This window comes from Thalia democratica, chromosome 2, assembly GCF_965202585.1.
Source record: "Thalia democratica chromosome 2, ktThaDemo2.hap1.1, whole genome shotgun sequence".
NCBI classification, from domain to species: Eukaryota; Metazoa; Chordata; class Thaliacea; order Salpida; family Salpidae; genus Thalia; species Thalia democratica.
Genome location: NC_139166.1, coordinates 77,523,103 through 77,584,050, shown reverse-complemented (window position 1 = coordinate 77,584,050; position 60,948 = coordinate 77,523,103). Strand labels below are relative to the sequence as shown.

Below are 60,948 nucleotides of genomic sequence, written 5' to 3'. Positions count from 1 at the left end.
ATAAATTGACAGTATAAATGTATTTTGAAATCGACCAAGTATAACTGAAAAGTTAGCCAATAGTGTTTGAATTAAGGGTTCAGAAAACTTAAAATAAATCTTTTTAGTCTCAAAACGTGCTTTAAATTAAAAAAACAAAAGTCATTCTTCTTTTCTTTATAGTCTTCTAGCGACTTAATATTAATGAGTTTGAACAGATTTTAAAAGTTTATGTTCAGTTATTACTTTCAAAAGAAAACTTGCAACATAAAGTGGTTTGAACTTCAATTTAAACTGAAACAAGAGTATAAAATAGCTTAATTTATTGAGAGTAAATTAAAACAATTTATTTAATAGTTGTTTTATAAAAATTTAACACTGAAATAAAATTATAATAATGTTCAACCTAAATCATGCAGTTTTCAAATATGCCTATAAGCTTAAACCAGTTAGGTATTTTAATATTCGTTATCAAATGTTAAACATATAAACAACTAAAAAAAAATCAAAAGACTTACAGTATAAATAAAAAACTATTTAGATGATTTATGTTTATTTGTTTAACATCACAATTTTGAAACAGTCACAATACACATATAACATAAACTCATGTTCGATTAAAAAATACCCACATATTCAAACTTCTTGAATATTTGAAAAATTTTTCCAGGCACTTTTATTTAAATTAACAGGATGATGAAAAAACTAGAGAGTACCTTAGTAACTTTACTGTAAAAAACTGATTAAAAAAACTGAACAACAGAAAAAAGTACTTAGTAACAAAAACGCTATTTTATTTATAAAAGGTAACTGAAAAATTATTTAGAAAAGGTAAATCTTTTTTATGTCAAAATGTAAGCTTTATATTTAAAGTAATTAAAAAAATGAAGCCTCAAATCACAGCAAAAATTAAAAGGCTTTCCGTCAAGCTGCTTTCATTAAAACTTTTATTTATTTCAAGCAGCAGCAAAAATACTTCGACACTGAAAACGAGAAAAGAGGGAATGTTTCTCAAAAGTAAAGTATTTCAAGCGTTGTCATTATGACGTAACATCAACGAATTGTTGACGTCATCTTCTTCCAAGTCGGAAAGCGACGACATCTGCAGCTGGTTGCCAAGCAACTGGACAGTGACGTCACCGTCGACCGACGACGAGGAACTGGTTGCCATGGTGACGACGGCGGGCAGGTACTGGTCGGGGTGAAACTTGTTTTTGCGCGCCCTCGCCGGAGTCGGCATGTCCACCTCCATCTCGCCCTCCAAAAGTGACGTCATAATGTCGGTGGGCATCGGAGCGGAAATTTCATACTCCGTGTCGTCATAGAAATCCTCCGAGGCCTCAGAGATTTTTTCGTCCAATGAGAAACGCTCGTGCTCCATGGAAACGGATGGCAGGAGGTTCGAAGGTTCGAATCGGGGGTTGGTGACGTCATAGTTGCTACGTAATAAGCGCCCGGGTTGCCTGGCAGCCGTCGTAACCTCGCTACTGACGTCATACTGGGAGCTTTCGTCGTCTTGCGGATGACGTATCTGGTTTGAAAAAATAAATACTCGAATCAAAACTTAGAAATAATTACTTTGTCATTTAATGATCTTGACTTGTAACTTACGTAAATATTTATATACTTATAATATAAAAGCTTCAAATGTTAAGTTTTTTCCCATTTCAATTGTCTATTTTATGTCTAGATATATATATTTAGACTTATAAAACTTTTTAAGTTTATAAATTTATACAAACCAGTTTTGAATCTGTTGTGGAAGCGTCGCTGCATTTTCTCCCCTTCCTTTTCGGTTTTCTCCCAGCCAAGTTGTAATGTGACGTCACGCGATTGTTTAATGACGTAACCCCGTCGGATCTGTTGTTCAGCCTCACTGGTACTGACGTCACGTGTTCAGGAACGTGATTGGCCGCCGACGAGTTGTTTTTAATCCAATCAGAAACGTCCCATGCGTAATCTGGTGAATAAAATTATTTAAGTATTAAAAAGGATTCGTCAAATTTTATAATTGAGTTTTAAGAACTTTTACAACTTTTTTAAAGTTTCTTTTTAAGTTAAGCATAAAAAGTTAACATTTTATCATTGAGTTTAAAAAGTTAATGGGTTCTTAAGAATCTTTTTAATAATTATTTAGATAACTAATTTTCTTTTCAAAATATGCAATTAATAAAACAACTTCTTGTAAAAAAAATAAACATGTATAGAAAACCCTGATATAACATACTGAAATAAATGCAAGTTACATGATAATACACATGCAAAAACCACATGCTATGATATTGATCAACATGCTTTGAGGTTTCGATACAAAAGTAACAAGTTATTTTTCGAATTACAAAATAACAACCTAATAAAACCATTAATAACTTTTGTTTTGAACGAAAAATAAAATTCATCACAACTTAATAATTTACATGCTAAAAATGAAAGGCAGTTAAAATAAGTGTTATCATTGGAATTTAAAAAAATACGTTTAGAATAAAAACTAAAATTTTTGAAGCCAGATAAATTAACACATTTTTTTTAATAACCATGGTAAACTTAGAAATTTTTCATTTAGATGAAAGTTTTAAAATGAAACTTAGAAACAAACAACAGTACAACAGATCTAAAACCACTAAGTATAACAGGATAGAAAATAATAGTTGACATACTTATACTTAAATTTTGAAACATAAAGCAAAAGCTTATAACTGGATATACCTAACTATATGAAATCAAAATTTTTTTTCAATGTTTTATGTAATTTTAACAAGTCTTTCATGTTAAAGATTTTGAAAGTTAACATAAACAAGTAACTTTCAAAATTCAGATAATTTCAGAAAAAGCAGTTGAAGTTATTTTATTATAATGATTAACACCACGTTTTTGAGTACATGCTAAGTTTGTACAAAAATCACCATAACCAAGCTTTTTATTTATAGACCTGTATTACGGTTGAATTCTGCTAAATTCAATTTTTTTGGTTTTCTTCCAACTGTTTAGAATTACAAAACTGTGGTTAAACAAATTTTAGTTGAGAAAACAGTGAGAAAAAAAAAACAAAGTTACAAAATTTACATTTTAAAGATGTTCTAATCAAAAATTAATATTTTTTTAACTTTGTTTAGAATTGAAATTAGATATTAAATATTTTTAAAGTTGTAAGCATATCTTGTAATAAAAATACGTTACGAATCAAAAATTTCTTCAAAAGATAAAATAAAGTAAAATAAATGTTAAAAATTTGAAAATCTAAAAACTATATAGGTTTACTGAAAAATTAAAACAAAATCAGTGTATATCTACGTCTAGCTAACATACTGTTAATATTTTAGAACTGTGATTGAATTAATTTATTAACAATCATACATGATAAGAGATCAAGTCTTAATGAAAATTTTACATTATAAGAATTTTAAAAAGTGAGAACTAACATGTTTTTCAAATAAAAAAAAGCTTTAAAACTATTGGATTTTTTAAATGTTTTCCGAAAAAAATCATATTATTATTAGAGTCTAAAATTTGCTAAAAATACAGAGAAAAGTGTATTAAAATAATATATAAAACAAGAAAGTCCACTGAAAAAGTTAATAAAGAATCAGTCTACGCCTGACTACCACTCGACTACTGTTATAAAACTTACGCTGTTCTGCGATGGACTGCTTGCTTGCTACTTTGTGAACTGACTGCTGCTGGAATCTGGGAATCCTGGTGAACAGTTTCGGTGATTTAGCAGACGGGATCGGAGTTCTTTTGCTGTAAGACGAACAACCAGATATACTTCCGCTGAACTGTGATGGTTTAAAAATTAGTTGAAGCATTTCGTTTAAACGAAATTAAATATATACTTAAAAAAATTATTATAGTTTTAATGAACAGTCAGTGAAAACTTACAATAACTTAAAGTTTTATTTAATCATAGTTATAAATACAAAGATTGTGTTTTTTTATTATAGTTAAAATAATATAATAACCATTGTGTCAGTTTACAGGTGTGAACTGTAATAATTAATTAACAGAAATAACAACTTCAAATTGAGCTAATATTTTTGTCGTTAACAATTATATTACTTACATGATTGTGCTCATAGTCAGTCCAAGACATGGGAATTTTCTGAAACGAAGTTGAATCGGAAGCCAATGACGTCAGCTTTCCATTATCCTGGTATGACGTCAATTTTTCATTGTCCTGGAATGACGTCATACTTTTGTCGAATACGTCATTTGACTGTTTCCTGTTCTTTAGCTCCTGAAAAATTATTTTAAAACATGTAATTAATTTTTTTAATGATAAATTGTTGATTTCATTTTTGGTTTTCAACTGAAAAATTTTTAAAAACAGATAATTAAATAGTTAAATTGTAGTAATTAGAAGTATGCAAACTGTAAACTAAGAACTGAATATATGATAATAATTATATTTACTTGTTCAACCATGCTGTCAATAATTTCTCTTGAACATCTCTGATAATCAACAGGTCTTGCAGGAATCGGTGGCTTTGGAATCGACTGGTTTCCATCTGACGAGTGATCTATGAAATAAACCATTTTATAGATCGTTAATATTTCTGCTTTTAGTGAATTAAACTTCAAAGACTTATATAATAATAAACTTGAAAATTAATTAATGTAAACTGTTTAAACCTTCTCTGTGTTTCAGTTGTGTCAAATAAAACTTTTCTTTAGTGGAAATAGTACTTCCGGTTCGCATTCTTTTTCCTCGCCTCCTTCTTACGTAGCAGCCGACTGCAGTTGCTATGGTGGCAACGATTATGACGATTAAAATAATAATTATGAGGATTAAATAAGGAAATGATGATTTCTTCGCGTTAGTCTGATTTTCTAGGATAGTTTTGCAACCTGTTAGCATCATTATTATTTTGTTGGTTTGAAGTTTTTAACTAAAACTTTTAAACTTGGAACTTATAAGCTATTTTAAACAATTACAATTGTTTAAGCTTTTTTTTCTATGAATTTTACAAGTTCAACTACGTACTTTTTATGCTACTTTTTTATAATTTTTTTACACATACAGTTAATAAATAGTATTTTAATTCGTTGTTATTATTACTTATCAATAAATAGAAGGTTTAATAAATTTTTGCGTGACATACAAAAAAAAGAAATATTGCGTGACAAAAATACATCCCTATTTAAACAATAGGATTAGTTTTAATAAACAAGCGATAAAGTCGTCTTTAAGAATCCATATTAAACAAATTATACTATGGTAGTTGATTATAATACTGCTGTTGAAATTTAAAGTCTTAAGCTTTTAAAAGCATATATGTTTAATATTAGTAAATAACGTCTTTTTAAGATAAGATAGTGTTTTATTTCAATAAACTTTACATATTATGAAAAAAAAATGTTTAACCATTTCTTATGAAAACTTCAAATTTTACGTTTATTCGCAGCAAATTTTTTACATAATAAAAATTTTAGAATATGTTTGCAGTCAAAATTAGTTTGTTGCTTGTAGTTACATATTACTACATCCAAAGCAAATATCCATAGTAAAAAAGCTTACCTTCATTTGATAAAGAGCAGTTGCAAGCAAAATTTTCATCGTAACTGAAACATTTATTTATTATGACGTCACAATTCACTCCGGTGAACCCCTCCTTGCATATGACGTCACAAAATTCTCCTCCAAAACCTTCTTTACATTCGCATCTGTGATAATGATAAAACTAATGGTTTTTATATCCCATAAGTAAAGTACTACTAATTGCTAAAAGTGAGCAAAGAACTAGTTCATATCTGTAAAATGTGTTTACCCATCTTTTTATTTTGACATAAATTACTAAAAATATTTTAACTAGTAAAATTTAAATGAAAAACAGTTAGTTACTAACTTGAAAGTTCGAGGAGAAAGATTAAGCTTTTTTTTATTAATAAAAGTATTGAATATTTGAGGAAATAACTAAAATTATTTTAAATTTCACCAACCTAAAACTTTCAACAGCTTGTGAATGGCAAATTCCTTTATTTTTGCACGGCAAGTCTTCACAAACCTTCCTTTTGCGACAATCAGGCCCTGCATAACCCGAACTACACTTGCATATTGGGGAGTTTCCATCTAAAGACATGTCTAGTCCGCATTTACCGCCGTTGTAACAAAAATGGTTCACGCAAGACCCAATATCCATGCTACATCTGAAAAATTAGGTAGATTTTAACATATTGTTTATTGATACTTCAATGAAATTCATCTTATTAAAACTAAATGTCTATGTTGCATCAAAATAGTTAGATTTATACATTTTTTTAAAACATAGTAGGAATTTTGTATAGTTTTTATTTAGCATGACCATATATTCTTCTAACGTATAAAGAGTATAGAAACAGAAACTAACCTATCAAGAACTTCTTGTTTCTTAGTAATTCTCAATTTATTGTAATGAAGAAGATCTTGAATTAAAATTTGGTTAATTTTAATTTCTTCAATGCATCCAATCATACCATCATTATTTTTATCTAATCCACCCAGTGTAAGTTTGTCAAATTTCAACTTTCTTTTTTTGTTCTCACCCAATGCTCCTGTAGCCTCGTATTTACTGTCTACTACCAACCTGTAAAAATTTATTTAGAATAATCTAAATTAGTTATAGTTAATACATAGCAATATATAGTACATGCAAATGTTTACTAACAACAACATGTCGTAACTTGATTGGTAAAATTAGATCCATTGCATGCTTTTTAACAGTTAGCAAAGAAAAGCATATAAAACTAACTGATAAAGAACTAAATAACTAGTAAAGAAAACTAAAGCTAAATACATCTAAGCGCAATTTTTTGTAGTTATGTTTTAGCATTAATAAAAGTTGTTATAATTAGACTAAGCAGCTAAAATAAAACTCTAAGCCAGAAAACTATCACTTAGTATATCTTACTAGTAACAAGCATAAGTTTTTTACGAACTTACAACAAAAATTTTGCAAATAAATTTGAATAGTAACTACAATAAAAACTTCATACCTATAAGCGCAATCTTTGTCGGAAATGGGTTCGATTGTGACGTCATGCCAGTTTCCGTCGCTCATTTCCGACTCGCTCATTTCCATGGTTTGCATGTTTCCGCCGTCCAACCCGCACGCGAACTCCAGCTTCAGTTTCCCTTCGTCGACGCTGACGCGCGCCAAGTTTCCTCCCGACTCTTCCGCGGCCTCCAGCAGTTTTGCGTCGCGCTGCCGGGTTCTGAACCTCAGCGACAAACTGAACACTTCAGGGTAGTTCAGCTTGTACTCGATCAGGGAATTTCCACCGAAAGAAACTGCGCTGTTTCTTTGGTTCTTCTGCGCGCACCGGTAGCCTCGTACCTCGTTCGCGTCCAGCTCGCACTTTCCGCCTACTTCCTCGCACACGTCCGTTACTCCAGCGCAAACGGAAGCGCAATTCACACCCGCGTGACCTTTCCTGCACACGCACTTCTCCTCGCGTTCGAACCAATGAGGGGTCAGCAAGCTCCACTTTTTCGTGGTGACGGGACTTTCCCCTGATGACGTCACAACTACGTCGTACCGGCACTCGTGGGCGCACTCGAGGTCGCACTCCTCCCCCCTGACGTCTGTAACCCTCACCCCCGCCTTCTCGGTGAGCAGCGGCAGCGAGTCCTTCAGCTGGCGGCCGACTTTCAGGTACTGGCCGTCACGCTTCGGCGACCTCACGCTGAACACCAGCTGCGCATTGAAATCATTCAAGCGTTTCAAGGACAAAACTTCCACATTTTCACCGGGGTTCGAACCCCTTGGAAGAATGTCACCGAGGGCCGCTAAAAATTTGCCGTGAACCGTCGAAAGGTACGCTTCTGGGGGAATCCCCTCGAAAGTGACCTGGACCGAACTCTGAATCGACTCCTTTGAAATTTTCACCACTTCGATGGCGACCCGGCCCGTCGAGTACCTGCTGCCGTCGCTGACGCCAACCGTGACGTTGTGGCGACCTCGCACGCCATTGGTCGCCGACAGCTTGCCGGTGAGGGGGTTCACCGTGAACGACTCGAAGTCGGCGAGCGAGTCGATCTTGAAGGTGAGCCGCTGCAAGTCGTGGGGGTCCTTGTCGGTGGCGTACAGCTTTGAAGATATCACTCCTCCTTTGAAGTAATCTGAAACAGAACAGTAAAACTAAAGACTATTTTAAGACGAATAATTAATATTCAAGTAAGTAAAATCATTATAAAAGGTAGCTAAGCTTGGGTAAATTATTAATATATCTTTTTGTGTATACAAGTTGGTTGTTATAATAAAATCCTTTTATAATACTCGAAATTAGTTTATATTTGAACAAACCTTCAGTAGTCATAATTTGAATCTTTTGAGAGATCAAAACCGGTGGATACTTGCTTTCTTTCAAAATGACAACTTCTAAATAAAGAGGCAAAGATTCGAGATTTCCACTGTCAGTAGCAGTTATGGTGAAATGGAACGTTTTAGCCGCTTTATCTGATGAAATGTCTTCTATTTCGTACGGGTTGTTTGATATCAGCACATTTTTGTCATTAAAAACAAATTCACCTGTTAAAAGAATATGGTTAAGTTTAATTTAATTTTTCTTCATAAAAAATTTTTTTAATTATGTTTCATGTATAAAAAGAGATACCGTACATTAACTAACAAGTTGAAATGGGCTTTTTGAAATGCTTATATAAATAAGTTTGAGCTAAATAAATGTATACACACAACAAACAAGTTATTTAACCTGCAAGTTGTGAGTCGAGATTAAATTTAAAAGGGGCCGCGTTTCCCTTGGCAACGTCATCATCCGTCGCCCCTACCGTTACTATGCCCTCCTCCGAAAAAACGTTTCTCCATTCTGCTTCCGACACGCTCGCAGTGCACTTTGTCGTGACGTCACTTTGACAACGCAACGCAACGTTGTCATGCAAACTCTTGAGCGCCACCCGCGGTCGACAGTCGTTGACGTCTCTCACTTTGACAGCGACGTCGACGCTCGTTGCTAGGGAAGGAGTTCCGTTGTCCCTGGCAACTACTTCAAAGGCGTACGAACGGCGGGCTTCAAAGTCGAGACCCGGTTCGACCACTGACAGCCGACCGCTGTCCTCATCCAATTGGAACGGCAGCTGGTCCGCTTCGTTGCTTAGCAACGAGTACTTGACCTCGCCCCCTGCGCCTTGGTCCTTGTCAAAAGCGGTTATTGTTGCTATGACGTCATCAATGACATCTTCGTTGACAAATATCTGAAATTAACAACTTGTTTGAAAACTCTAAATCCCTAAATCTAGAATCTAAATTAAGATTTTAGCACGAACTATGACCAGATTTGAACTTTTTAACAAAATAATAAATAATGGTCGACTTTCGAATATCTTTAATTTGAAAGACAAAAAACATTAGCTTTTAATTTAAACCTTTTTATTCAAACAGTTTATACTCACAGGAAAATTGATGTTGTTAAAAGTAGGTTTGTTGTCATTGACGTCAATGACACGTATGTTGAGAGAAGTGTCGCTCATAAGTGGGTCATCTGTAAGATCCTGCGCCCGGACTGTCAACACAAAATATTTGTTCACCTCATAATCCACTTCATCAAGAAGAACAACTTCTCCTGTATTTGAATGAAAGTTGTATTTGAATGTTGTTACTATATAAATGATTCAAGTAGTCATTTTTTAAAGTTATTCTCTTATACCTGATCTACTGTCGATTTGAAACTTGTTAAGTTCGTTTCCTCCAACAATGAGGTATTGCAAATCCGCATTTACTCCATCGTCTAAACTGAATGCTTCAACTTTTGCCACTAGATGGCTAATTTTGGCACTTTCCTTAACCTCAGCTTTGTACTGAAAAAAAAGAGTCGATTAATATTAATTATACAATTAAAAGGTTTCTTTATTAATTTTTTTATTTTGTTAGAGTAGAGCACACCACTCTTTGTAAAGTAAATTTTATAGTAAATAAGTAACGGTCAACGGATTTTTAGTCATAAAACATTTTAGATACTGAAAACTAACATTTGTTTGATTGAATACAGGAGCATTGTCATTCACGTCTGTTACTCTTAAATTAACTTGAACTGATGTTGACTTAACTGGAATCCCTTGGTCTTTTACCTTTAAAAAAAATTATTGTAAAACTATAGTTGTATCTCGTGTATAGAGTTAACAATATGTTTCTATGTTTGTATATGAAAGCATGTTTGCCAATTTTCTTCAGCTTAGTCGACAAAATAAAACTTCACCTATTGTAACTTTAACTGCTTAAGAAACTTTATTAAAATTGTAACTAAAGTTTTATTAAGTTTAAGAAAAAATTTGACTAACAGTAATGTTGAAAAGGTATTTGTCTCTAATTTCACGATCAACGGGTCTTTGTAATATCAAATAACCATGTTTTTCATCAATTTCAAAAGGAACTGAATCTAAACTGTGACGTTGTATAGCATATTTCAGTTGAGAGTTTTCACCTTAAATGTTAGTTAAAGGAGTTAAATTAAAATACTATGTGTGTTTTTTTTTAAAGCTTATTTATTGTTTGGAAACAAAAAATTATCTTAAAAAAATGTTTTTTATTTTGTTATAAACTAAGTTTATTTTTTCATTCAGGTAGTTGTAACTGATAACAAAAAACAAACCAATGTCAGCATCAAATGCAGCAAATTGACAAACAACGCTTCCCACAACCGAATCTTCTTTTACACGAACCCTCAATTGACTTTTTGTAAATGTTGGCCAGTTGTCATTCACATCTAACACTTTTATAAAGATCTAGAAAATAAGTTTGAGTAAGACATAATTCGTTTTTTTTTTTTGAATGATTAATTAATCTAGTTGTTTTAATTTTTTTTACCTGTATCAGGCACTTTAAATCGTTCGAGTACTTAACTTGAAGGTTTAAGTGGTAGCTATCTCTTTCTTCTCTGTCTAAACTTTCAGTTGCATAAATTATTCCTAAAAAAAGTATATTTAGATAGTATAATAGTTATAGAACTGTTGGTTTACTTTTAAAGTTTTACTAACCAGTACTTTCGTCGAATGAAAATCTATTTTTAAATTCTCCAATCAAAGTGTAAATAGCTTTACTATATTTGTCTGCAATGTCGATTGTAGCTATTTGTGAGTTTACTTTATTGTTTTCATTGACAGATACGTTGTAAAAAAGCTGTAAAAAAATAAAATGTATTTAACGACCGTAGCATATAGTTGTTATATCTTGTAATAATGTATTTTTTTAATTTGTAAAGCTATTTTAAGTATAAAACGTAGTAACTAAAGTGGAATAAAAGAAGTCAACCTTTTTGCAAAGCGGTTTTCCAATTGGTAGTTTGTACTTTCGGTTTACAATGTTTATAGTAGCTTGTGCATAAGAGTGATGAATTCCGTCAAAAACTGAGACAGTAACTTCATTTACATCAGGAATGTTTGAATCAATATCATTAGCAACCTAAGAATAGTAGAATTATTACAACACTTTGTAATACAAAGCATTTAAGTTTAAACATATGCAAATCCTTACTTTAAATCCAATGTTTAAGTACATTCCTGAAGCTTCTAAAGAGTGTTTCGATTGAAAAAACACATCGAAATAATGAAGAGGATCTCCTTTAATAATACTTGTTGTTACAAGTGAAGCATTTGTTGAAGAATCTTGATCTACCGCTGACATTACTGATGCTGTTTTGTATCCTGCTTTAGCCCTGAAAGAAACAAAAAAAATAATTTTGTTTGACCACATAAATATTTAAACTTCTATAGTTTTTATACAACACTTACCCTTCAGAAATATTAAACTGGTTTGAGTCGCTTTTAAACACAGCTTTTCTGTCATTAACATCTTTAATTGTGACAATTATATTTGAACTATCAACATATTTTCCGTCTGTGCAAGACACTTTGAGACTAATTGTTCCTTTTGTTTCAATGTAGTTTTCTCTGTCCAGAGATTTTGTCAGGGAAACCATCCCAGACACTGGGTTGATATTAAAAGATGGATGACTTTCATTGAACCTGAAAAAAAATAATTCAGTTTACAAAACTAAGTGTTGTTTTATTTTAATTAAGCAGTACTATCAACTAAACTAATTTTATTTACGAAAATTTAATTAAATTCATTTGAGTTAACTTCAGTAATTTTACACTTTACTGCCAACAAAAAGCAATTAAATGAAAACTAATTTATATGTAATATCTAGTTTCTTTTAGTTTTAAAAAAAGACAGTATAAATATTTGGTATTTTAGTTCAAATCGTTACCTATACTTGATAGTTGAATATTTTGTAGAGTCTTTATCACTACATTTGACTTGTACAAGCGGTTCATATGGCAATTTATTTTCAACAACAAAAGTTTTATATGAAAGACTATCAAACTGAGGTGGATTGTCGTTTATGTCTTCAATTTCAATTGTTATCTGAATAAGCAATATATTTTGTGTTGTTTACAAATATATATTATTAAACCTAACAGTATAATTTCTTTGAAATTGAATTGTTTACTTCAAATCAAACAGTTTTTTAAAACTTCAAGAAAGTTTTTCTTACTTTAGATTCAGCCATAAGTTCAGTTTCTTCTCTTACATATGCAACAACAATAAGCTCAAAATAATTTTTATTTTCATAATCTAACTCTTGTGTTAGGGTAATTGCTCCATTCAGTTTGTTTATTTTGAAGTTTCTCATTTGTGTTTCATCACCATCTGTTTGTTTTATTATCATATATTTGTAACTTAGTTATGACGATTATTTTCTCATTGAATACCTTTCAACTTTATTACTTTATTGTTTAGCAAAGATTTTCACTTGGTTTAAATAGTTTTCAACGAAAGCTTCAAAAATTAATTAACAGTTTTGTACTTGACAAAAAATTATTGCCAAGTTATCATGGTTTATTATGATAGCATTGATATGTATAAAAGTAATTACCTTGATGATTTGCAAATTTGTAGTAAATTTCTCGGTTTTTTGCTAAAGCTTGTGGTTGAGCAATCTATAATGAATAATATATAAATTAAATCTAATCAGTTTTTATTCTCTACTATTTCAACTTATACTGTATGTTTTTAAATATAAGTTAAATGTTTGTATAACACTTGAAATAAATATAATATTTTGTGACTTACTGTTCAACTTATTTCTGAAAGTTTCTTTCGTCACAATACATACTCATAGTTTATTTAACGATTAATTATACAAAGACAATTTGTAAAAAAATGGGAAACTTACTTTATATCGTATAGCTATACCTTCAGGTACAACAACGTTTATTATGCTTTTTTCAAAAACTGGTAAATGAATTGTTGTTGAAATAACATTAATATTCACTCCAACAAGAGAATATTTCCCACCTCCGTCTATTGCTTGAATAAAAAAACTAAAACTTTCTTCATCTGCAACAAATTAATCAATTGTTTGCAACTGTGCTGTTATGAGTAGTAAGTGTAAAATTATTTCAGACAATAAAGTTATTGTTACAGGAGTTAAATTTATTTTTTTATTAATGTCTGCTTCAATTTAAAACTTCCGTTCGTTTCACGACTGAGACATTCAACAAATATTTGACTTTATATTACGAAAAACAAATAAAATAAACTGAAATATGCACATATCATTTCATTTCCACTATTATAAGCTAAATAACTATTCAATCATATTTATAATAAAAACTTGAATTAAAAAAAAAACAATTTAAAGTTCCTACCTTTTCCCGTAAGTGGCTTTTTTAAATAGATTATTCCACTATCAGTAATAGTATCAAAATATTGAAAAGCATTGTTATTTTTATCGTACCAGTTGTAAGATACTTTTCCATTCACTCCAATGTCATTATCAGATGCTTTTATCTTTTAAATTATTGCATAATTAGTTTTTTTAGTTTTAAATAAGTATAAATTCTTCTTATTATTATAATAAATTGCAAAATTAACAACCAAAATACAAACTTTCAGTAAATGTTCACCGGCAATCGTTTGATTAATTACGACAATTCCCTGATAATTTTTTCTATCAAATTCAGGTTTATTATTGTTGACGTCTTGAATAACAATAACAGTCTCACACCTTGCTATATCTGTAAACGAATAACTTTTCAATAAGTTGTAACATATAAAATAATTGTTTTGTTATCTTAATTTCTGTAACATATGTAAACAAGTTACATAAACTAGGAGAATATATTAAGTTAACAGTATATCAAAATTGTTCAAAACATTTTTTTTTTAATTAATAGCGTAATTTGTTGTTATCTTTGAATAAGTCTATGTCAAATTAGTATCATATAAAAACCAATTAGACGTTTTAGTAAGAAATTAACTTAGTATAATCAGGTATGTTGTTTAAAACTATAAGGTAAAACCAAAATTTAGCACAATTTTTTATATACATATAATTAGTTTTAAACAATTATCAAACCTGAGCTCGACTGAGCTGTAACAACAAATCTTATGATGTCATTTGTAGATGTGAGAAACTCTCTTCTGATGGAATCTTGAGTTAACAACTCTCCAGTTGAGGGAATTACCCTAAATCGAGAAGAATCAGAAGTTGTCGTTTCAATGGTGAATATTACTGGATTAACAGAATCAGATGATAAATTTAGCTGAAAAATATTAGTTAAAATATAGAAATACTAAACTAAGTATCTTAAAATTAGCGTATACTTACTTTTCCGACAAAAGTGTTTATTAGGACATCTTCTTTTATACGGAAAACTTTAGGCTTGTTTATTGAGCAATCATGAAACTCTAATACTCGTGTAGATTTAGTAACAAATTTAATTTGAAGATTAGTAGATGTGGAATATACTCCATCAGAAACAATTGTTATTGCATAAATATTGTTTCGTTTTTCATATGGTTCAGTTAGATCATTTAAAAATACTTCACCTGTAAGTAGGAACGTTGTAGAAATTAAATTTTATAAGTAAATTTTAAATTTGAGTATTTTATATAACTTATAAGCTTTGCATACTAATTTTTTTCAACTTTATTGTTTTTTAATGAACACTCATAAAAATAATATTTTATGAAATTAGCAAACCTGACTCCTTATCTATATTTATTGGACCATCAGTTTCAATGAAGTATTTCAAACTATTTTGATCAGTAACATCTAAATCGTAAGCTCTTACTTGACCTATTTTTGATCCAGGCTCAATTAGAGTGCTTACAGATAACACTTCATTTTTCTGCATTAATAACATTTTACTAAAGGTTAAGTTCTTCTTAAGACATTACTTTCTAGTAAAAATAATAATAATAAAAACTTAAACATAAACCATTGAAAAAAAATCGTGAGTTTTAGTTACTTTATACGAAAATATAAGCTTTAAGGTTCCACTGATATGTTTACTTTAACAAAAACACTTACATTAGAGAAAAATGGAGGATTATCATTAACATCATCAACAAAAACAACAACTTCAGCATCTGAAAACATTGACGGTTTTCCACAATCACTTGCTCTTACTGTAAATATAAACTGAGAAACTTCTTCTCTGTCAATATTACCAGATGTTGATATGACTCCGCTATTTTCATCAACTTCAAAACTTTCGTGTCCGGATAAAATTGTATATTTGATCATTGCGTTGATTTCTATGTCTGCATCAGTAGCTTGTACCTAAATAAATTTAAAACTATTATTTTTAAATCGCATATTTCATGCGCACTTTTAAAACTTAAGCTTCAAACTTTAGGCAAAAAAATGTCATTTGTAAAGCTTAAGGTTGAGTTACAGCAAAATTAAAGGATAAAATAAATTGTAAAAAAATTCATGATCACATTCACAATCAATCTTTTAAGAAAAGTTTGTTGAGTATAGCTTAGATTATACTGTAAATAAAAACTATTATAACATAAATAAATTAAAACTTAAAACAACTTTATTTTTAATAAAAAAATATCTAGTTAACATCAACTTACTCTGATAACAAACGATTTAGATGGCAAGTTTTCTTTAATGTTTACTGAATAAAAGCTATTTTGAAAAATAGGTGGATTATCGTTTTCGTCTTGAATATTAACAAAAACAGTTACTGAAGCGATAGAGTTTCTGTTTTGTTCTAATATTCTCACTTGTAACTGGTAAGTATCTTGTTTTTCTCTATCCAAACTTTTTCGAGTATATAAAGTTCCTAACAAGTGTTTTATACTTAAGATAACTACTATTTTTTTATAATACTTTTATAGCTTACTTTAAATAACAATTAGTTTAGTAACAATCGCTTGTTCATTTCATTTTTTAAAGAAATTATATTGTATTCAAAATAAATTTGAGATAATAACTTACCAGTTTTAAAATCAATTTGGAATTTACTTTCAGGATCTCCATCAACAATTTCAAAATTTGCTTTCTCAACAGAATCTGTAAACTGCGATCCAATTTCATCAGTCACTAAACTTCCTATGCGTAAATTTTCCCGCGCTTTTACAAAAACAGGGGATTTCACCTCTTTTGAAAGCGGGTTTCCGTTTGTGAAGTGCAAAGTCGCTTTCACTTCTTTTCGCAATTGGGGTTTACCTTGATCTTCCGCGATTATCGTGACGTCAGTAGTCGTTCTGACTTCACGTGACTTGTAAGTTCTAGTGGTGACCAATCCGCTTTTAGGATTTATTCTCAGGTATTTAGTACCAGGACCGTTCAAACTGAATTTAATTTGGGAGTTTGGACCAAAATCTCTGTCAATTGCCTTGATCTGGAGATATGTTTGTTAAGTATTCTATAAACAATTGTAGTAAAATAAATATTTAGCCTTTAATCAAATTTTAAATTTGATTTGAAATACATTCTATCACCTAAATGAATATTAACCTGTTTGACAGCTGTTCCAATTTTACCATTTCTAGGTATAAATATGTTAATCGGTTGTTGTAAAATTTCAGGTGCATTATCATTCACATCTACGACATTTATCTTTATTTCAGTTCGACTACTTTGACTTGAAGCTGGATAATTTGTTTCAACTAACAGCTGAAAGTTTAGATTTATTTGTTAATAGTTTAAATATACAACAACTTAAATAAAACTAAAGTATAGTGATAAATCTAAATTTATTTGATTTATGTTAATTATGTTGACATTAGTTTTTTAATTCATTTGTAACGTACTTTATGATAAGAATTTGTTTCTCTATCTAGTGTTACATTGGTGGTAAGAATAGCAGATCCAACAACGTTGAAATGTGGATTTGGATTCAATAAAGTGTAAACACAGTCAACATCTACTGTGTTGTGAATACTTGCCAATGTATACAATGCTTTTCCCTGAAAATTTAAAATCCTTATTAAATGTTGAAAAATAGTAAAGTTTTCATAATAAAATAAATAATCAAATAAATCAAAAATAAATGTGTTATGAAACTATATTGACATACTTTTTTTAAATTTTCTTCGACATATATCTCGTTTAATTTTAGATCACCACTATAAGGTTCAAGTAGAACTATTTTGACAATTGTATAAGAACTAGTTTCTTTGTTTGATAATTTTACATTTAGTGTTGTTTTCTTTTGATGTGGAATTAGATTTGAAACTGTTTTAATTTCGCCATTGTGTCTGTTTATTTCAAAATATGGGTTTTCCGGCTCTATTGAGTATTCTAACTTTGATTTTGAATTGAAGCCGTTTTCAACAACTTCTAAATTCACTGGAATCAAAAATCCAGGTACAAAAGGTGGCTGTACTTCTACCGTATAGCGATTTTTAGCAAATTTTAAAGAATAATGAGAAATTGATTGTACAGTGACGTAAGCTCTTTCAGTTGCTACAAGAGGAGGACTTCCTCTGTCTGTGACTTGAACCTTAATAAAAATGTTTAATTAAAACAGAAACTATAACTGATCAAAGTAACTCTTTAACTTAACTATTTTTCTTAACGTTTACACTAAAAAACCTAAATTTACCATGAATTGATAGATGTTATTGTAAGAATGGTCAAAGAGAAGGTTTCCATTAAGTTTCAGAATAGCACCGCTTCTTTCGTCCACTAAAAATCTGTCATCAATGAAATCCTGATCTTCAGATGAGAGAGCAATTATTTGGTACTTAAGCGATCCCCCTAATCCAGTATCTATATCATGCGCTTCCACTTTTAAGACGTTACCTTGTTCGTCAAATAATTGCGACGTTACACTTTGATCAGATGAATTCGCGTAAATTTTTGATGAATATCTTGTCTGATCAAGAACAGGCCTGAAATATGTATTTTTGCTTTTTATACTACTACAAAAAAACTTTTGTTTGTAAAACAATCGCTGTTAAAATTTCAAGTTATTTATATTGTTAGAGTTTTAACCTGTTATCATTAACATCAGTGACATGAATTTTTAATTGCATTGATGATGTCATCATTACGTCACCGCCCCTCGCTTCGACGCACAAGACGTAATCGCGACGAGTTTCGTAGTCGAGCGGCAACAAAAGAGTCACCCTGCCCGTGAACCAATCCAACCGGAAGTGATCAGAATCACCTGTTGTGACGTCATAAAATATACCGGCTGGACCGGATGCTGTTACCTTGGCAACCAAGCTGAAATTAAAATTGACAATTATTAATTTGCTTTTGATAAGTAAATAGTGTTTATGTTAATATCTTACCTTCCCACAGTTGTGTTTTCAGCGATGCTAACATGAATGACGTCATTATCAAATAGAGGAGAATTGTCTCTAAAGTTTCTTATTTCAATTGAAACGTTCATTCTTGAAGCGCGAGAATTTTGACCGCCATCGCGAGCTTCTACTGTTAAAATTTCTGTCCGCACAATGTCGCTGTTTTCATTTTGAATTGTTGGCCACTTGACAGCGCTCAAACCACCGGTGGTTTCGTCAATTCTCCATACTCCAGCGTTGTTGCCTAAAAAACAAGGTTATGTTTATAATTTTTAGTGTTGTACAATAAACGCATATACGTCCAAACATCTTGAACAAAAAACTAAAAACTAAAATTTTTATTTAATACATCAATGTCGTAAATAAAAAGATTATTAATAATTTAGGTTAATACAAACCAGTACTAATTTATAAGTAACTGATTATTAAGAACTAATTTCTTGAAAAGCTTTGGTTTTCAAAAAACTTCATTAAAAGGTAAATATTAGGTTCTTGAATGTTTTAATGCCCCTAAGTATAGAATATTTGTTTAATAATACAAATTTGAGCAAGACATAAAGTTTGTGCTTTTGTTTGTTTTCAGCAAATTTCAACAGTCGTACGTCATAATAGGACTTGAAAGCTCTACAAAACTTTGTGTTAAAGTCTACTAGGAAAATTTGCACAAATCGTTAACAAACTGTTTCATTAAATTGCTAAAACCTAATATACTGTTATTCTAATAGTGCTTTTGATAGTAACATAAACTAATTTCTGTAAATTTGCTTTAAATTGTTGAATACATATAAAGCTACCTAAATCTGCTATACAATAAAAGTATTAACTAAAAAATCTCAAACTGTTTAGTTAGCAACAATTTTCAATAGCATGTGTCTGTCTAAAATAAACATTAATAATGAATTCCAATAAACTAAAATTAATAACTAATTCAATTTTCTAAATGACACTCACAAAATTTTATTTTCGTTCTTTGATCTTTAACAAACCAGAGGAAACGAATTGGTGATTAATCTGACAGGTAATTAAATATTAAAAACAATTAGCATTACTAGATTATTTTGAAACCGGTATAAGTTACTTGATGCAGACTGGTATCAATTGGATTTTTGAATTATGTATCAGAACTTTCAATGTTTAAAAAGATCAGTGTCACACAGATTTTAAAAGTTTTGTAAACATCTGTTATTGTTTTGATGCAAATCATAAATGATTCTAGTTAGAAAATTATTTTATTGCAGATGTTTTAGGACTAAAAACCACTATTTTATAGTAAGTACGGACATCTTGTACTTTATCTAGGTTAAACTTTTGCAAAACATTTAAAAATTCAAGAAACTATTTGATAAAATGTATAACTTTACTGAGGTCAACCTAAGTTTAAAACTAATTTCATAAAATTTCATAATTTTGCCTAAAACTAAAGCTAATAAACAAACTGAAACTTAAAATGATTTTGCATTGCTAAAATGTTCAATTTTAATATAACTTTTGAAAATTTTTAATAGTATAAAGTAATTACAAAGTGGCAAAATAATATGTGACATATAATTGTCAGTTATACTAAAACCTGACGCGTTTCCAACTCATTGTCTGTTTTTAAATTAGTAGTTTTATTTCAAAGATCTTAGAACCCAAAAATTGTTACTTATTCTTTTTTGTTACGTAATGCTACTAAGGAAACAATTTTGTTTAGTTTTGAACTTTTTTGTCAAGATTTTTAGTATCAAATACTTTTTAAATTTGAAAAAAATTAATTTACTAATTGTTTACATTTATACATTTTAAAAATTATTTAGTACATTAGAAAAAAAAAATAATATTTTTTATAACACTTAGAGTACAAAAACAAATAGTTTATAAAAATAAATACGGTCTAGGATAAATTGAAAGTGTTTTGGAAGTGAGCAAAAAAAATTATTTAAAATCGAAAATATAATAAAATATACTTCATAGTGCAAGTTCGTAAAGAAAAGATTGATTTTCTCATTGTATACAACAGAGCGACCTAAGATTTCATTTACTAAAAAGATCAACTTTTTTTTTTTTAATTAAAATTTTATAGAGGTGAGGTCTTTAAAAAAACGTTATTAAAGTCAAAATAATCTTATTACTTCTGTTTGGTTTGGCTTATTATAAAATTATATTTCTCGAATTATTCGAAATATTTGCTATGAAAACAAAATTATAAAAGTGCTATTGCCTTTTGTTATCTAAAACCAAAAACTTTGAAAAAACGCTCATAATAATGTTTATTAGTAAAACTTTAAGAATATTCTTTAAACAAAAGTATACATTTAAGTTTATATAGTATTTTTTTTTATTATGAAATAATAATATACTGTTCTAGCTAAAATATTTTAGTTAACGTTTAGTAAATATGATATTTTAAAATGTGAGTTTACTATAAGATTTTTATTTTGTTAGCAAAGTATTGAAGTAAAATTGTTTTTATAATTTAAAAAATGTTCTAAAAAATATATATTTACAATTACTGTAATAAGTATTTACCTTTAACAATAGTGTAAGTGATTTTACCATTTCGACCGATATCGTCATCTACTGCGTCTACAAGTAAAATAATTTCTCCTAACTTGCTACCTTCAATCATGCGATACAACTGTTGGGTGTCAGGCAAACTAGGGTTTTCACCATCGATTAAAAACTGGGCTCGGTAATTTTGACTGATAAAAGCAGGGGTATGTTCGTTGACATCATTCAAAGTAATTATGACGTAACAGTTGTTCTGTAACAAATTTGTTTTAACTTTCTACTTAAATAAACATGGTTTTATACTATATAAATGTACAAAAGTATAAAGTCTACAGTCTAGAACTTCGAATAAATTTTATTTAATATTAAAAATAATTAAAGATAATGGAATATTAGCAAACTATATTTAACCTTAAATGGATCAGGTGATCCTTGATCAGATACTTGAACAACTAAATGATGTTTAGTTTGACGTTCCCGATTCAATTTACTTAATGTTCTTACTTGACCTGTTTAAATTGTTCAAATAAAACTACTACTGAGTAGAAATATGTGAGCAATAAAATAAAACAAACCGTCTGATGTGACAGTAAATTTATCCAAACTATTTCTGTCTGCAGCACCAACTAATTTGTAAACGAAATTTCTGTTCGAAGCTTGATTATCGGCATCATTTGCTGATAATTTTGTCACTAAACTATTTATTGGGACGTCTTCCATTAAGTTCATACGAATTATCGGAAAATCAAATTGTGGTTGATTATCATTTTTATCTTCAACTTCTATTGTAACCTAAGAGTTAGAATTTTTCTTTCTTCACATACTTTGTTTTGTAAACATATAGTTTAATTAAAAAGTAATTAAATACTACACCTTTTATAGAATAATTAATTTAATTCTAATTTATTAAACACTAAAAAATATGCATTTAGTATTTGATTAAAATTTAAACTAAGTATATTACTTGTGTTGATTTAGTAGCTTGTCCATTTGAGATTTGCACGGTTAATCGATACTTATTTATTTTCTCAGCATCAGGTTCACCAAATACATACAAATTTCCACTATTTGGATGCAAAAAGAACATTAAATCTTCATTTCCATCTGAGTAAATGGGTAATTTGAATTAAATTTATATTGGTTTAAGTTATTATTTTTATTTTTGTGGTTTAGGCTCACAAAAAACATTAGTTACTCTCAGCTTAAAAAGTTAAGGTTTCAAAAATTTTACTTGTAATTTTTTCAAAATAATTCATTGTATACCACAAAGGTTATTTTTACTATTCTTAAATTTTAAATCCTTTTCTGCCTGAAATTAGAAAAATACTTTTCAAACTTATTATTAAAAAACTGAACTATTAACTGTATATAAAAATCAATAAAATAGTAATGCGTTGCCTTTACTGATACAATTAAGAGATAAACTAAATAAAAAAAGCAATTAATCAAAATCTTTTATATAAAGTAAATATTTTATATTTGAGGCGGATATAAGCTGCAGTGTATTGATATTCTCTGGTGACAAAAAATCGATTGAGTTGATCAATTGCTTTCTCAAAAATGAATGTATTTTCAAGGGTTTGTCAGTTATACTTTACAACATTTATTGTTGTTTTACTTTTGAGAATAACCTTTTAACAAGTAAGAGTCAAAAATATTTATGCAGTTTAAAAACATAAAGTAAAAAGTTAATTAGTTCCTTAAATGCGCTCAGTTTTAAAAGGTATAAAATTAAGTTTCTTTTAAATATAAAATAAATACTTTAAAGATTTAAGCAACAATTTTCAAACCATGTCAGACTTAGTAAAGATAACTTTTTTGATAAACAATTTTAAGAACCATCGAAATATTTTAGTTAACAGTGTTTAACCGCATTAGACGGATTATCGGTTTATTTTGTCTGATAATCGGGTGAATGTGTTGTCGGATTAGAAGTTTCTGTTACACATAAACTTTTATTATGATACAGAATAACATGTTTTTATTAGTTTTCGTCTGATGTTAGTAGTTTATAGAATGTTAAAATTTCTTTCAAGGCTATCAAAAAAGCTAGTAAAGTTTTTCTAAACAAAGTAAGTATCTTTTTTTCGAGTTAAAACTTTAAGTATTTTTTTTATTATGTGACTTAACAACACAATTTTGTCTCTTATAATGTGTCGAAGTTTAATTAGAGTGCATTTTTATGCATAAGTAGTAAACATAATATCTTAGATTTGAGCTAACTTAACTGTAATTATTCATGTAGTTGTGTTATGCAAAAAAATAGAGATGTTTTATTGAAACATTTCTCAAAAAAAAAACTACTTTTTTTTATCGCGAAGTATTTTTTTTGACGGTATACTTGCACAGAATAGTTTGTTTTTAACTAACCAATTAACATATACTGCAAGTTTTTGTTGTATATTGATTTTACATGTTTGATAGTTGCAACAAATCTGTCTCTGTAAGGTTTGAAATTTGTATGTTCCTGATATTTGTACTTGTGAATTCTCTCTTCAAATGCAAGTTTAGACTTTCTTGGCAAGCTTGGTCGTTCAACCCAGGTTATGGCTAATTGTACAAAAGCTTCATTAGAATACTTGTCCGTTGCTTTTACCTGTAAATAATTATTCTAACGATTAAATTTAGTTTAGACTTAAGAAGAAATTAAAAAGCAGAAAATCTTATTTTCTAACACTAAAGTAATAATTAAGGACTTAGAGTAAGTATAAATTTTTTTTTAAATTTAAAGTACTCTGCTAATTTTTTTTTTTTTTAACACTCACAATAGAAAATCTTTTAACTAAAAAGTTACCCTAATGGTTTGCACTGTGTTTAGTTTGTAGTTGCTGTTACTTGTGTGTATGACTCCAGTATTTTCATCTATTATGTAATCATTCGTTTCAATCAATGAGTATTTAATATTTACTGCTTCTTGGTGAGTACCATATGCTTTTATTCGAATTCTGTAGTTTAAATGCAACATAATGGTATAAAATGTGTCATTAGACCTATTTATTATAATTAATATTTTAAAATCGAAGGGTTTTTAACTTCTAATAAAACTAATCAATAAAATCTCTAGAAATTATTTCGTAAGGTTTCAAACAAATAAGATAAAAAACTAATACTTTAGTTGGTTAAAATAATTGTTTGTAGTTATACACTATTTTATTGTAATTCATCTTATTTAAGTTAAACAAAAACGTATAAGGAGACTTTTTGTTTTGGTTTAATGATTAAATAAAGGTGTAAAAAATCAAAATTAAATTAATAACTGACATTTCTTGTGAATCTTGTTCGTTTCTCCATAACCGAATATCCGACAATAAATTATTATCTGACCAAATGAAAAGTCCACCTTCATTAAAGTTTTTCTGGTTAAAGTTTATAGTCACTGGGACTTGAGATGATAAACTTGGTACTCCTTTATCTTCCATATTTACCTTATAAATTTAAAAAATTAATAATTGTTAGTAAACAGTAGATGTTCTATACTAAAGCTAACTTCATGTGAAAATAAAACGACTTGATTTATGATCAGTTAATTATGATAACTTACCTAGCTTGAAAACGCATTATAGATAAAAATACAAAACAGTTTCCTAAATAAACCGTAAATAAAATAGCATTAAACTTCATGATATTTATTATAAAGTTGTTTGCTTATAACTTTTTGGTCAATTAAAAACACAAGTGTTTGTTCTTGGGAAAGTAAAAACTTTCTTATTTAAACTATTAAACCTTTTCTCTAAACAATCGTAAGTCAAGGTCAATTTGAAATATTTATTGTTGTCATAATTAATTACGCGAAGAAAATAAATTGACTGCTTTCTTCTAGTAGTTTTTGATTTATTTAATCAGTAAGGTCATAGAAAAAGAATACATAAGTGCAGATCTTAAGAATCTAGTAGTAAAAAAATATTATGAACTTAAAGTGTAAAATCTAGAAACTGTCATCAGAAAGAATTTTTTTTAAGGATTTGTCGAAAATTTTATGAGTAATTCGAATTTAAATTTACTGCTAATATTGTGTAGATTGTTTGCTAAAATATTTTTTAATCATGTCAAATAAAAATTTGTTTGATAATATTATGTATTGTTAAGTAGAAGTTTGGCTTGTAGCAACATAAACCTTTGAGATAAAGTTGTTAATATTATAACAAAACATGAAAAAGTAGAGCTAGCTTTATACTTTTTGTCAATTTCTGTATTCTAGTTTTGAAATGTAATTAAAATATAAAAGTTATTTTAGCTTTTTATTTAAGTACAGTTTAAACTTATCATTAAGGTTAATTATACTTAAAAATGTATACAACATGTAAATCAAAAAATAAAACATTTTTTAGTAGTTTAGTACAAATATTTAGGTATTATATAACAAACATTATTAAAAGAAGAAAGGTGCTTCAATTAAACTTAAAGTAAATAAAGTAAGTTTAATAAGTTTTCATTATTATTTAGTATGAAGTTACCAATTATACAAGAGTTCAATAACATAGATTTATGTAAAAATACAAAAAATAAATTGTATCAAAAATTTACAGCTCATTTCACGACGGGGGTTTTTTTACGTCATAAAATCGTAAATTTAAAAAAAAATTTTGATAAGTTTTAAGTATTCTCTATTTTTAAGTAATTTTTAAAATTATGTTATTTAATTTTTACAATTTTAGACACAATCAAGACTTTGAATAAAGTTTTAAACAAAACAACTACTTTAAGATGCAACAGATACTCCACACATATATATTTTAAAGATAGATAAATATATCTATCAACACAGCTATAAAAAAATCACGTTTAGTTTTTTGTAAATTGAAAACCTCAGAAATCATCATAAAACTAAATGAAGATTAAAATTTAAAACTTATACTTTTAAGTTAAGTCATATTACATTATAAAATCTTGAGTTTAGACTAAACTTTATAAATAGTTTCATGAATATTTGAATTAAAACTTACAACGAACGAAATTTGTTTTAATCCATCAAGTACATTTGGTACCAGCTCTTTTGCAGTGTAAATTTGACCTAGAAATAAATTTAAAACGGTTAAAAAAAAAAAGTAAAACATAACTAATTTTTAGTTTACTTTTTATATAAAACTTAAGAATTACTTCTTTATTTAGTTATACACTATATCATTAAAAATTAAACATTTAAAAAAATAAACTAATTCTTAATTAACATTCTTATTTCTTCTATTAGTTATTAAACGTTGTCTACTTTTAACTTATAGAGAAACTACGTATAAACGTTAATAAAATTAAACTTTGTCAATCATAAAAAAGTTAATGAATAAAATATACAAGTATTATTTACCTATCGTATACTCTAGTCTTAAAACATTTTGTTCATTTCTATTAGTTTTAGTTTATTAAATAATAGAGTTGAAACTATTGTAAATGTAGTTTATAAATTATCCTAATACACAAGTACATAATTACATTTAGTTTTGTCTAGTTGTACAGAAGCTTGGCATTAAATTAGTTCAATTTATATATTCTTAATTACGTCATAATTGCGGTAAAAACACACAGAACTACCAAGCGTGGGAATGCTGTGAAAATTGAAATACATTTTTTGATGTTTTTCATTTACATAACTTTAAAGAAAAAGAAAAAAAGTTTAGCAAAAAAGAATTCGAATTTAAAGATGTTTTATATTAAATTATGTAATATAAGCTAATATAAAGGAAAAAACGTAATAAAAATTGACTAATACTTTATATGTTTATTTAAAAATAATATAAGCTAGGGTAGCGTTTTTGTTAATAAACAGAACCACTTGGTTAATGTTTATAAGACAACAAACTATGATAAATTACTTTTCTACGATTACTTTATTTGTTTATCTTTGTGGTAATAAACAATAAACAATTCTACAAAGTTTATTGGTAAAATAACATTTTAAGACTTTTTGTTTCCTTTGAAGTAACCACCCAAGTTGTCTAAATTTTCTTATATTTTGTAAACTAGTCTCCTGCTGAGAAGTAACAGTTTTGCATGAACGTTTATAATTGTTTTTTTTATATTATCCTATGTACCTTACTGTAATATTATTTTAAACACAAGAAATTTTTTTCAAAAACTTAACTGATTTATTTTTGTTGTCGTACAACTTTTTTTAACTGTATATAACATCAAGTGTATTACTCATTAGACTGTTTTTATTTTACAATATTATTTGTTTTTGATTCCATTTAGAAAAATAAAGTACTTGAAGCTTTTAAAAGATTTCCTTTCAACAGTCGTTTATTTTACTGTATATACGAATTTAAAGAATAAGATATATATTGTGAACTGTACAGTAATAGTCAGTATTTTAACTATTTAATAAAAACGATTTATTAACGACGTTTCTGATTCAATTTTATAAATTATACACCACAGAAAACCAAACTAATCAAAATAATTAATTTTTTTAGGTTTACATTTTAAACAAATTATACAGACTAATTTAAATTTATTTTGATTTTGAACACATACTCTTTGCTTTGTTAAGTAAGCTTTATATTTTAAATAATTAAGACAAACAAGTAGGTGTTGAAGTATTAATTTTATAATATCTTTACAAATTAAAAAATAAAACGCCTGGCTGCTAACATCAAATTTGTATATTTTTGCTGTCAAATGCATATTGTTGTAAGGAAACGAAAATTCAAAGTCTGACCACATCAAACAACTCGTAAAATAGTTCGAAAGATCTTGTTCATAAGAGTTTTCAAAAAACTTTAGTATTATTGACTGCTAAAAACATAAAAATACAGGATACTATCAATTGCAAAAGTTTGCATAAATACTTTTAAACACGTATTTAATAAAAGTTCATTTCAAAATGTAGGTTTTATGACATAAAAGTTTTATTAGAAATGTTTTAATTTTTACCTTTAGAGTTAAAAAAAAGTTTGTTATTGTAATTAATAAAGTCTTAAAAATTTATTTGACAAAAATAATGATAATAAGATCTACTTTATAAAATTAGAACTAAACGCAAGTAATAGACTTGAGAGCAATCAATATATGTTTGCTGCATTTAGTTTGAGGTTAATTCAGTGCATATGCCATGTTATGTCAATTAGGAATTATGTGTACTTGTTTATCTACATAACTGACATTTCAATAACATTAGTCGATAAATTACCTATTTTATGTTTTAATTCAACCAAAAAAATGTGAAAAATTCTAATTTTATTTTTATTATTTTATCAGATGAATTTTATATTTTTAAAGTAATTGTGGTTTACACAAATATTTTGACGTGTTTCATTGAATAGACAATCCTTACTCGTATGTAGTAAAAACATGTGATTTTATTTAATTTCAGAAGAATAATGATTTCTTTAACAAACAAGATTATTAAAAATAAATTTATGTGTTTATTTATAAGCTTCATTCAATATTTCGTAACAATAGTTCATACAATACACAAAGCAAGATAAAACAAATATTGTTTTGTATCATCATCTAAAGATTAAATTTAATTTAAGTAACATAAGCAATTGCTATCTTACTTAAAAAATAAAAATTTTCATCATTTTTTTAGCCTTGTAATAAAACAAAATAAAATACTGCAAAAGTTTGAAGCAGATTATAAATTATAAAAAAATGTCAATATGTTAAATAAAAATCTATATAAGAAAAAAAAAAAAGAGTATTCTATTTTTCGATAAATTCTATCTTAGATAAAATTAATGTAAATTTTTATCCGAATTTTTTTTTTTTGAGTCGCTGAACTATATATTTTTTCCAAACATCTTTTCTTAAGTTATGAATCATTAAGAATACTTGCTTTTAAAATTAACCCCTTCTATGCCTAATTGGTAGCGATCAAATGAACAGGAATTAATTACTACTTTATTATGTTATCTTTTTTAATTAGATTGATGCTTTCAAATCAAAAAAAGTTCACTTACAAACCATTTTTGCTTTAAAACAAATAATTGCTAAATGAGCAGTTAAACTGCGTTTGATCTTCCTAGTGAATGTAAACAAATTCTTGGTTATTATGATCAATTTTACAATTTATTTCGGTTCTTTTTTTTCTATGGCAATTTAATGTTTTGAAGGTAATTTTTACAAGTGTTAACAACAACCTATGCGCATTTACTGAAACAGGTATGTGTATTATTTTTACTTTATATATATAAGTAGTTTTTTAAACTATTAGGAACACATTTTAGGTATACACTTTTATAACCAAAATTATGTTATTGTTGTTTTAGTCTTAAAATTTTTACCTGTGTGATTGATAATTTTTATTTTTTTTAGCAAAAACGATATTAAAAGTTACAGAAGAATTTATTAGACTTTAAATGTGTTTTAAAGTATTAATTAATAGGTTTTGAAATAAAATAAACCAGCCAGACATCAGTTTATCAAACAAACTCCTCATTTTAGGCTTGGTTAAAGAAAACTAAAACTATAAAAGCTTTTATCTTTTACTTATCGTTTTTTTTAATATTATTTAAAATTATATTCGACAAACTTAATTTAAAAACTTTATTAATATCCGGTTGGAATTAGCTTTCGTAGAGACTGCGACTTTTAATATGTCTAATCGCACGTAAATTTAAATGTCATCTTTTTACGTCTACGCGCTACTGATTTACAAAAGACAATCAAAATAGCTTTTGACTAGCTAACTTAAACGGTAAAAGTAAATAGGGATTAGTTCACTTTCAGTGAGAACGATTTCAGTTGTTAAATTTGGCTTCCTTTTGTAAACTCACAGGGTATTGTAAGTGAAATTAGTTTTTATTGTGACTTACAGGTCATATAAGTTTTTTTTGTCAACTTTGAAACTTATTAAAATTTAGTAAACATTCTACAGCTTAATTATTGTAACCTGTTATAGAATCAGTTTACATATTTATTTTTTATTAGTAATTATAACTTTTCATAACAACAAAATAACGATGTTTAATTAATATTAAATTTAAAACAGATTAAATTGAGTAATTCTCAGTACATTTAAAGTCAAACTTTATTTTTGATGTTACCGAATTCGTTCTAGTTGTAGCCAAACGTGTTATTTGAGAGTGTACTTAACAAGTGCATTCTATGTTTTAAGTTTAAATACTAATTACTATCGTTAGCATACCTACTATATTGACAAGCGTTTTGACCTTTACGTGACTACATTTTTTAGCTAAGTACATACAAAAGTAGACAAAACTAATTAAAATGACAAGAAACCACGTATAAATTTTTGACGTCATTTTTAACTTTATGATGTGTATATATGTTTTACTGCGTAATTTTCTAGTCTCATTATATCAGCTGTATTTGTAAGAACTTTATTGAGCTTTTTTGGTCCGCCCTTTTTTAACTATTTTTAGTTATGTCAAAAAGCATGCTTTTACTTATATATATTTACAACAATGAGTTGAAGTTAAACTACCTTAAAAAGTTATTTAATATCAGCTGTTTTTTAAACTTAACAATGTTTTACGATTTTTGATACTACTATATATTATAATAAACTTGTTTCGCTAGGATCTTTTATAGCATACGCTTAAATTTTATCTTAAACGCTTAAATAATATTTTAGATTTTAACGGTAACTATAAAAAAGTCATACCTATAAACAAAAATTAAGTAGTACAAAAATAACATAGATTAAAAAAGTAAATATAAGCTAAGGGGTGATATAAATTTAAGCAAAACGACTTCTATAATAAAAATAATTGTGTTAAAATTTTCATTTGTTAAGAACAATATTTTTTAAGCTATAATTTTAAAAATGTTTTAAAAGACCTACAGCAACTTATAATTGAAACTTGATTATTTTATTCTTTAATGTTGCTGAACACTAGCTCAATAAATTTGTTTGTTTTTTACAAATTTTCAGTACTTCAAAAATAGCAAACAAACACGTAAATACTTTTGAAATTAACCTGTTTCAGAGTTTATTTTGAATATTTCTGTTTTCAAGATAGTGTATGTAAACTTTCCATTTAAACCTTCATCTTTGTCAGAAGCTTGTATATTTAATATAGGAGTGTTAACGGGTGTTCCCAAATCCACACTGTAATAAGTAACATTTAATTTAATTTTAGGAACTATTTGCTTTAAAGTTTAAATATATATAGTATAACAATTTTAAGAAATTTACAAATCAAAATTTTGTAGTTTTTAAGATACTTTAAGGTTTTGTAATAAACGTAAAGTTTAAGAAAGCTTTATTTATAAACAAGTTTCACTAAAATTTTTTTTCACTGTTACTTTTATTAATTTTCTAAACAGTTTTCTTTTTATGGTATTTTAGTTTATTTATAACATAACATGTTCTATATAACTAACGAGATATTGTAGCTTGGCTGGTCAGAAACTGGATAGTTGTCATTAACATCCATAACTGTCACTGCTACATTTATATAGTCTTCAGATAGATATGAACCCTGCTTATCACGTGATGCTATTGTCAGCCAATAATATTTCTCTGTTTCTCTGTCAAGTGATCGAGCAAGAACTACTTGTCCTGAAAAATATTAAAAGTTTTTTTTACATGTTATTAAACTAGTTTGTTTCTTTTTCTTTAAGTAAAAAAAAATAGTTTAGAAAAATACGATTTGATAAAAACAATTTCAAACTTTTTTTTTGTAAAGAAAAATAACAGGTATTTAATAGATATTTTTTTCACATTTTAATTTTAATTGTTTACAACTTTTATCATTAGTTTTAGATAATGTTTTTTTATTTTCTATACTATTAAAATTTTCTAAAATGTAGTCAAAAAGACATTAAGAAAAACTATATAAATTAAATTTTTTTAAACTGAAAAAACTTTTCGTTTATAAAATTAAGTACAAAAAATAAGTTTTAGATAACAATTAATGTTTAAAAAAAGACAGAATAGTCATAGCACTATATTAGCTAAATATATTAAAAGAACTACATTAAAACATATATAAACTGAAATGCTTCTAAGCAGAAATAAAAACTTAGCTTGAGAAAATAAGTTTTTATACTTAAACAAACAGTTAGACAAATAAAGCTACAAAATAATGTTTATTGACTAAAACTTAATTTCAAAATGATTTAGCAGAAGGTAAATCTTAAAACAGACAACAAAAAAAAATAACAAAAAAAAAAAAACAACATGTCTAAACACATTTCCAGTTTGCTTCTGTTTATAATCAAGTGTCACAGATGTAATAATTAATTACTTATATGTCAGTAAAACTAAAAAAAGAACTGGATCATTTAAAACATATGCTGTATCAAATTAAATAAGGGCATGCATATGTTGCTGATAAAATATTTTCACACATTTTTTACAGTCAGTATAATTTTAGTAGGTTTTTTAGTTTTGGAAGCTACTTTTTAAACATAATATATTGAATAAAACTAAAACCGTAAAGCTATTGTGTTCGTAACTTTTATGTTTTTACAACTATTTGTTTTATACTGAAACTGTGAAGTAAATCTCACAGAAGAAATACTAGAATTTTTTAAACTAACTGGATGGATTAGATAAACAAATATAAAATTACTTCAAACTGATACTTTGCAAAAACGAATATCTGACATAAGTTATGCATTAATACAGAAAAGAACCCAATGCAAGAACAACTTTAAATTTTGACTGAAATTGTATTTTAGACAAGCACTCGAAACTTAAGTTCTAGTTTTTGCTTGTCATCTTAAATTAAAAACAAGTGCACCATGAAAGAAAACAGCTGACAAATGAGACTTTTGTATACAAACCCGCTGTCATTTTGAAAAAATTTTCTCTGCTGTAATTAAACATGATAGTTTTTGTGTCAAGCTAGAGTTTGATGTGTATTTTTATGCTTTATATTGTACGTAATTGACCGACTTCTAATACCATGAGACTTAAGGTTTTGCTGTCATTTAAAATTAAAATAATATAGCGTATTTTCGCTAGTTGGGTATTCCAAAAATTTTAAAAAAGTATTGTTGTTTTCCAAAAATTAAATATGTTAGACTGAAAATAGTTGTGTAAATGTGCTTTAGACTTTATTTTTTTTTAACTATACCAATACAAAAACAACAAAAGCGAGCTAAAACCCAACTAAGCATGACTACAAAAAGGGGGAGAAAAATAAGGTGTTAATTTATTCTTTCCTTTCAAATTAAGAATCTGCGTTGTACAAACTCAACTTCTTAAACAAAAGATATGACTCATGCCCCACCCTATCATTATTTTCTTGCTCTTTTTGAAATGAAAAGTAGTTTTTTGTTGGCACAAAGACTTATAAACTGTCGAGAACCTTTTGTGTAACTTAAACAAGCTTCAAGTATTCACCATTCTTCTTATATGTGTATACAGCGAGTAAAGTTTATTTCTTTTGTTGTTATTATTCCTGTTTACTTCTTCTATGTAAGTTTTCAACCGAAATTTAAACTTTGGGCAAATATAAAGCACTTTCTTGAATCTTTTTACCAGTATTCAGCTTATCCTTTTTTGTCTTTTTTCTTTAAATTACACAAGATTAATTGCTCATGAAGCAGCTAAAACTTCAACAGAAGCATAAACATCTAAATTAAATACAAATGTCCTAGTTTTTGGCTTTACTAAAAAAATTCTAATTCTTCTTCAAACTACTTTCAAATAAATGTTTCAAATCATACATTGAAGAGAATTTTCATATAAATCAATTAAAAGTTTCCTTATTTCACCTTCTTTCAAAGATAACACGAAATAAAGAAAAGAAAAGCAAAAAACTGTGGTTTCTTAAAAGTCGTGATTTAAGATCACCGTAACTTTAAAAATTAACATATATATAAATTTTGCACTTTATTTGTCATTAAATATAAGTAAGAAACCGTTTTTTCGAAATATTTTTTTTTGCCAAAATAAAAGAAAGACTATAACCTTTTGGAAACTTGTTGATATTTGAAGAAAAAAAATGATAAAGTATAAAATTAGAACAAAATTAATTTGTGTTTTGATTTTTTTTATGTCTTTTAAAAAACAAAACACAATACAAATATAGTTATAGTAAGTTTTAAAACTTGTTTTACAAATAAGGAATTGCTTTCAGATAAAATTAGACAGAAGACAAACAATAATATTTAAAATGCTTGTAAAACATATATTTTTTAGGAATTTCTGCATAAGCTTTTTATTCAAGTAACAAAAATCAAGCATCATAACTGTTACACTTCATCAATAGCTTCATTGAAATTTCTTAGGAGAAATTACTGTTGCAGCTTAAGGGTACTATTGTGACGTAATAACCAGGTTTAGTGATAAACAAGCTTTATAGAAAACATCCGTTTCAGAAAATAGATTGCCTATTTGCTACTTACACTGATAATCTTCAATGAGAAGGCACAAGTAGTTCTTTTTGACTAATTTCGTTGTCGTTTGATACAAGTAACTTAAATGCATAACGTTTGTATACCAAAAAAAGACTTTCCTTGTTTAGAAATAAATTTAAAGAATTTAATCACACTATCTATAAATTTACACAACTTTTTTGTAATTTTATTGTTAAGCTAAGTTACTGCTCTAATAATTACAAAAAAAAACTCACTTAAACTTGTTTTGTAAGCAATTGTATTATGGCAGTTCAAACGTTTATATATATACAAAATTGGAAATTTTTACAGTATTTCATAAACATTTACAAACAATCAAAGATTTAATGCATGGTATGCAGTTACTGCTTATTTATATGTAAAACAAAATATGCAAACATGAACAAGTCACGATTTCAAAAAACATATTAGTTATTATTAATTTGTTATAAGAATATATGAAATTTTAAAACAATTATTTAAGTTTTGTTTGAACAATAGTTCATTAAATTTAATTGAACTTGTTTACTTAAATCTTGGAATTTGAAGAAAATAAAATTAAAAGACATTTTAAGAATGTGTTTTGTTTTTCAGATATAAACAAAGTTTCTTTAAAAATTATATTAAATTCTATTCTATTTTTTATATGTAAATTAAATCAAATCTTTTATGTTCGTTCCAACCTTAAAGTTATATGCGAAATTTTTATACAAACTAAAATTTATATAATGTTTTCTTAGAACGTTAAACATTATCAAAAACATTTTACTCGCTTACTTACTTTTTCAAAAAGTACAAAAAGAGGATATATTATGATTAACTATGAAATTAAGAAAATCCAGGCTAGTTATTATGTAACGTACACATCATGTTATAACACTACAGAAATTTTCTAAACTAAAAATAGATTATCTATAAAAGTTTTTACTAAATTTATAAAATTTAATTTAAAAGTTATTCACATCTTTTATGATTGATAAAGTTAAAATATTAGAAGTTAATTTTATTTTTTAATTTTAAAGTATGTACTTATTTTAGGACTAGTATTCCCTTTAAATCAAACTTTTACCCACCTGTATATCTATCCACTCTAAAAACTCCCTTTCCTGAACCATCTATGACGTCATAAACAACATCAGATCTAGTAGCGTTTATGGTACCAACCACTTGTCCAGGGGAGGTGTTTTCACTTACATTTATCATGGTTAGTTTATTGTTCATATTGCCATTACGCGACTTAAGGTTACTGAGCAAAACATTGACAACCAGTCTGGCTTGAGTGCTCTTCCCTGTAGAATCTCTTGCCCTAACCCTTAGCCTGTAACTCTTGCGCTCTAAACGACCCATTAATCTAATTGAACCACTAGTTTTGTCCACTACAAACAGAGTGTCTTCATCTAAGCTGCCTTCTGATTCTGCGCTATAAGAAATATCCCCATTGGTCAATTTGGAGTCTGCGTCGCTCGCATGCAACCAATAAACGATGGCGAATTCCGGTAGATCTTCAGGAACATCAACAGTGAGGTTATCAGAGGGAAACTTTGGTGAGTTATCGTTGTGATCCTTAATTATCATGGTAACTTCAACTCGTGAACTTTTTCTTTCGGAGATTGTCTCAGCATTGTCACTGGCGTCTACCATAAACCTGTTTAAATTTATCAAAGTTTGCTTGGATTGTTAAAATAAACTTTATCTGATAATGAAAAAATATTCTTGTAACAACTAATTGAGTTATAACAACTTAACAATAATCTAAACTTTATAAATAAAAGCTAAGCAAAAATGTTTTATTTCAAAACATGTTTTAATAATGACACAAATAAATTTTACTTTTATTACCTGTAAAAGTCTTTCTTTTCTCTATCCAAACTGGAGTTTAGCATGATTTTACCCGAAACTGCATCTACGTTAAATTTGTAGCTCATTGTTATCGACTCACTTTCGCTGATGGAATAACTGACTTTAGAGTTGCTACCTGCGTCTGCATCTGTTGCTCGCACATAGCAATTTTTAATTTGACCGCTGTTTTCGGTTATTTCGAACAGGTAAGAATCTTGTTCGAATACAGGAGCGTTGTCGTTCACATCAGTGACTACAACAACGATTTTCACTTTTCCCTTTTTGCGGGCCTCGTTTTTGCCCAAGTCAGTGAACTCTACGACCAACTGATAGTGAGATCTCTTTTCTCTGTCGAGCGGCTTCGCAAGAAACAACCGCCCGGTTTTCGAGTCTACTGTGAACCTAGCTTCCTTGTTACCGCTCACGATGGTGAACCAGATCATGCCGTTGTACTTGATGTCCAGATCCGTGACGGAAATTTCGACAACTTCAGAGCCTACTCGAGCGTCTTCAGGCACCTTCACGTTGTACCGCTTCTTCGAAGACTCGGGAGCGAAAGTGTTGGGCAGTAGGTCCGTGGACTTGATCGATTGCTGGAACCTTTTCCTGATGTCCGATTCTCCCCTCATTTCATTTTCTGTCTCGTCGAGTTTGTCCCAGCACCTCACCACCGGCTTATTGCCCTTCTTCCTCGTGAACTTGACCACCACGGGCAACTTTTCCGACTTGAGCTGCGAGTCGGTGGCTTCGACGAAAAGTTCGAACGGCTGCCTGTCGAGCAAGTTCCGCTTGCTGTCGTGCCCGAGCATGATCTCGCACGAACCTTCCCGGATGTAAAAGTCGTCCTCCCCCGACGTCATCACGCACTTCATCGACTCCCCGGGCACCGGGTCCACGTCGTACGGGTTCAGGGAAATAACCTTTTGCGCGACCCCGACCAGCTGCTGCGGGAATTCGACCTCGCACCGCGAGTACGTGAACTTGGGCGCGTTGTCGTTGACGTCGCGTAAATTTACAGTTATTATGACGTCACTGTGCCGCGAGTAGGGGCTGCCGACGTCCATGGCGCGCACCCACACGTAGAACCTCTTGTCGTACAAGTAGTCGCTGTCCAGCCTTTCTCCCTCGCTCACAAAAATTTCTCCCGTCCTCGAGTCTATCCTGAGCGGCATCCCGTCGGAGTCGACGATTTTGAACGTGACAGTTCCGTTGTGGCCCTCGTCGGGGTCGTACGCCCGCACCTGGTAGATGGGAAATCCCCCGTTGTCACCCTCGTCAATGGTGATTTCGTGATGTTCGTTGGCGATGACGGGGTCGTTGTCGTTGACGTCATCAACTATGACGTGAACAATCGCTGTGGCAACGGAGCGACTCCCGGCGTAATCAGAGTATCTCGCCACCACCGTCAGGTTATGGACTTTGCGCTTTTCACGGTCAACTGGTTTCGAGAGGCGAAGCAAATTTGTTTCGGGCACGAATTCGAAAAAGTTTGAACCACCCACGATATTGTAAGCAACGTGGGATTTCTGCGGATTTTCTCCCGTTAATTCACCAATTATCGCGCCCGTTTGACTCCACTCACTCATGCGGAACTTGGTCGGCTCTTTGAAGACCGGCTTGAACGCGTCCTTGCTGAGAATTTCGACAAAGAAAGTCTCCAAGCTCTCCTTTTGCGGGCTGCCATTGTCGGTGACCCTGATCGTGACGTTCAAGTTGATTTTCTCCTTCGGATACCTCTTCAAGTTGAGCAAATAGTTCTGCTGTTCAAAACCGTTGGTCAACTCGACGTATTTGAGAGCGTCAGAGTCGACTATCCTCGGGACGTTCGTTTCGCCGTTCTCGCCAGAGTCCTCGTCACTGACCTCTAGTACGGCGAGAGTCTTGTTGGAGGACGTACTGGGTGCCAGCTTGGTCAGGGTCATCTCAGGACGATGCTTGTTCACCCTGGCCACCCTCACTATCAGCGTGGTGGACGCGCAAAACTTCTTGTTGCGGTCGATGGCCTTCACGGTCAGCGAGTGCTCCTTCTGCCACTCGTAGCTCACCCTGGCCGTCAGGAACACCTTGCCGGTGACCGGGTGGATCGCGAAGTTGCCGTTGTAGCTGTCCAGCGCGTAGTACGTCATCCTGTTGACCGGGTCCACGTCGCGGTCGGTGGCTCGCATCGTCGTGACGTAGGAACCAACCGGGCTGTCCTCTGAAACTTCCGCGCCGTAGCTCGACTTCCTGAAGATGGGAAAGTTGTTGTTGCCGTCCCGCACCCGCACCCTGACCCTGGCGTACGTCACGCGGCCGCCCGACGTCGCCCTCACCGTCACCGTCGCGTTGTCGTACTCGACCCGGTCCATCCCGACGCGCATCTTCAGCTCCGCAAAGTGGAAGTTCAGCAGCGTCTTTCTCCTCACCGCGACGTTCGGATCGTGAGGCGTGACGTCGAACATGACGTCATCGTTCCGGTCGGTCGCCCACACGCCCAGCATGTGCTCGGTGATGACGTCGGTGAAACCGCCCGTGCTCAGCTCGGAAGCCCATCCGTCGTAGTGGAACCTGGTGAAACGGAACTCGTCTTGCTGTGACGTCACAAACGAAAGTGAAATCAGAAAAACAAATTTCCACAAACACAGTGATTGCAGGTTCTGATTTTTGTAGTTCGGAAGTTTCTTCATGGCATTTCGTATAGTTTGTTCTTTAACATAATATTTATTAGTTTGTAGTTGTTTTTTGTATCCTGAAAAAAAAAAATACATGATACACTTAAAAAAATCAAGTTAATTGTTTCTGTACGAGCATTATATACATTTTTTTAAGTATTATTACTTTTTTTTAGAAAATAGTTTTATACGTGATACACCTAAAGAAATCAAGTTGATTGTTTCTGTACGAGTATAATATACATCAATTAATGTATTAGTTTTTTTTTAGAAAATAGTTTTTATACGTGATACACCTAAAGAACTCGAGTTGATTATTTCTGTACGAGCAAAATATACATCAATTAATGTATTCGTTTTTTTTTCCTTGAAAACTTTTATATGTGATACTCTTAAAGAAATCGATGCTTTTCACGAGCTTTTACGTCATGCAATAAAGATGCAGCACCCTTGACTTTTTCGAGATCGTTTGAAGTTATAAACAATATTTTCAAGCACACCTCGATTAATTCAAGGGCGTTTAAAAGCTATTTTCTCATGATCTGTTGAAAAATTGCCACAAAAAGCAAATGAAAAAATAAACTTGATATTGTTGTTCATAAAAAAATTAGCTTATCAAAAACAGGTGTTTCAAAAATACTTTTAGCAATTAAAGTTTTTGATTAACGTTTAAATGTGTATAAAAACCTATTATTTAGTTTATCAAGTAAAAAACAGTAAAGATTACACTAGGATATTATTAAGGTTAAATTAAAGCAACGCTGAGTAGACGTAGTTAATAATTAACCCGCAATACTTGTTTTTCAAAACTCTCAGCTTTTCTGAACACAAACAAAACAATCAAACTTCTTCATTTGACGTTTTGTGACAACTACTGCTTGTAATAACAAGCTGATGCAATGCACTTTCCTTCTAAAAACCAAGTAATACTGTGAGCAATTTGCAAAACAATTACAAGTTTACACAACGCCCGGTTTGAGTGGCCCCTTGACACTTTCAATTGGCCTACAGTCAGCTAAAATAAACTTCCTAATAATCACTGCTAATCAGCCGTAACTTTATAACTAAACTAATGGTGAAATTTCTACGTTAACTTCGAAACTAAACTTTTAATTGTGTTGAATAAAGGTGCTTGAAAATACTGAACCAGACATTTATATCAGCAGTTGATCTACTAAAGCAAAAACGTTTTTTGAAATTAATATACAAACTTCAAAACTAAACTTCATCTTTGAAATTATAAACGCATAATTATAGCAAATATTCATTATAAAGAATGTAAAACTGATAAAATTGTAAAACAATGTTTTTACTTAGGTGTTTTTTATTTTTTCTTAAACAAAACTAAAAATAAAAAGAAACTAAAACTCATAATTAAAAGACCAAAAACTTGTAAAACGCTTTCTCAGTCAAAATTTATATTTCTTTTATAAAACAGGAAACAAGTTGTAAATTTTCTTTCAGATTTTACAAACAACCAGCAGACAGCAAACTCACATGAAATTATCAACTTTCATCTCCACGCTAATCTGCTTACTTCATTTCCAGTGTAAATAGCCGTGGGCCGCATTGATATATCCGATCGTAAACAATAACTACAATGCGAATACGTAGGCAGGTTTTTATCTGAACTGTTCTCTCTCTTAACGCTGTGTCTGCTTAGATTTTTTGAACTTTGAACTTTTAAGTTAAATTCATGAATGTAAGAATTGTTTAAAAAGTTTCACCAAAATGTCTTGTCCCATTTTAAAATATTTTTCTGTTTGTTTGTTTTGAATACCAAAGGGAGTTTAAAATAAAATCAAAAGTATTGAGAGCTTAAGATAAAAATATTTTTGATTTATGTGTTTTATTTACTTTATTTTTTCTATAAGCTAGAACAACAAATATAATACTAATAAAAATATAACTTGCTCTCTAATGATCTTGGTAGTTTTGCTTTATCGCAATACAATAAAAAAAACAATTTTTGAAGAAGGCCTTGTTTAAACACATACAAAATCCGATCGAAACAAACTAGCTTTTTAATAGACTTATAATAAAATTAAAAATTTAAATATTTAAAATAATCATAAAAACAAACTAATTTTGTAAATGAAGTAATATTCTGAATACTACAGAAACGTTTGTATCAACATAACTTTTTTTCTAACAAACAAATAGATTAAAAAAAAAGAAACAGTTTTAAAAATTCAAAAAAAAAATTTCCATGAAAAAATCTCAAAAAAACAAAAAATTCAAAAAAAAAACGCAAATTTTTAAACGAAGCGATATTCTGTCGACATCAATGCGCTGTGAACGCAATTTTTTCTCCTCAAATTCAGCCAAGTGTGACCGATATCTTGCACTTTATCGCTGCTCAGTGGCAAGAATAGACTACCATAGCGCTTATCTCCTTATTTTCACAAAGAGATAAAATGTTTTTCAAGCTCATAAACATTAAGTTTTTTTTTTTTTTGATTTATTGTTCCGCAATAGATTTATAAATTTTGTTTTATTTAAAAATAATTTATAGTGAACCAGGTTTGAACTTAGTTGTTAAACCTTCAACTTAAAATCTTAAATCGTATATATTGCTTATTAAAAATGCTATACTTAATTTCATTTCTGAAAAATATATGATAAACAGTTTTAGTTTACATATTTAAATAAAATTAAAAAAAGAAGTTGTAGATTACTTTGTTACTTTAATTTGAATATGAAAGTTATTATTTAATATTATTTGTTCTAATAAAAAGAAGTAAAAAACTACAAACTGTTTCAATATTGTTGTTTTTTAAGCATTACGCTTTTATCATTTTCAAGTATTAATAAACTTTGAATGTGCGTAGAATGTAGATAGGCTGTTAAAAGTTAAAATAAGTGTTTGATAATGTTTTTAACTTTCATTTCAAAAACATCTTAAATCTATCTACCTACAACTTAGTTGTTGTAAAGCTGTTAAACATTAAAACTAAGTAAAAACAATATTTAAGCTTATAGTCATGTTTTAATATTTTTATGCACTGATGCAATAATTAGTAAATCAATCACACAAGCTTGGCTATGACAACCTAGCAGTTATAATTACAGTTATTACACAATTCAAACTATATTAAATGTTTTAATTATACGTTTAAAAATTCAACTTATGATATCGTTGGTTTACAAGCAGAACATAGAAGTTTTAACATTTAAAAACACTTTATATTTCAAAACCCAAGTAGTGTCGTGCAAACTAAGCCTCTTTTTTGTGAGTAAAAATGCAAAAATAATTTTATCTTCTTAGCGCACTTCTGTTTACATAAGTTGGCTTCTTTAGACTAGAAAGTTCACTTATTGCAAACAGTAAAGCGTTTAAGCTGATCAGTTTTCGAATAATCTTTAAAGCTGAGTTTAAATTTGTGAATAAATAAATTAAGAAATTAATTAGAAAGTGCCGCAGTAAAGTGTTTTCAGTTTTCCTTTGGGAATTGATTTACGAAAAACTTTATTGAAATTTAACAAAAGTTTTGCAAAAGTTGATATAGTTGATTAAAATAAAGACTTTTGTTGTACTTTTGTGTTTTTCTACGCGTATTTCAAAATCAATTTATTTAGAAGAACAAACAATTATTAAACTACTATAAATTGTAAATTGCAATTCTAGTTATTTATCAGCACTAGTTGTAAAATTTGATCTTTTCAGAACCTAAACAGCTAATATGTATTATAAAATTGCTATTTGTATAATTAATAGTCTAATTTTTATAACTTGAAACATACATTTATCTGCTTTGATATTCAACGAACCAAATTACTTTATGTTCATACTCATGAACTTTGGTTTTTGTTTTGAATATCCGGTAGTAAACAGTTTACAACTGTTTTGTTTATAAACATCTCCGTTGTAAATTCGAACTTTAAAAGTTTGTTTATGTGTTATAGTTGCTGAGTCCACACTTTTTTCAAGTAGATCATATTTAACCAATTTTTATTTGAATGTTGTTGGTCGTTATAAATAGCTAGATATTATCAGTAGAATACCATAGTATTTCTTTATCTTTTATGAGGGAAAAGTAATACTAAATTTGATAAATTTACACGGATTTTTAAATCAGTATACCCCTTTTGTTTGAAGTCAAACGATTTCAAATGGCGAAAATAAACCTCAAGTCAATTAAGTTGCACTTTCTCCAGTCTGTAGTCTAGAACCGCAATTGAACAAAACACACTTAGTATTCATCAATAAACCATGCATTAAACATCAAAAGAGCCGAAATTATGACGTAACATTTTCAACCTGCTTTGCAGCTAATAGAAAGATTGCGGTTTTTCGTAATTTTCTTATTGCTACATGAATAGAAATTTGAACTCGTGTTAAAGTTTGCAGGTGTTCAAGCATTTAATCGAGGATTAACAGTTATAACGAAATAATGTTTACATTTCTATTAACGTTATCTTATTTATTGCTATAGAACATATAACTTTTTTGTCAAAGTCTTTTTACATGGTATAAATGACAAAATTCCTATTTTGCAAAGTTTAAAATTGGTTAAGTAAATTTTAACTTTTTATCACATTGAAAAATTATAATTATATTTAATAAGAAATGTTGGTGAGTGCTGATAAACTTAACATTTTTTCAAATGTTTAGGTTCCTGTAGTAAACTTTTATATTTACTGAGTTTTTGATAATGAAGAACCTTATATACAATTTATATAATATTTTTTGGTATACAAATAAATTTCTACATACTTATAGATAACTGTCTAACAGGTACAGTTATAAAAATGTAATACAAAATAACATATATGAAAATTATAATAATGTATTTTGAATTTTAAGTTCTGTTGTATTTGAAAAAAAACCATCGAAATTTCTGCATTCAAACTGTTTGTATTTATAATACGAGAGAATAAAATTGAGAGATAAAAAGAAAGCTTCAATCGTAGTAAAGCAAAACGAATATTGCCGACTAGTTACTGATTGCAGTTTTGAAAGGTACTAATCTTTTACTACTTCAACCACTATATTAATTTTTTTATGAGTAATTCCTTTTTTTATACTGTGAAACTATGTGTTTAATACAGCATGCACGTTGTTTTTGGTTGCACGAATGTAAGAACGCACGAAAACATTTTTGAAACTTACACTAGATACTGCTGAGTTTATGAATAAGAACAAAATAAAATCTGAAAAGCATAACTAAAGGGAATTTTAAAGTTTACACTTTTTATTACGGCAACATTTCGAAACTTGCACTAACAAGATATTCTAGAGCTTATAATGAAGTCAAAAAAAATCCTAAGCTTAACAAAGATGTTTTAAAACTTACTAGGTATTACGGGATATTCTTGTAAGTTTTTTTTTCTTTAAAGGTTGTATGCTTCGAAGTGCACATAATTTCTTAATTGCAGTTTAGACATATTTCACTGAGTGAATACCACTGATCTAACATATTAACATAAAAAAAATGTTAAAGTCACTAATAAAAGACTAAAAAAAGATCTATTTATTTACTCAAAAAATTAAATGAAAAAAATTAAGAGTACAAGTAAAACTCAAGGTTGCAACTTTACATAGAAATTTAAACAAGTATCAAAAATTATATATGACATCTCACAACAAACAACTTAATTTTTGCTTAAACTAGCGTAATTCTTAACATAATTTCTCACCAAAAGTTCCCAGCAAGGACGCGTTCCGATCAACAACGTTCTGCGCGAGCGAGTCGAACCGATGCAATAATCGGTGAACTTACAGGAGAAAATCCGCAAAAATCCCACTTTGTTTACGAGATTGCGGGTGGCGATAACTCTAACTTTGTTCGTTTTTTTAGATTTATGTAAAACTTAGCGACTTTGACTTCTAAAATCAATCGACGAAGAACAAACGGAATAAATCCAAAGATGTCTGTAAATACATTTGTAAATTTTTCTGTAAAGATGTTTTACTTAGAACTCTATAGTTTAATTCGTTTAAAGCTTACTGCATGTAGCAAAAAAAAACAACCTAGTTGCATATTTTAACAGCGCAGATCTAAAAAATCGTTTGGAAATATAGTTATAAATTATTATTCATAATTTTTAGATTTTTGTTCTACAATTTTAAGAAACGATTGCATAGTAAAATAAACGTATAAGTTGTGTGTCAGCTTTTGTATACTAAGATGTGTATTTAATGGGATCAAATCATTTTCTTTGTTAATTTTCTATTTAAAAGTATTTTTATCAAACTTCAATTTGCAAATTTTTATCAACTAAAAATTTCAGAAATATTTCAAAAAACCTTTAAGATTTTTTCTATGAAAAATTTATTATTACAACTTAAGTACAATATTTTAAGTATTTTTAATGTTAAAACTTATTTTAAATTCGAAATATTTAAGATATCTTTAAATTTACTTTTTAATCGCGAGATTTTTTATTTTGCCTAAACTTGTCTTAATTTTTTTTCTACTTCGTTAAAGTCACTATCTACGCTAATATGTTTAATAACTCTTGTTTTACCAATTATTCTTAAGATTTTTGTTTGCATACGAAAATACTTTACTTAAATTCAACCCTTACATCTTCAAAGTAGTTACGACATCACTATTTATTATCTTATTTCTATCATTAAAAAGTATTTATATTTTAACACTTTAAAACTTTACCGATTTTGTGGTTAAAAAGGAGACAACTATACAACGATTTAATTTCTAAATATTTCAATTAAGTATTTAGCCTTTAAACAAATAAAAAGTTTTGTGTTTTTTAAAAAGTTTCTCTAAATGAACTAATCCGAATCACTAGATCTAAACTCTTGTATCTAGCTTTGAAAGAGTATAAGAAGTAAGAAAAAAGTTAATGAGTTGATTTATTTTTGAAACGGATGTGCTCTACATTATTTATCGTTAAAATTGGATATGACGTCACAATAAATTTTAACCTGCATACTTTTACGGCATAGTAAAGCCGTGACGAATTTCGAAAATTACTAGTTTAAACTTAATATTTTAATTATATGTAATTACATAAATAGCGTATATGATCTTCTTGAAAAAACTATAAAAATAATTAAGTTGTATTTATTAATTAAAAATCTAACACTTTGATTAATTTCATTTTATTGTAATTTTTGGTTTTGTATACTGTTAGATTACAAATTGAAAGTTTTGCTTACTTGTAGAATATGGAGTATGTAAATTCATTTAATAGTACTCATTTTGTTATGTTATCCAAATTAAAAAAAAATTAAAGCTTATTTTTTCATTCAACAAAAGCTAAACTAGCAATAAATATATTATCTTGAAGTTTATTTTTAAGTTTCAGTTTTAAGTTGGTTAAATACGTAAAAAAAATATTATTACAACTGGTATAATCACTTGATATAGTTTTTGTTATAATATTTATTTTGCATGAAATTATATTTTAATTTGCACATTTTCTATTTTTTGAAAATCTAAACTTAGTTTTTTCGAAACACATTTTGATGTCGGCGATACTTCGAAAATATTTTGCTTTTTTGAAAAAAACTTATTTAAAACTGTACAAACAATTAGTTTCTGTAAACAAAGTACAAAGAATGCTCTTGCATTAATTTTTCTATTTTACAAAATGAGTAAAACATTTCGTTTTCTGGTAAAACTAAGTTTCGATTGGAGTACTTATAATTAAACAAAATTGTCTGCATAAGTAAATATCAACCTATCAGTTAAATTTTTTAAGTAAAAAATAAGCTACTAAAGTATGCATTAAACAACTATATACTTAAACTTGTTCTACTTGAAATTGTTTTACAAAACATTAAATGTGACTTATCATTCAGTTTAGTCTTTTTTTTATTTTTCATTGGATTTGTTTGTTATGTAAGTTCCGTGTACTTTTATTATTATTTATTTTATTTAAATTAATTAAATATTTCCATGAAACACGTAACATATTTTCGATCAAAACCATCATTAAAGTTATTACGTAAACCACATTTACAGTTTACATGATTGCTATGATAAAATTTACTAGATAAATTAAATTCTAAGCATTCTTGCGGCTAACATAATGAAAAATGCTTGCAAAGTAAAACGCAAAGCTTCTATTAAAAGCTATCTATTTTAATCTTAAATATATCAATTTAATTTACCTCAAGTGCAGCAAACAATTTAATGATTAGGAATGGGCAAAGAACAATAACTTTAATAAAAATTTCACGTAAATAAATACAGCATCTGAATTTACACGTTTCAAAACAACTTTAAAACTCTCCTTATTCCCCATTTTAAAGAGTTCAACAAACAAAAATTATCCTTTGTATTTCACTTGTTTTGAAAATCACATTTTACTTATGCTTAGATTTTAAAATATTGAAAAAATTGTTTTGATGTGTCTTCGTAAGTTGATTTTAGCAAAAAGAAGCTCATACGAAATAATAGAGTTATTTAAACATTGCTCAAAAAATATTTACCTCCTGTAGTAAAATTTGAAGATCCACAAAAATACTTTTCTCTGAAGTATTTTCACACCGGAATTTATTTTTCCAGAAATTTTGAACTGTCGAATACAAAATTTTCCTATCTCTGTAGGTATATATCTATAAAAGCTTTTTTTGTAAAATTTATGTATATAACTATTTCTCGAAGCTCTTGAACATACCAATTTTTGTTTTTTTAATTTGTAGAACTACTATTAACGAATATAAATGAATCTAAGAGTACTATTATATTACTTTGACTTTGTTTTTATAAACTTGGAACCGGTATTTACCTACCCAATTAATTACTTTTAAATATATTTGCTATATTAATAAAAAAGTAATTTGATTTGAAAAAAATACTTGTTGCTTTAATTGAACTTAGGTTTTTAATCTTTTCTATGTTTTGTAAATTACTTTTAAAGGAAAAATTGTGTTTTATATTTAAATAATCAATAACTTTATATACTTTTTATAGAAAGTTTACACAGATAATTAAAAACTAATTGGCTAAATCTAAATACCTAACTTGTTTTACAAAAGGAAGCCAAATTAAACAACTGAAACCGCTCTCACTGAAAGTGAACTAGTCCCTATTTACTTTTAACGTTTAATTTAGCTAGTCAAAAGCTATATTGAACGTCTTTTGTAAATCAGTAGCGCGTAGCACTAAGAAGACGACATTTAAGTTTACGTGTAATTAGACATATTACCATTACTACACGCTATACTCATTAGTTTTGTCCGGATATGTAGAAAATATGTCACAAGGTTTTTTGATATATCACCTTTATTAAAAAGACCAATGAAAATTTATTTAAACTACTAGTTGCCGTAAGTGATAAACCTTTTTTTTACCTGTTTAAAGAATGATATGCTGTTGTTCGAAAAAAAAATAAAGTTGACAAGACATTAAAAAAATAACCAACCATTTAAATAAGCTATGAAAACTAAATAACTATAAAAAGTTAAAATTACAAGCGTGTAGTTGATTAGTTATAAAGTAAAGATAAGGATCTTTTTTGTATTATAAAAAAAATTACTTAAATAACATAAACTTCTAGACTTACATAGTTTAAAACTTTATTTTTTTATGTAGTAAACACGTTTTAAAATAATATTTTCACTTCTTTCATGCATTAAAATTAATTAAAGTCTTGGATATACTTTGCTTTTGAATAATTTACAATTGTTTAGAACCAATCAAAATTAAGTCATTTTTAGCTTAAAATTAGTAAAAAAGTCTAGTCAAAAAAAATTATAGTTAAGTTTTGAGTCTTTTAATGCAATAAAAATAACTGAAAATTACTTACCAATTTATAAATTGATTGCAGTTTAAAAGTTACCTGCGGCCCTCGAGGTACTTTTTAATAAAAATACAAGCTTTTGAAAAACAACAAAACTAAAAGCTTTTTTGTGTTAATTTACAGTCAGACCGTTTATTTAAATTTTACTCTCTACTAGTGTTCTATCAGTATTTTCATTTATCCGACATAAAAGTGCCCTCAAAATGTGTGGTGCTAAGACTTGGTTTACGAAAAACCTTTTAGCTACCGAGTCGCTTACCACTTTGTTTTTTTTTTTTTGCGTCTTGTTCGGTACGTTGCTTGTTTTAATTATTTTTGATTCAGAAAGTTAATTTTATAATGACAAGTTTGTTTATTTTGAATAACAGCAGTTGTAAAAACTTCTTGTATATTATGCGGCCCGCTAGCATTATTTTTAAGAAAATTGACCCGCGATTTATAAAAGACTGACGACTCTTGATCTAACTGAAATTAACCTACCAAACTTAAACTATCATAGAAAGATAAGAACCGAAATAAATTGTAAAATTGCTCATAATAGCCATGAGTTTGTTTACACTTCGCTAGAAAGATCAAACGCAGTTAAAATGCTCATTTAACAATTATTTGTTTTAAAACAACAATGCTTTGCAAGTGAACCTGTTTTGATTTAAAAGCATCAATCTAATTAAAAAAGTTAGTGAGATAATATAATAAAGCAGTAATTATTTCCTGTTCATTTGATCCATACTAATTAGAAATAACTAAGGTCAATTTTTAATTAAGAGATATGTTTAACTGAGTTTTAATTTAATTTGAAATGTTTGCATTAAACAAGTATTTAATAAAAAAAATAATTATATTTTAAGTTTGTTTTTTTTTATGAGCAGTATTAACAAATTCTATAAAATATCTTTCTTAAATAATTGAAATGTTTTCTATAAAGCCTTAGAAATCTAGTAAGTGTTTGAAATGATACTTCATACGACGAAAGTTTTATCATTCTAAGCTGTTATGTTATATTAGACTTGTTTATGTGCTTAAACACTTACTTTGCATGAGGCTTTAGTAAGTAAAAAATAATAATTAAAATTAGTTAAAGTGTTACACGTTTGTATTACTATAAAAACTTTTAAACGATTTAAAAAAATGTAAATTAAAATTTTCTACAGAGTTGTTTTATTTGTTTCACATTCCCATTGTAATGCTATGTGTTTGAACCAAACCTATGACGTAACAATCGTAAGAAACTAGTTAGAAGGTTTTAAAACCGATATCATAATTTTGAATCAATTGACTAATTTATTATCTGAAAGTATCTTCGATAGTTTTTATAACGATTTTGTCATTGAAAATAGTATATAATACCGTTGTAATTGTTTACAAAGATAACGAGTTTTACAAAGCAACTTCAATATACTTTATTGGTACAGCAGATGTTTTTAAATATTACTAAACTTTGAGTTTTTTATGTTATTTTTGCTTAAAATGTTTGTAATTCCGTTAAAACGTAGCTAATTGTTTTAAACTTTTTGCTTAACTTTTAACCGTGGAAAGTATTCGTTATTTATAGTAACTCTCTATTTTACAGTGTGTTCAAAATACGTTTGTAATTATGTTTAAAGAAATAAGAAATGAAGTAAAATTGTGAAACATAATTATTTTTTTATATTATCAGGTCAATCTATTACTATTAAACAGCTGAAAGCTATAAAAAAAGTGACTGATAAAAAAAACTTAACTCTAAAATGATATGACTTGTCAATTTTTATCATATATCTGTCAAAAACTTACTACATTATCTTTTAGTGGTTTTTAGTTTTTATTGTAAAACTATCATTTGAGATGTTGATAGTAAAATGCTTACTTTGGTTTCAAATTGCTAATTTACTGCCTTTCACACTTCGATTGTCATAAAAGATGTTTTGTTTTGATAACTATTTTAAATGAAAAGTGATTTTTTTATAACATGTTAAACAGCTATTCCTACAAAACTGAAATGAGTGTTGTCTTAAATATTTTATTTTTTCTAAGCACTTGTTCCAGAATCTTCTTGTTTTTTTAGCTGAAAGAGGTTTACTATTAATAAAAAGATTGGTCAATAATCTAAAATTAAAAGTTTCGGCTTTATGACGTACAAAAAACCCGCCAAGAAGTAAAATTGCTTTTTAAATAAAACAAAATCACTAAGTACCTTGTTGTTAGTAACAGGTCAGATTTAACCGTTTAAATATTTTGCGGCCTAAGTATTTTTAAGATTTACAATTTAAACAAAATAGTTTTATTTGCCAAGGACTTTAAAAAACGTTCATTAAAAACAGTCTACTAACAATAAAAATAGGCGCATGTGTCTATTCACAATTATTACTTAAAATTCTGAATTATATATTGTTTAGAAGGAAAATATTAAAACATAAACTTTATTTTGCTAACTCGCAGTAGTTTGTCATTTAGGTATTTTGAATTTTTAAAGGCTATTATTCTAACTCAATATTTCAAAATGGTAAAAGAAAACTATTAATCTCTTTATGATTTCAAATGTTTATAAATTTTGTTCGTTTTTGTACAAGTTTAAAAATTATTTAAAATTAAAAACATAAAACTTTAAAAATATTCAAAAATAAAAACTCATTGACTGAGCATAACAACTTCTTGTCTAATTTTTATAATGATTATGTTTTTAATTTTTCATTCACTTAAAACATGTTATAACTTTTACTGCGCACCACTTAATGGATTTTAAACTTTCAAACAGTTAAATTAAGTAAACAAAAACATTTGCAAACACAGTACTTAAGCTAATAGTTATGTTTTAACATGGGGCACTGATGAAATAATTATAAAATAATTCATACAAGTTTAGTTATGACAACTTATCAATGTCTTTATTTCAGTTACATACAATTCTACATACTATTTGTGAATAAACAAAGTTTTTTCATGATGTTAAAAAATGCACTTATGATATTTAGTTAAAACGCTAAACTTAAAACTTCTGATATTTGACTTTAAGTTATAAAACTAAAGTAGTATCAAGTAAGCTAGCTCTTTATTCTGTAAAACTGCTTTTAAGAAACGTGTTATCGTCTTAGCGCAGCTCTGTTTACATACGTTGGCTTCTTTAGACTTGAAAGTTTACATATTGCAAACTAAAAGCGGTTAAGCTGATCAGGTTTTGAGTAACCTTAAAAGCCGAGTTTAAATTCGTGAATAAATAAATCAAGAAGTTTATTTGCAGTTTCATATAAAATCTTTATAAATTTCCTTAAAGAGTTTTTTAATGTAAAAGTTTGTAAAAAATTAAAATATGTTTGTCTATTTACAATTACTAATGTAGTTGAATCAATTTATTATTTTCGTTCTTGTTTGTAAGTCTATCATTTACAAGTTTTTTTCTAAAGTACTATATTAAAACAAAAACATCTAAATAATATTCAGTAGGCACTTTTACATTTCCATTAACACTTTAAAAAAATCAACTCTTAATTTTTTTAATTCCTTAGTAAACTCTTTTTTTAATTGATGTTTTTATAATTAGTGGTTAAGTTTAAAAGTTTAAAGATTTTTTTCTAAAAACACAAGTTTAACTGCTATGAAGTTTTACAAAAGAAATAATATTGCTTTCAAAGTCATAAACTTTGTTTTATGTTTTAAATTTCCGGTAGTAAACAGTTTACAATCATTTTGTTTATAAACATGTCAGGCCACAAGTTCAAAATTTAAATTGCTGAGTCTACCTTTTTTTTCAAGTAGACCATATTTAAACACGTTTTTTTTAATGTTTTAAGTCTTAAAAATAGTAAGATGTTATCAGTCTAATATCATTGTAGTGCATCACCGTTTTTGAAGCAAAGGTGTTATTTAAATTGATAAATTTACACGGATTTCTAAATCAGTAACCTCTTTTCTTTGTTGTAAAATGATTAAAAAATGCAAAAAATAAACCTTTAGTCAATTAAGTTGCACTTTCACAATTTTTACTTTTATCAATAGAACAAAACACACTTAGTATTCATCAATGAAACATGCATTAAACACCAAAAGAACCGAAATCATGACGTAACCTGCTTTGTAGTTAATAGAAAGATTGCGGTTTTTCGTAATTTTCTTATTACTACATATATAGAAATTTGAACTTATGTTAAAAGCTCGCAGGTGTTTAAGCTTTTATTTGAAGATTAACATTCTGAAAAGAAATAAAACTAAAACTTATTTAACCTTGTTTTTACAGTCTTAAGAAAATTGTTATTAATTTCTTTTAAAAAAAAATAATTATTAAAATCTTATTTTTTTTAAACATATTAAAATAAACTTGATTGAAAACTTTTAAAATTACTGTACTAAAGTGATAATGAAGAACTTAAAGGATTTTTAAGTTACAAACAAAGCTATACATATATAAATTTTTAGGACAAAACAGATAAAATTTCAATTATTAAATTGAAAATACTTAACAGACATAAAAGAGTATAAGGGATATTTATGTTTACTATCTTTCTGAAATGAAAAAAATCTTAGTAAAACAAAATGTAAAAACTGTTTGTTTCCGAAAACCAGAGATTAAGTTGATAGATTAAAAACGCAGTGAATCTAAACGTATATTGCTGACAAGTTAACGATCACAATTATAAAGGTTATAAAAGTTGTAAAAGGCTTAAGAAATTAAAAAAAAATTAAACTAAAAATAATAATTTGTAATGGAAACAAAAGACCCGAAATAAATTGTAAAGTTGCTCATAATAGCCCAGAGTTTGTTTACACTTCGCTAGGAAGATCAAACGCAGTTAAACTGTTCATTTAACAATTATTTGTTTTAAAGCAACAATGCTTGGCAATAGAATCTGTTTTGATTTAAATGTATTAATCTAATTTAAAAAGACAGTGAGATAAAATAATTAAGCAGTAATTATTTCCTGTTCATTTGATCCGTACCAATTAAAAAACTATAAGGTCAACTTTAATTTGAGTGAGATATTTAATTAAGTCTAATTTAATTAAAATTGCTTGCATTAAACGACTTTTAAAATATTCTAAAGTATGTAAAGTATTGATATATTGTTTTAAAGAATTACACCAATATATAGTATAAAATCTATTTCAAAATAAAAAAATTAGTTATATATTTTTGTTTGTTATAAAAACTTAGATGCTTAGTATCTATTTAAAATGATAATTTAGGAATTTGATATAAAAAAAAAACTTCGACAATTCTGATCTGTAATACTGTATTAGACTAAACTGTGTAAAATTCATTTTGCATGTAGCTTCAGTTAGTAAATAAAAAATTATTAAGCTATTTATATTAAATACTTCTAATTCTACAAAAAACGCTGAATATATTACCATGCTTTATAGTTTCATGTGTTTGTACGACATTTATGACGAAAAATTCTTATAGCTTTAATTCTTTATACCGATTTTATAATGACTATTAGCTGATGACCTATTTTACTTTATTTTCTAGAAGTACTTTCGGTACTTCTTATAACGCTCTTGTAATTAAAAAGAGTTTTCAATACCGTTGTAAATGTTTAAAAAAAAGTCTGAAAAAGTAGTTAAAGTATTTATTTTTGTATAGTAAATTTTCAAAAATGTTACCTAATTTTGAGTTTGTTTATGTTATGTTTGTTTAAAATGTTTAAAATTTCATATAAACGTGCTTAGTTGTTTTAAATTTGGTATTTAACCTTTTAACCGATAAAAAATTTGTTTGTTGTTGTTACTCTCAAAAAGCTAAGACGTGTTTTTTTATCAGGTAAAGTTTTTACCAAAAAACAGCTGGTAGCCATAAAAATTGGTAACTATAAAAAAAATATTAACTTAAAATGAACTTTTTTTGTCTACTTTTGTTATTTATCTGTCAAAAATTTAATATTTTGATTGTTCTTAGTTTTTATTATAAAACTATTACTTGAGATGTTGGTAATAAAATGTTTACTTTATTTTCAACTTACTGTTTTTCTGCTTTTCACATTTTGATAGTCATAACAAATTATGTTTTGATATCTCATTTAAACTTAAAATGTTCATTTCATAACCCTAACAAAAGCCACTCCAAAATGAGTGATATAACTATTGTCTAAAATTTTTAATACTTATTTCACTCCCGTTACTTAATCCTTGAGCTGAAAGTTGTTTTAGTCCCCCTTTTTATTCATTGAGCTGAAAGTTGTATGCTACTTGAAAAAAAGATTTGTCAATAACTTATACAAAAGAATCGACTTTATGATGTACGAAAACCCCCAAGAAAGTAAAACTTTTTGCTTCTAACATAAAGTATAATTACATGGTACATTATTGTAAGTAACAGTTTAGAATTAGTTATTGAAATATCTTGCGAGTTATGTATTTTGAATACTTGTTTTTAAAACTAAATAGATTTATTTACTTTAGACTTTGAAAAGTCGTCATTAAACTAGTTCCACAATTAAATAACAATTAAATTAGGAGCATGGGTCTATTTACGATTTTTTATATATTTAGTTTATTAACTGTTTTTTCAGAAGAAAAGTCTAATAACTTTATTTTATTTACTCGCCGTAGTTTGTAGAATGAGCTGTTTATCAAATTTAAGTGTTAAGAACTTAACATTATTTTTTTAAATGATAAAAACAAAACTATTAATTTGTTAATCTTTAAAAAATTTTCAGTGATGTTCATTCTTACGCAAGTTTTAATTAAGTTTTAGAAACCTAAAAACACAAAACTTTCAAAGTATTCGAGGATAAGTTTATCACTGAGCACAAAAACTTCAATATAATGTTGTTAATGATATTATTCAAAAATTCACTCTCACATTTTAGTTTTCCTACTGATCAATTATTGACTTAAAAATGTCAAACATTTAATTTAAGTTAATAACGCAAATTAAAAAACAAAATTAAAGCTACTACTCAGTAAGCAAGCTATATAGATATCCTATACAATAAAAAATAATGAATTAGTAAATAGTTCACAATTTTTTTTTTATTGTAACTTATCAATGTTATTTTTGCAAATATAAATGTTATTTGAATTAAGTGTGTAAAATAAAGTTTACTTATGATCTTAATGTGGATACTGATTCAATTTGGTTTAAACACAAAACTTAAAAGTTCTAAAATTTAAAAACACTTAAAGTTTTAAAACCTTAATACTATCAAACAAACTAAATGTTTTACTTGTGAGTGAAGTTGCTGTTAAGAGTCATTTTATCATCTTAGTACAGTTTTATTACATTAGTTGCTTCTTTAGACTAGAAAGTTTACTTATAATGCAAACATTAAAGTGTTTAAGGTGGTTAAGTTTCGAGTAATCTTTAAAGCTGAATTAAAACTTAAGAACAAACAAATTAAGAAGTTTGTTTTTAAGCGCTATATAAAACCGTTTTAAATTTCCTCAGGGAATTTTTCGATAAAAAACTTGTTTTTGAAATATTCGAAAGCTATGCTGCGGATGATAGTTGATATATAAAAAAGTTATAATTTGTTTTTGTTTGTAAATTTGTTTTATTTTTCTAGATACTTTATTTTGAAGAAAGGAATACATTTTCAATGATAAGCAATTTAATGGTTTAATTGAAAAAAAAAAGTTAACTATATAAAAATTAAAAAAAAACAAGTTTTAAAAATTAAAAAAAAAAGTTATTAGCTTAGTTCAAAAGCTTACAAAAAATTTACTTAAAATATACTCAGCTTCTAACTCATTCTACCAATAAATTATTTTACTGTTAAAAGTCATAAACTTTTGTTTTTATTTTGAATATCCGGTAGTAAACAGTTTACAGTTGTTTTGTTTATAAACATCTCCGTTGTAAATTCGAACTTTAAAAGTTCGTATTAAAACTGCTGAGTTTTTAGATTAACAAATACATGATTTTAAACAAAGTTTTTGTAAAGAATGAGATATTACCAGTCTAATACCATTGTACTGCATTACCGTTTTCGTACCAAGAGTAATAGTTAATTTGATATATTTACACGGATTTTAAAATTAGTATACCGCTTTTGCTTGATGTAGAATGCCTACAAATGGCATAAAATAAACCTCATGTAAACTAAATTGTACTTTCACTATTTTTACTTTTTACAATAGAACCAAACGCATTAGGTATTTGTCAATAAACCATGCATTAAACATCAAAAGTACTGAAATTATGACGTAAAGACACAACGTGCTTTAGGATAATAGAACGATATTGGTTTCTCATTACAGTCACCTCTTGCAAATCTACGCTCTCGTTTGGTTACGTACTGTGGTTTAATTACGCATTCTAAAATTCTCAAAACATATAAAAAAATACAATTTTTAATACAAAGTTAAATTTAAGGTAAAAAACTTTCTTTAATAAAATGAAAATATTGAAAAATTATGTACTGTTATTTTAATATTATTAAAGTATGCAAAATAAGAAATGACAGAAGATTTTTTTATGTGTACAATAAACTTTTCACCTCCATCCAGTATTTTACCTGTTGAAATTGTTCAAAATTCCAGGTATTAATTTATAGTTTTCCTGAGTTCCAAGGTTTCACCAGTTTTATTTGCCTAAATAGAAAAATTTCAGGTTTTTACAGCACATAGATGCATTATTTATAAGAAAAAAAGACTACCTCTTGTTTATTTACGTTCGTTAGTTTAGTTACGCACCTTTGCTGTGGACCCAATGTTCGTAGATTCTCGAGAATGACCGTACAGACTTTCTTATTACTCCATACATTTTAATGTGTACTCATGTTCAAGGTTTAGCATTCAAATGAGCATAAACATAATGTGGAGAAGTTAAATTTACGTTTAAGTTTACCTTATTCTTATTACATATTATAAAGATTAATACTTTTTCTGTCAAAAATATTTTTTCAGAATAAAACGATAGAAACCTTGCTTTGCAAGCTAAAGTATTTTTAAATATTTCTGTGTAAAATGTGTTAAGTAACAACATCTATATAGATTTTCACTGTATGTTAAAGATTATTGAACATTGAACAACTTAATTTTTTTGTATACGTTTAGAATTATATAAAAAACTTTTGAATTTTACTGATCAACAGGTAAATTTTGTAATAGTAATTAGAAAAGTATCTATGACAAAATAGGTGTGATTATATTTCAACATATTCTGATACATCTCAAAGTTATGGTAGTATATGTAACAATTTATTTTCTGCAGCCTTTTAGCAAATAGTTTATTTCAACAAAACTTTTATACTGTAATTGTTTGTTTTTGAAAAAGGAGATAATAAAATTGAGAGCGATAAAAAAGCAGCTGTTGCAGCGAAGCGAAACGAGTATTGCCGATTAGTTAATGATTGCAGTTTGGCAAATTATGAAAAATATTGTTCTTTTTACAACTTTTATTATCATACAAAAGAAAATGTTTACAAAAGTGTAAAGAGTCGCAGGATTTACAATGACTCTGTTTTAGCATATTTCGTTATATTACACTGTAAAATTTGTTATCCTAAGTTGTGTTCTTATAGTTTTCCAGTTTTAAACTTGCAATTCTTAAAGCTGGGTGCTAAAAGATTATTTGAGTTACATGTTATACCATAACGAATTAGTTCTACATAATAAAGTAACTTCTATAAAAAAAAGTAAATTTAAAAAAAAAAAAAAAACTTTAACAGAAGTGTAATATCGACGTAGAAAAGTTTTAAGGAAAACAAAAATAAGCATTTATTAAGTTTTTATGTAGTACTTGGTATTTTTTAGTTTAATCACGTGAAATGTCAGAAAAAACTTTTCAGAGCATTAATAAGATCAAAGTACGACCGTAGATCAAAAACTCAATAAGGTGTTGAAACGTACAAGTTGTCACCTAAATAAAGAAGAAAAATGTCGCTTGAATACCGAAATAATTCTGAAATAGTTCTAGTTTTTTTCTTAGAAAGAAATTTGGGCAAGGGCGCTTTCTGATCTTCAAAGAATTGACAACGTTCCGCATGAGTGAGTGGAGTCAAAGGGGCGCGATAATCGGTGAATTAACGGAAGAAAATCCGCATAAATCTCACGTTACTTACCAGATCGTGGATTGTAAATCTAGTAACATGAAATGGTGGGTTTTTGAACAAGAAACAATTTTACTTCGTCTTCTAAAAACGGTTGACCGTGGCAAGTGTGAAACTAACTAATAATAGGACTATTAATTCATGACAAGCTCGTCTTTTATTACAAAAAATATGATTTATTGTTTGCCTTGAATCAAAAGATATCTAAAAATCATCACGTTAACCTTATTTGAATTTTTCAAAAGATAACTATTCTTAGGCTTAATGCATGCAAACAACGTAGGTTCTTATTAACTTATTTTTACAGCGCAGAGCCAGGAAAAACTTTAAAGAAACGTTAAAGGTAGAAACACATTTTGTATTTGATTAGTTGTTTATTATTTTTATATGAGTTTTTAGGACACATTTCTATTATAATGTTAGTTTTTTTTGTATACTAATCGTGAATATCAACTGTAAATCAGCTATAATGTGTAGCATAAATTGGCAAAAACCGTAGATATTTTCTCTTTATTTTTTTTTTGTATAATTTTTTTTTATAACACTTAATTGAAATAAAACCAATTTTTTATTAATGCAACATTACATTAGTGTTATACTTACTTTGCATAAGGCAGTAATAATGTTTTAATGTTATATAAAAACATTAAAAAAAATATTTGTTTTTCTTTGTACTATAAAAATTCATAGAAAGGGCAAAATACTTTGTTAAACCTGTTTTTTTTTAATTAAAACCTGCAAATCCTGTTTTATAAATATAAAAACTGTTCTCCACAATAAACTTAAAATATTTTACAATACACAGCTAAATAAGTTATTGAAATTAATACTCACCAACTGAGAAAAAAAAACTTAACTGTGAAATCGGTTTTATTTACATTTTATTATATTCACAATACACAGGAAATATATTTCAATCATATATGAACCTTATTGTTTATTGTAAAAACTTTGATTATTTCAAATGTAATTTCTAACCGTGGCTTGTCTGTTAATCTTAATATCGACTAAAGTTTTTCTACGTTATTAAAAGTAAGTAATTTCACTTATATGTTTATAAGCAATTTAATAGCTCTCGTCTTAAGTTTTTTAATTAAAAACAACAATGTATCAGTTTCATTTAAACTTTATTGTTTTAAATTTGTTTGAAACATCATTCTACTTGAAAAATAATACAAGTTTGTCTTATATTTTACTTTACCGATTTTAGTGCTAAATAAGCGTAGACTATAAAACTCAAAAGTCTTTAAATATAGTAGTTAAAACTTTTTTATAGTTTTAACAAAACATAACTACGAAATTTCTGGAAAGAACAGAGCATATAGGAAAAACAGCTGTCTAGTTTTAAATTGTTTCAATTTTGAAAGGTTGTCCGAGTAAGAAAAGTAGTAAAAATATGGGGAAAGTTTCTTTTTTGAAACGGGTGTGCATTGTGGTTCTTGTTTATTTGTACACAGTAGTGCCCTTGAGTTACCGAACAAAAGTTTTTATAATTTATTTTATTATATTTTGATCAAACAAAAAACTGTATCAAATTAAACTTGATTAATGAAATAGTGTGTAATTACATAACAATTACGTATGCACACCTTTAAAATTAACAAAAAAATGTTTTGTGAGTTTTAATTTTAGTACTATTTGTTTACTATTCGATTACAAGGTTAAACACATGTTAACTTTTTTCTTATTTTCTATATAACAAAGTCGCAAGAGCTTTTCGAAATAGTTCTCCTATTGTTGTGTAATTCAAGTTAAAGAAAATGATTGTTAAAGCTAATTTCTACTCTCAACAGTAGCTAAAACAGCAATAAATATTATAAAAAGACTATTTTATAAAAATTTAAAGTATATTCAGAAAAAATATAACAGTTAGAATAATTGAAATTTTTCTTCAAGTTTAAGTTAGATTTGAACAGTGTAGGTTCAAAACGTAAAATTAATTTTAGTATTTTAACCGGTATGATCAACTCATCCAATTTTGACAAGGGTTTCGTTTGAAGATTTTAAAAGCATGAAATTTAGGTTTCATACCAGCATATTTTGTTGTTGTTGAATAAATTAAAATTAAAATTTCTTCGATACGCTACAACATTTTTTCTTTTTGCTTTTTCCAATAAACTTGATTTTAACTACACGGACAAACAGTTTCTGTAAACAAAGTATACAGTCGCATCAGTTTCATTCAAACAGTGAAACAGCTTTTGGAAATAGCTTTTTATTTCAAACTTCAAATGAATAGCTTACATTTAAAAAGTTAACAAGAATGAGAAATGAATTATATATCAATCGTTTGGTCTGTTAGATTGCAAACAAGTTTAATAAAATATTATATCACAAAGTAACTTTTAAAAAGTTGTACTACTTTGACTTCTGGTACAAAACATTGAATAATACTTTTAAATAAACAAAGTTTATTCATTATTTTAATCATTTTTTGATTTACAAATTTTGTGTTTTTTTTTAACTTTAATATTTCAATTACATGCGTCTTCAATTTTTTCATTCAAA

General features: G+C 27.9%; 1 protein-coding gene across 2 annotated transcripts; it reads right to left on the bottom strand.

Moving 5' to 3' along the window:
* Positions 1-501: 501 nt before the first annotated feature.
* Positions 502-38,824, bottom strand: LOC145850025 (protocadherin Fat 1-like). 2 transcript variants are annotated; one of them, XM_082955162.1, is made up of 53 exons: positions 36,108-38,824; positions 35,342-35,913; positions 31,302-31,479; positions 30,896-31,026; positions 25,961-26,028; positions 24,279-24,442; positions 23,812-23,962; positions 23,388-23,613; positions 21,982-22,121; positions 21,593-21,809; positions 21,429-21,526; positions 21,036-21,270; positions 18,516-18,771; positions 18,214-18,447; positions 17,822-18,110; positions 17,294-17,719; positions 17,028-17,183; positions 16,732-16,890; positions 16,210-16,615; positions 15,843-16,054; positions 15,289-15,540; positions 14,959-15,106; positions 14,584-14,804; positions 14,332-14,518; positions 13,863-13,990; positions 13,622-13,763; positions 13,147-13,310; positions 12,847-12,910; positions 12,466-12,620; positions 12,178-12,335; positions 11,699-11,932; positions 11,442-11,622; positions 11,220-11,369; positions 10,946-11,087; positions 10,776-10,876; positions 10,561-10,693; positions 10,250-10,392; positions 9,941-10,039; positions 9,619-9,769; positions 9,365-9,534; positions 8,668-9,166; positions 8,259-8,483; positions 6,949-8,074; positions 6,324-6,539; positions 5,917-6,123; positions 5,495-5,640; positions 4,609-4,824; positions 4,390-4,496; positions 4,040-4,213; positions 3,608-3,755; positions 2,909-2,959; positions 1,722-1,939; positions 502-1,510 (listed from the first exon to the last, which is right to left on the bottom strand). In XM_082955162.1, the coding sequence occupies exons 1-53, from the start codon at positions 38,771-38,773 to the stop codon at positions 1,007-1,009; spliced, it is 13,944 nt and encodes a 4,647-aa protein (XP_082811288.1). In that variant the 5' UTR covers positions 38,774-38,824; the 3' UTR covers positions 502-1,006. The 2 variants fall into 2 exon arrangements, with proteins under 2 accessions (XP_082811288.1, XP_082811289.1); XM_082955163.1 differs by lacking the exon at positions 2,909-2,959.
* Positions 38,825-60,948: the final 22,124 nt, after the last annotated feature.

What these genes read in the sequence shown, in the direction of transcription:
- LOC145850025 (XM_082955162.1), bottom strand. Translation starts at nt 38,773, where the DNA reads ATGAAGAAACTTCCGAACTACAAAAATCAGAACCTGCAATCACTGTGT. An exon ending in TACAGCTCAGTCGAGCTCAG is followed by an intron (nt 13,991 to 14,331) that starts GTTTGATAATTG and finishes ATTCGTTTACAG; the next exon opens with ATATAGCAAGGTGTGAGACT. An exon ending in CTGTATTCAATCAAACAAAT is followed by an intron (nt 9,770 to 9,940) that starts GTTAGTTTTCAG and finishes CTTTTTTTTCAG; the next exon opens with TACAAAGCTGAGGTTAAGGA.